The 72,089-nt window shown below is 34.6% G+C and overlaps 1 protein-coding gene and 1 long non-coding RNA gene across 2 annotated transcripts; both read left to right on the forward strand.

Moving 5' to 3' along the window:
• The first annotated feature begins 13,519 nt into the window (after nt 1-13,519).
• Nucleotides 13,520-55,545, forward strand: LOC106880993 (beta-1-syntrophin). Its single transcript, XM_014931176.3, has 6 exons — nt 13,520-14,800; nt 42,621-43,000; nt 48,087-48,229; nt 48,444-48,640; nt 51,523-51,704; nt 53,293-55,545. Exons 1-6 carry the CDS (start codon nt 14,281-14,283, stop codon nt 53,383-53,385), a joined length of 1,515 nt encoding a protein of 504 aa, XP_014786662.1. The 5' UTR covers nt 13,520-14,280; the 3' UTR covers nt 53,386-55,545.
• A 5,026-nt stretch (nt 55,546-60,571) lies between these two features.
• On the forward strand, nt 60,572-65,030 carry LOC149137550 (uncharacterized). Its single transcript, XR_016241674.1, has 2 exons — nt 60,572-64,221; nt 64,274-65,030. It is a non-coding gene; the product is annotated as an uncharacterized LOC149137550 (long non-coding RNA).
• The last annotated feature ends 7,059 nt before the right edge of the window (nt 65,031-72,089 follow it).

Below are 72,089 nucleotides of genomic sequence, written 5' to 3' on the forward strand. Positions count from 1 at the left end.
AATCATTGCTGGTTGTAATATTAGCTTTGTATTATTGCTAAGGTATCAAGCGTAGACTGACTAGAGTTACTCCATCTTCATCTAAATTTGAATTTATACTTTAGGTATGGGCATAATATTCATTAATAAGGGATGAAACTTCTTGAAGAGAAACTACTGGGATGGTATTCAATAAAAAGGACTAACCCTTCTAATACCAACTATTTGAGACTGGTCTTGGTTCTAAGATGCAAACTTCATGTCTTAAAGAACTTGCATCAAAATTTTGTTAATTTGTTCCAAATTCCAGCTTATTAATGACAATGATTTTATTAAATTCTTCATTATTTTCTAAATTAATTAAAACATAGTGTACTTAAACAGAAATATGGTGGCAAAAGGGTTAATTGATAAATATTAGCTCATTTTACGTTAAATTTCTAATAAATATTTCTCTATGTGCATTTTGTAGTGTGTTTGTATATAAATTATTGAATGATAAGGGAACAGGAATTGTTATCTTCATTAGCATACAGCTAATTTTTGATATTAGAAGCAGTGCACAAAGAAGTGAGTGCTTGTGCAACATCTTGGAGCCATTAAAATGAAGACAGCATCTAAACAGTGCACAACTTCTTATAGCAAAAACAGTTGGAAGCCAATGAAGTTGATTATGTAATTCCTGTTCCTTTTTCATTCAACAATTTATATTATGTTCTGTATTTGCTTAACACTGTTTTCGAAATCATCATTTAACATGTTTTTTCTATTGATTTGCTAAAATGATAGGAAGGGCCTCAATGAATTCCGTTTAACCATGCAGGAGTAGACATTAAACTGAATTATATGTATAAAATGCATAGCATGGGTTGGACAGTTTGACCAGAGCTGGAGAGCTGCATCAGGTTCCAGTTTGATTTGGCATGGTCTGTACAGCTGGATGAAATCATGCCAAATCAGACCTAGTGCAGCTTGCTGGTTTGCCAGCTTGGAAAATGGACTGTAAATGATGATGATGATTTAGCATAAAGTGTTAAGCATAAGTATGCTAAGTTCTAACAATTGGTTATTAGTATTGCTATGTCTAAGTGAAATCATATATACATCTTAGAATTCTGATCTGGTGATTGAAGTAGTGCACAACTAAGAAAAGTCAATGTTAAAAATTTAGATGATTTTTTTCTTTCTTTGCCATGTAACATGTGCACACTAAGCTTCATTCATATACGTTTGTGTCATATATTCAACATTAAATGATGATGATCACGTTGAGCAAGTCATCATCATCATTTAATGTCCACTTTCCCTGCTGGCATGGGTTATACGGTTTTGACTAACTGACAAACCAGAGAGTTTCAACAGGATCCAGACTGCATTGACTTGGTTTTTATGGCTAGATGCCCTTCCTGATGCCAACTACTACAAGAATGTAGTGGGTGCCCGTCTGTGTGTCACCAGCATGGGTACTTTTACATGTGACTGGCACTGGTGCTTTTATGTGTCAACGGCACCGACTACAAATACAATATCACCTGGCTTGATGAGTCTTCTCAAACACAGCAAATCACCAAAGGTCATGATCACTTGTCATTGCCTTTGTGAGACCCCACATTCGAAGATCATGCTTCACCACCTCGCTCCATGTCTTCCTGGGCCTACCTCTTCCACAGCTTCCTTCCATAATTAGAGATCAACACTTCTTTACACAGCTGTCCTCATCCATACACATCACATGACCATACCAGCAGTCATCTCTCTTGCACACCGCATCTGATGCCTTTTATGCCCAATTTTTCTCTCAAGACAACTTGCACTCTGTCATACTTGCACAGACATTACACATCCAATGAAGCTTACTAGATTAATTTCTTTCAAGCCTTCATGTCTTCTTCTGTCATGGCCCATGTTTCACTGCCATGTAGCGTGACTGTTCACACAAAGGCATCGTACAACCTGCCTTTTACTCTGAAGGAGAGGCCCTTTGTTGCCAACAAAGGTAGAAGCTCTCTGAACTTTGCCCAGCCTAACGGCTACCCTCTTGGAGCATCCACCTCCACTGCTGACTTGGTCGCCTAGATAATGAAAGCTATCAGCTACTTCTGGGTACCCCCCCCCCCCCCACCGCAGCATTTGATGGAGTCTATTTTCAGTATATTTCTAGTGTTTATTGTACTTGTGTATCTGCCACACGCAATGACTATTTTCCCTGTTAACCTTCCTCTGATATTGCTGTACCTCTTATGTGTCCATAGCTTGCACCGGGTACACCTTATGGAGTTTTGTACCTAAACCATTTCTACATATTGGCCAGAGCTGTCTACTTTCAGGGATTTGTGATTTGTCTGCTTTCCTACTTACTAAGACTGGTTTTTGTTAAATTAACTCTAAGGCCTGTTGATTCCAGACCTTGCTTCCACTTCTGAAATTATTTCTTCAGTTCTGGTAGTCATTCAGCTATAAGAACAAGGTCATCAGTATAGAGAAGCTCTCAGGGGCAGCCCAACTTAAATTCCTCTGTTATTGTCTGGAGAACTATGATGAACAAGAAGGGGATAAGGACTGATCGTTGGTGAACTCTTACTTCATCACTATACTCATTGCCAACCCTCACCTTACTGACAACTTCCCTGTATATGGCTTGTATAGCTCTCACCAGCCACTCTTCTATTCCTAGTTTCCACAATGATCACCAGATAAAGGAGTAGGGGACCATGTCGGAGGCTTTCTCCATATGTCACTGAGCTGATCAAAGCCTTGCGGTTTGATTTGGTAAATTAACTGAAAGAAGCCTATTGTGTGTGTGTGTGTAAATATATCTGTGCTTCCTTGTCATTACATTTTAGGCATAAACATGTGTAACCATTATACAAATGTTGTTCATTTTTAATTTTTTATGGAAATATTACTTTGTTCAGAAACAGATTGATGATAGGAAGGGCCTCAATGAATTCCATCTAACAATGCAGGAGTAGACATTAAAATGCATAGCATTTCTAAGGGAAAAAATCATCATTTGTCAAACTTGGAAAATGATGGGCTCCACCAAGTTTAAAATTTTTTTCTACAGCTATCCTCATCCATTCTCACCACATGACCATACCAGCGCAATCGTCTTTTTTGCACACCATAGCTGATGCTTCTTAGGTCTAACATTTCTCTCCCATGACTGCAAGGCAAAGCATTTATGTAGAGTATCACATCATTTTTACTAAGAAAGTGGGTGACACTGATTTATCAGTCTGTAAAGTTTTTTAAAATTTACTTTGTGGATAGAATTTAGTGGTTGCACTGTAGGTGTGGTTTGTTTATTTTTGTGACACTCACACAAGTTGGATTGTTTTACTGGGTGAGCAGAAAGAAAGATTTGGATCAGCAGTGGGAGAAGGTAAACGTTTATAGTGTGATGGTAAAAAAAGAAGAGGAGAGCAGTCATTTACGTTGTTCGAATTTGGTGGGCAACATTTGTCTTAAATTGTGTACGAAATTAAGGATTAGTCTGAGATTAGTGTTTAGGATCATTCGAGCATGTATGGGGAACTAATTTAGTGCAAAGGGTTTGTTTTATATGCAAGCACAGACAGGTCAAGTTCTGTGGCTTGCGTTGAAAGATCACATTTGAGCATATATTAAACTGAAGAGAGCTAGGCAGACTCAGAAACGAAAGATATGGAAACTAAAAAATCTTGCAATTGGGAATAGTAAGAGTTTCTAATTCACGCATATAGTTGTACTGAGAAAGATTTACATATTTGCAGTATAGCTGAAAATTGAATTTCTACAAAATTACTTGCTTAGGACTGCCAATCGATAGAGCGCAGTACCAGCCAAACCTAAAGCAACAGAGAACGAACTAGAAGAGCAGATTGGCGATAGGTATGCTTGGTGAGGCAGAAAGGAAAATATTTGCATATTTTCTGCAAGGAGAGGATCAATGGAGTGAGTTGTTCCGAATTCTAGATCTGCGAGTGCTTCAACTAAGGTATGTAACTATCGACTTAACTTTTAAGTTTCTAAGAGTTATTCCTCTTATATATAGAAACTCGACGGCCATTATTTCTTGCATCCTTTTCAATGGACAATAAGAAAATGTCTAAAGGTACAGGCTCTCACCTTCCAATTTTGTGATTTAAATTGTTCCCAGGCCTGCGATGAGCACGACACTCTGAGTAACACTCACGTGCTCCATAATATAGTCTGTATATATTTAACTCTACGTTGTCGCGATCATCGTCACCGTTGTCGTCGTCGTCAATTTACGTCCACTCTCCGTGCTCACGTAGCTTGGACAGGTTGTCGCACACCAATATAATTCATCTTCTGAGTTACTGCCTTCATAGATGGCTCGATAAATCACATCTCGCTCATATTTTTCATTTCTTTCATGACTTCTACAGCTTTATGCTATCTAATACCAACCACTTTATTGAGTGTATTTTATCATTGCACCAATACAAGAGAAGGTTGTCGTGTCCTCGATACCTGTTTTCTTAATCTTACTTGTATGACATATTCAAGTTTTTCTGTAGTGTTGTGTTATCATCGGGGCTCTTGACTCATCATTATCATCATCGTTTAACGTCCATCTTCCATGCATGCATGGGTAGGACGGTTCATGGGAGCTGGCTAGGTAGAAAAATTGCCCTATGCAACTGTGTCTGTTTTGGCAGGGTTTTTACACTTGGATGCCCTTCCTAACACCAACCACTCTGCAGAGTGGACTCAGTGCTTTTTACGTGGCACTAGCACAGGCAAAGTTAGTTTTGGCATGATTTTTACAGCTGAATGCCCTTCCAAATGCCAACCACTTTACAGTGTGGACTGGATGCTTTTTACATGGCATCAGCACTGGCAGGGTCACCAAGTAACTTGCAAGGCGAGGAATTATGAGAGAGGCAGAACCATTTGAGGAGGAGAACTCGTATCAGAGGGTAAAAAAAAAACAGAGAGGCAGAAACAAGTGTCTTGCTATAACTGAAGGGCATAGGAAGAGATGATCCAGTATCAGATGATGAAAAGTTAGAGTGTGACAGAAATAGAGAGGCAGAAATAGGTGTCTTGCAATAGAGGAGATACATGCTTACCCAGTGAGAGAGAGAGAGAGAGAGAGAAAAAGCAACCAAGAATGAGGGCAGAAATAGGAGTGCTGCTGTAGAGGAGATACATGGCTACCCAGTCAGAGGGAAGAGAGAGAGAGTAGGAAACAGCAAAAGTGTAAGAGAGAGAGAGCAGGACAGAGATGGTGAAGTGCTAGGGTATACTCACAAGTAACAAAGATCAAAGTATATATGTAATGGTATAGAAAAGAGAGGTATGAAGGGTTGTAATATGCATGGTCAGGTGTTGCCAAGAAGGCACATGTAGGGAGTAGGGATTGCAGTGACTGGTGAAAACCTGGGTAGAGGGCAGTGAGAACAAGAAAAAGTATTGGAAGACAATCATAGCTTATGAAAAGGAAATATGAGGAAGAAGAAAGATGCTGTTCCTCTTCAACCTTTTACATATATATATACATATATGCATGTGTATATATATATATGTGTATATACATCTGCACATATACATATATATGTATATATATATATATAGATGCATATGTATACATGTATATGTATAGATGTATATGTATATGTATATATATATATATACATGTATATATAGATTTATATGTATATGTATATATAAATACGGTGTACATTTAAACACATAGGACACCTAGCACGCTAGGAGTAGCCAAAATCCAAAGCACTATTAGGGATAAATTCTGAAGGGCCCATGGTTTCGAACTTTAAATTAGCAAATAATGTAATTTGCTAGGCGGAGCTCTCTTCAGCAGGGACGCCTAGATTAACATATAAATACAAGGCAAAACAGTATATGCCTTGTGCTTATATATTATAACTTTTCAAATCCACCGTGCAAGCGCAGTTTTTTGTTGGCAGCAAATAAAAATAATGCTGGTATTTCTTCAAAATTTATCAATAATTAATAAATATCAGGGTAGGAAAAAATTTTAGAAATTTTTTACTACCAGTGGCCTAGCATGTAAAAACTAGTCAATAGACTATATATTATTCATATAAATACAGTGTACATTTAAACACATAAGAAGTGACCATCATAGGAGATGTAGCATGCTAGAAGGAGTAACCAAAATCCAAACTACTATTAGGGTTAAATTTTGAAGGGATTGCAAAATAAAAACATTTATGATCTATCTCCTGGACCATGGTTTCAAACTCTGAATTAGCAAATAAAGTAATTTGCTATGCGGAGCTCTCTTCAGCAGGGACGCCTAGATTAAATATATAAGTATGAGGCAAAACAGTATATGCCTCATGCTAGCATGGGTTGGACGATTTGACTGAGGACTGGCTACACCAGGCTCCAATCTGATTTGGCAGAGTTTCTACAACTGGATGCCCTTCCTAACGCCAACCACTCTGAGAGCGTAGTGGGTGCTTTTATGTGCCACCAACATGAAGGCCAGTCACATGGTACTGGCAACGGCCATGCTCAAAATGGTGTATTTTATGTGCCACCTGCACAGGAGCCAGTCCAGTGGCACTGGCAACGATCTCGCTCGAATGTTTTTTCACGTGCCACTGGCACAAGTGCCAATAAGGCGACGCTGGTAACGATCACGCTCAAATAGTGCTATTTACATGCTACTAGCACGGAAGCCAGACAGCTGCACTGGCAATGATCACACTTGGACGGTGCTATTAGTGCTCCACTGGTCCAGTTGCCCCAACAGGTCTTCGCAAACTGAGTTTAGTGTCCAATGAAGGAAAGGTATGCATAAGCGGGGTGGCTACACCCCTGGCAGAGGCCTCGGATTATGGTCTCACTTGGCTCGCCAGGACTTCTCACGCACAGCATATTTCCAAAGGTCTTGGTTACAAGTCATTGCCTCAGTGAGGCCTATGTTTGAAGGTCGTGCTTCACCACCTCATCCCAGGTCTTCCTGAGTCTACCTCTTCCACAGGTTCCCTCAACCACTAGGCTGTGACACTTTTTTTCTAGAGCTATCCTCATCCATTCTCACCACATGACCATACCAGCGCAATCGTCTTTCTTGCACACCACAGCTGATGCTTCTTAGGTCTAACATTTCTCTCAAAGTACTTACATTCTGTCGAGTATGCACACTGACATTACACATCCATCTTAGCGTACTGGCATCAATCCTTCCGTAGGAAGTTAGTTTTTGTATGTGGCAGATGTTCAGGAGCAATAAACACTGGAAATGCACAGAAAACAACTTCTGCCACATTCCAGGGATAAAAACTAGACGTAGTTGATAGCTTCCATTATCTAGGTGACCAAGTTAGTAGCGGGGGAGGGTGCACTGAAAATGTAGCTGCTAGAATAAGAATAGCCTGAGCAAAGTTCAGAGAGCTCTTTAGAATTTCAAGATATTTTTATGTAATTTTGGTAAATATATCTGTTAGAATGAGATGTCAGTGTTATTTTCATTTTTGCATAATTTAGACAGTTTATTCACCAGACCCTGTACACACACACACACATATATATATATATATATATATATGTATATATCTATGTGTCTTAGTATCTGTGCTGCATGACAACTGGTGTTGGTGTGTTTATGTTCCCCGTAACTTAGTGGTTTGGCAAGAGACCAATAGAATAAGTACTAGGCTTAAGAAAATAAGTCCTGAGGTCGATTTGTTCAACTAAAACCCTTCAAGACGGTGTTCCAGCATGACCGCAATCAAATGACTGAAACAAATTAAGGATAAAAGATATATATAAGGTTTGCAGGCTGAAACTGTCTCCCTCGTTCTTGCAAAAGATTAATAAACATGTCCTCTGTTAAAAGTATTGAGTAATCTTTCAGACATAAAAACAAACATTAGCACACACAAATCATCAAAATAATTTGTTGTTGTTGCTTAGCCAAAGATCAGCCTTGACTGAACAGAATTATGATCAAAGGCACTGAAGCCATACCATTGCATCTTTTTCCATACCCAGAACAACATTGTCCAAAATGTTCTTCCCTTTTTTGTATGGCAATAAGATGTGATTTAGTTGCTATTTCTAGTAGGTTGAAACTCCACATAGATGTTCCCTTGATTTCTGTTTTTCTATGGTACAGATTAGTTGACTCAGCTAATTTTTACATTTACTTGGCACAAATATTTATATAACAGGATAAATCCTCCTTTCTAGTTATAAATAATGTTTCTGCAAGATATACCAAAGTATATTGAATAATCCTCTAAAATCCCTACTACCACAGTTTTTTTTTGTTCTCTATTTATGGCCATGCAATATCAACCCTATATTTTATTGTTTTGGGTTTGATTTATTGTTTTAACTTTATAATTATTTTGTTCTTCTGAATTTTTTTGTTGTCATATCTATTTTTGTCAGGAATGTTACCTACAAGTGCATGTGTGTGTGTGTGTGCACACGTGTGCGTGTTTTCAAGTGTTTAAGTGGGTGGATTAGTGTGTTGATGAAAACTGTTCCATTATAGCTATAGTATCATCACAAATCTTTTAGAGTCTATTCTACTTGCCTTTTTTCTTACTTGAAAACAGATGGCGTTCTTGTTATATAGTAATTTAGTTTACTGAAAAGTGTAACATATTAAAATATGTAGAAGACATTTGAAGTTCAATATTCTGTTTTTTATTTTGATATTTAGTCAATAGGATGAGAGGAAAAGTAGGGCACAATATGAAATAGTAAACAATATTTAGTTCTGTAATTCTATTTTCTGAGTTCAAACCCTACAAGATTTATAAAATAAACACCAGTCATGTGATTATATTTCTAACAAAATTACATTCTATCTTAAATATCTTAAATTTCAAAATAATTAAAAAGTATGAGAGGTTTAGTTATATAATTAACTTTCAACCTAATGAAACATATTTGTTAATGAAATCTAATGTTATTTTCATGTAATAATGAAATTAGTCTAAAATGCAAATTTAAACTTGAATACTTTGAGAAAGACAGTTTCATGTAGATTGGTCTTAAAAGGGTTAACTGCTCATATATAACTTCCTCTACAAATTTGAATAAATGTGTCACATCTTGAGCTTCGTTTTGAGTTCAAATATTATAAGGATTAATAATTCATTTTTATACCTTTTTAGATAAATCAAATGAGAATTAGCCATTCTATTGGAACTGATTAAAATTACATATATATGACAAGCTTTCACACCGTTTCTAACTACCAAATTCACTCACATAGCATTGGTTGGTTCAAAGCTATAGTAGAAGACATTTGCCTGAGGTGTCATGCAATGGAACTGAACCTAAAACCACATGGTCATAAAGCAAGCTTATTAACCACATAGCCATGTTTATGCCATCTCAAGCAAGTGTAATATTTCCTAATCAAATATCAATTAAAGGGTAATTAGCTTAGTTGACTTCAGGAATAGAATACCCATACATTGGATTAGTTTTCTGGTACCTTCTACTCATCCATAGCTTTATTTGAACTCAGTACTTAATGACATGTAAGTCAATTATGTTGTGCCTACATTATAGCAATATAAATTAACTGGTACTTTATTTTATTGATTCTGTAGAATGGAAGGCAAAGTTGACCTTGGTAAGATTTGAACCTATTTCATTTAGAGCTACCTTTTTCGTTCTAGAAGATAAGAACTTCGTGGACAGAATATAATGTTTTCATTTTCAATCTTAAAGACTGTGTTTATTATTGCTGTTTGTTAAAAATGATATTGATTTTCTTATCAAGACTATAGACTTGTAAGATATGTATAACTGACTGAAAGAACCTTAACATATTGACATGGAGAAATGTAAGGCAAGCTGGATTTTAATACAGTTTGATCTCAGTTAAAAATAAAATTCAAAGGAGTGTTTTGAGGCTTTTTCTTATAGAACCTAAACGACCACTTGAATTTTTTTTAATGTTAAATTATATTTTATATCATATGAGTGGTTGGCGTTAGGAAGGGCATCCAGCTGTAGAAACTCTGCCAAATCAGACTGGAGCCTGGTGTTGCCATCCGGTTTCACCAGTCCTCAGTCAAATCGTCCAACCCATGCTAGCATGGAAAGCGAACGTTAAACGATGATGATGATGATGATGATGAATTCTCCTACTGCGTAAATTTTCTAAATTCAAGCTATTTGTGTTGATAGGTAGATATATATGGCTCAAATTTAAATATATGGGTGGTATGAGATAATTAATTGACTGATGGCGCATTCCCATTAGATCTTAAATCTTACTAGTAAACACTAGCTGAGAATATAAATGCTACAAAGAAGAACAGATCTTTTCTGTTAGTAGCAAGAATACTATATGATCAATGCTTCATCAGATTATTCTTTAGAGCTGACACTGATTTTTGCAAGCGTTATTTGAATAATGGAATAATCTGGAAGACTGAAAGAATCTAAGGTGAAATATCAAAGAAAGTGAAAAGCTCATAATGAAACCCTGAATTAGAAGATTTATGGAATGAAGGCAATTAAGAAAGTATCAGGAAGATATCATTATTATAATACATATTATAATACTAAGACTATATAGAATAACTCTTACAGTTTTTTTTTATTGTCCAGTCTAATTTGTAATAGCTTAAAAACCGTGGTGAAAGCTACAGAAAGTTTATATATTACTTGTAAAATATATTGATTTCTTTAAATTAGATATAAAATCAGTGTTTGCAGTTGCTTTGAATATAATTACCTGAAATGTCATTACAGTAGCCTGGGGATGACACATGCTATATGGGTGGAATTGGGTAGATAGAAAATGTATAAGCCAGTCAAATGGACTGTACCTGTAATTTGAAGAGCTAGTCTTGGTATACTGTGCCATGCTGATTTTACTTGAGAATTCGATTAACTCTTTAGCAATTAAACCAGCCATATTCAGCCCAAATATTCCATCTGTTTTATGTTTCAATTGGTCAGCTCTGGCCTCCTACACCTACCCAACAATGTCATTCTAAAAATCACATCATTAAAATCTTGAAGCTATGAGATAATGCATGATTAATTCAAAACTATGTGAAAATAAAAGCCTTACATTTGACTGAGTAATCTGATGTTAACGAGGGACACATGTTTGTAAAATACTCAACCATTTCAAACATTAATTCAATGAGTAGGTCATTTAGTTGATTGAACAACTGGATGCTCAGCATATGCTAAAACTGACAAGAAAGCCAACCATTTTATAGACCTGAAGGAAATAAAAGACAATGTTAAACTTAAAAAGTAGAAGATATAACTAAATATTACAAGTCGTTTATTCTGATCTGACACAGCCTAGATAGCAAAAATATTGGCATCAAGGTAATTGCAAAGATGTAAATGACATTTTGAATTAGAGATGCATAAATTAAAATCTCTTAACATGACAAATGTTCTGTCTTGAGAGATTTCATGCATTTAAAATTGTGCAAAACCCAGATAATTAACAGTTGGAGATATGACGGAAAATGTGAATGACTGATTTATTATAAAGAAACCCTATTCATAGCTATCAACATAAAATCTTAAGTTGTTGATGAAGAAAGACTCTTCATGAATGCATTTCTCTAATTTAAAGTTTCAAGTGTCATTTTATTTATTTATTAAAACACCTAATAAATGAATAAGTGTTTCTTTTTCAACTTATGGATCTTGTGATAAAAACTACAATGTACTCAGTAGAGTTCACTGCATCCTTTAAGAAAGGTAAATTATTTAAATTACATAACAAAAAAAGGTGCAGGCATGGCTGTGTGGTCGGGAAGTTTGGTTCCCAACCACATGGTTCCAGGTTCAGTCTCACTGCATGGCACCTTAAGCAAGTGTCTTCTGAAGCCTCAGGCTAGCCAAAGCCTTGTGTGTGGATTTAGTAGATGGAAATGAAAGCAACCCATCGTGTGTGTGTGTGTGTATTTATATATGTATGTATACTTTATGGTCCTGAAAGGATAGAAAATTGGAGTATTTCCAATGCACCTGAACTCAAGGCTTTCTACACTCTTGAATAGGAGTCTCAAGGAAGATGGAAATACTGCTGGAGAAAATCCAGGTATCACCCTGCTAAATCTAATGCAGTGGACCTAGCGAAAAGTAAAATATAATTCAAATGAGACAAAGAAAGAGTTTAGCATATTTTTAATGACTAGTAACAATTCTTTTGGTATCACTTTGTTTTTAATGCCAATGCATGCAAAAAGTTATGTAAATTTTGTAATTTTTCACATTAGAGTGACACTTTATCAGATTTGCATCAAAAGGTGTGCTTTTACATTGTGTATCTGTCTAGCATTTTATATTGTATATGATATTGGGAGTGAACGATAAATGTCGCCCTTTCAAAGCATAGCCAGGCTCATGGGCCTGGTTTCCCAGTTTCTATGGCGTATGTGTTCCTCCAGGCTGGACGGGACACCAGTCTATCACGGCGTTACTCAAGAAACAGGAAGAAACAGTGAGAAAAAGTTGGGGCGAAAGAGTACAACAGGGGTCGCCACCATCCCCTGCCGGAGCCTCGTGGAGCTTAGGTGTTTTCGCTCAATATAAATTAAGAATAAAAATGGTGAAATAACAGATACCCCTTAGACAATAATGATAATGCCAAATAAAATAAAAATAGCATTAGAAGAAGGAGGAGGATGATGATGAGGAGGAGGGGGGGGATCCTGCTGAGGTCAACTCTGTCTTTCATCTTTTCAAGGTTGATAAAATCCAGAGTGGATTGGAAGAACTGCCAAAAGGTCAGATTGGATGTCTTGGGGCATTTGTTCTAGCCCATTGCATTTTGAGTCCAAATCCCACCATGGCTTACTTGGGTGGTAGACTTAATTTGTTTCTCAGTTAAATCTCCATTACCTAGCACCTTGGGTGCAAGATTCACTCCATCAAAAGCATTTGGGTCAGGTCTCTGGGTTGATGTTACCTTCCTACTTACTAGTCTTGGAGGACCTATAAAGAATTAAAGACATTGCATTCCCCCTTGACTAAAAAAGGAAAAAAGAAAGAAAAAAAATGTAGGCATGGACACACTGGAGAATGTTTTTTCAAACATGTGCATGACATTAATGCAGGTTTGGCATGAGTGATCTAGGTTGCATATAAATAAAGCTTGGGTGAAGAGGGTTTGGGAAAAATGATGGGTCTTATATGAAGACATATTAGATAATATAGTCCTAAAATAGAAATAACTGTACATTATACATCAAAAGCCTGCATATTTATGGTTGACATTGGACTACTACAACAATAACAGCAACTTCTCTCACTCCCCGCAGGACTGGCAATAACCTAGGATAACATCGTCGGTCACTGATTCCCAGGCTTGCACAAACTTTATTCTGATTCAATGGAATGAACGCCAGTCCCTCAAATACCATTCTCGTAGTAGATAAAGAGGGAACGTCATTGAAGACGTATGAAATTCTTTAAGTGGAATTGACCAAATCAGAAGAATCTCCTATTTTCAATGTATATAACGGCTCCATCGTTAACAAAATCATTCTATCGATCTCAGCAGCGCGAACATATAAGCCTACCTGATCAGAATTAAAAGGCATTATGATTAAGCAAAGCTGAACAAGATCTGGCAGGTGAAATAGTCCTCATCCCACTTTTTCTTTCACGTTAGCCGCATAGTCCCTTTAGAAAGACATTAACTTTACTCTTCCTCTAAAATGTGTAATCAAAAAGGCTCCCGCCCGATATTGTCAACTGTTCATTCCAGAACCGCAACATATTTCGTGGGTACGTTTCGTTGAATCTTGATTTCTAACACAAGCACAAGGTCTCAAGTACGGGAAAGGGTTTGGTCAATTTAATCAACTCCTGCACTTAAATGATACTTATTTCATCGACCCCGAAAGAATGAAACGAGATTCGAACTCAGAACGCAAATGTAAGCAACTAAATACCACAAGTTGTTTCGTTCAATGTTCTCGGTATATGAAAAGTTAAATATCGTTATTTTTTACTTACAGTATTTTTGAAGTCGTTAAAAGAAAGAAAAAAAAATCTTTATCTTCCCACTCATCCTCCTGTACAAACGAGCGACAAGTCGCTCCGGCTTTATTTACATATTGTTAGCATTTGATAGTTATATTTAAAACTATGTTAATCCTATAATCTTCTATCATCAGTACCGGCGAGTTACTGCTACACTTACTCTTAGCTGTATGAGTGTTACAGGTAAACAATTTAGCTAGAAAAAGAAAAGAAAAAAAGTATCATCATTCGGAAAGGGAAGTTCCCGTTTCGGTAGTGAATGTCAGTCACGTGGTTTTGTTTGTCGATTTCAAGGTCAAGATGGCGGCGGCGGCTGCAGCAGCTGGTGCTAGTGTCTCGCGTTCGGGTCTCTACGAAGTCTATTTCCGACAACAATGGTGTTTGGTTTATGTGTCTCTTACCGAAGAATCCTTGGTGCTTACCTTGGACGAAAACCCAGACGCTTCATCCATTGCCAACGGAGTCAGCAATGGCGTTTCGGACATCAACGAGAAAGACATATCTAGCGGGGCACCGCTGATGCTCCGTAATGTCTGTGGTGGACCCTCTAATTTACCGGATGGCATTACTGGACAGAAACGAATTGTTCGTGTGATCAAAGAAGAAGCAAACGGGCTGGGTATTAGTATAAAAGGTGGGAAGGAAAACAAAATGCCTATTTTAATTAGTAAGATTTTTAAGAGTATGGCTGCTGACAAAACGGAGAAATTGTATGTCGGTGATGCTATAATATCTGTGAATGGAGAAGATTTACGGGATGCTACACACGACGAAGCTGTCAAAGCATTGAAAAAGGCCGGTAAAGAAGTCACGCTGGAAGGTAAGGTTTTATAGTGGTATTTTCCCTCTTTGTTGACTGAAAAAGACATCACCTAGCTCGCATTAAGTATATTTTAGTTATGACAAAGTTATGTCTGTCTTTCGTTCTTCCTCTGTAATAGTACACTCTTTTACACATTCAACCTATATGTTCTTTTTGAGTTTGCAAGGATCCAAAACTGGGTGCCCATTTAAGTTAACTAGAATGTGTAAAACTTCGTTGTCGACTCGTGTAATGCATTCTGATTTTGAGTTACTTCTCGGCCTTTTGGCTTAGATCAAAGTGTAATATTAGAGTTATTGTAGAGTAGAGATATTTTTCTTTACTCGCATAGCCTAATAATTCCCATATTTCGTCTCCTAAAATGTTATTAAAAAAACTAAAATAATTGCTATTAACAATGTAAGGGTGGATACCGGGTGCAGTAGTGTTTTCGGTGATTGGAATCGGCAACTCGAACCATACTGCACAGTTGGAACTGCTTCATATCCCTTATACTTTAAAGAAACACATGAATCTCATAACTTCGATCTGAAAAGGGTAGTTTTTTTTTTTTTGTTAAAACTTTTATTATTGTTACAATCTACTATTTATACATCGCACTAAGTTTCTTATTTCTCAAATGAGAGGGAAAAAATGAAATGAACAACAACACAAACACAGCGGAAAAACAAACAAACCCGAAACTCAATTCTAATTTGACATTCATTCTAAATTAAAACTGACAGTTATGGGTTCTTCAGAATTGTACGAACTTCCGACCGAATTAGAAATATCAAGTGTTTTTATTTTCTTCTTTAAGTCCTACGAATGAGTTATGTATGTCAAAGAAACGAAGATGCAGACTCACACACATCTTTAAAGATATAAAATATCCAGAGAGAGAGAAAGGTAGATAGACAGAGAGATAGAGAGAGAGGGGGGTAGGTAGGTAGAAAGAGAGAGAGAGAAAGAGGGGGTAGGTAGGTAGAAAGAGAGAGGGAGAGAGTATGTTGGTAGAAAGAGAAATTACAAAGAAGCAAAAGAGAATTCTACACTTCGGACAGTGGCCCTTCGTCACGGACAGAAAACGAAGGAAAACAACGTGAAAAAAAAAAAAAAATTCGTTTGCGAATAACACTGTCCAAAGAATTCTCTGTTTCTTTCCTCAAGTAATTATATATTTAATTCTGTTCATATGTTTTTCGGATGGCTCTGCTTGGTTATTATTATTATGCTGATGTAGATTAACCTGATAACCATTGTATTTATAATTCATGATATGCGTGTGAGAGGAAGAACGAGATATTTAGTGACATTGTTGTCACGTATTGGGTCGGGTGGGAAGACGTTCACATACATTCCTGTCTTGTTTTGTCAAAATAACTCGCATGTTGAAAGTATCGCCTCGAACTACTGCATTGTATCTGTGCTGTAATTTTTTTTTTACCAAATCCTTTGACTAATAATTACTATAAATGAACTGAAAACAAGCATCTGTGCACACAAAACGTGTTTAAAATTTTAAATATATAAATCATATAGAGATATTTCAAACAGGAGAAACGAATCTCAATGCATGAAATATAGTACTTATATTTTTATTGACTGAGGAGCTACAGTGACTCAAGCTCATACACACACATATACTTTTACTGGTTTTAGTCATTGGACGGGACCATGCTGTAGCACCGCTTCAAAGGTACCGTCGACCATATCGGCTTCAGTATTTTTTAAAGTCAGGTACTTATTTTATCGATCTCTATTTGCAGAAACATGTTAGAGGATATAACCAAGAGTATCGATTCTCAAACTGTGCAAACGTAAACACTGATACAAATCTGCACACACTCATATTTATGTACATACACGCGCGCACACACGTTTATATAGCTATATATATATCTATCTATATATATATATATATATATATAGTCTGGTGCAACCCTTCAGCTTACCATCTTACCGTCCAACCCATGGACGTCGGACGTTAAATGATGATACTGCTAGTTTCATGAGACATAGATTTCTGCTTGGATAGTTTTGCAGTAGCTTCAGTGACTATAGAGACCCACATGTAAATGATAGTCCCATCTGCAGTGACTGCATTTGAAGATACTGTTCTTTCTATTCTAGTCATGTCTTGGTGCTGTTTGTTTTTTTTTCTGTTGATTTTACTTCTCTTCATTATGAAGCTTCAGCCTCTCCTTGTTTTCTTTTCAAACTCTTTTCTAGTTCCTGTCTCTAGTGGGGCAATTATTATTAATACTCTTCTTCCTTTCAGTGTTCATATATGGAGAATTCATGTCTTTCTCACATCTTTGAAATAAAGATGAGGCCACCTCTAGGTTCTTTTGACAGAAGCCAGTTCATCCTACAGCAAATCTTCTGGGATCCTCCTATCTGACATGTAGTGCATAGGGCCTAGGGCATTGTTGGTGCACTAGGATGAAAAGGTTAGGTATCTGTGTGTGTGTGCTAGGACTTCATTGTTTGTGATTCAGTCCACTTGTAGTGTATGCAGAAGGCATTGAGATAGTGTTATTGGAATCGATGCTTCAGGTTTCATTACCAAAAAGCAGTATGCTGAGGATGCATGTTCTGTAAAGTGCAACCTTTAGTGTGTGCGCCATTTGGTTACTGGTCTCCCAGACTCTCATTATCAGCCCATCTAGTGTTGAGACTGCTCTTCCAATAGGTCTGTTGATCTCAAACTCTAGAGGGGGTTATTCATATTGGTGGTGCTGTGGCATATGAACTCCTGCACTATCTCCAGCTTGTAGTTGTTGATGACCCAGCTCTTTTGTCTTTTTCAGACAAGTAGTGAAACTGAGGTTGTGACTGGCTCTTGTGAGATTGTCTATGAGACATTGCAGTTGCTCTTCTGTGTGTGCTGTTAATACTTAGTCATCTGGAAACATATACCTGATGAGTACTTTGGTTTTTGCCTTCATTCAAGACAGACCAAACATTTTCCTGTTTGATCTTATGTGAAGGTAGATACTGTCAGTTAATGCTCCAATAGTATGCATCAGCATAACAATGAAGAAAATACCAAACTGAGTTGCGGGGAGCACCACAACCCTGTTTCATTTCAATGTGAATACTAAAGGATTCTAAGAAAGAGCCATCAAACTGTCTGATGCTGTTCATATCTATGTGGAACGAATGAACAATCTTGAGTTACCTTGGACTGCACTCAATCTTCACAAAGATTCTGAACAACTTGTCTCTATTCATAAGTTAGAGGCCTTCATGCGATCAGTGAAAGTGATTAGAGTCATTATCTTTGCTCTCTGCATTTTTCTTGTAGTTGCTGAAGGGAGATCATGCCAATTGTGGAGTGATCCGAAGCTACACTGAGACTCAGGATATATCCTTTCAGTGATTTTCTGCCATCTGTTTAGGACCATACAAGGGAAGATCTTCCCAGCAATGCTTAGCTAGGATATTTAACTATAGTTGTTGCAATCACGTCTGCCCTCTCTTTTCTTTTGTAGGGAAACAATATTGCAGTCTCTCTTGCACTGGCACAGTAGTTGATGTAGGTGGAAGTTTGATTCACCTCCATGCAACTTAAAGTTTGCAGGCTTCTTACAGAAACCTGGCTTGGATTACTGAATGAAGAAATACAGGAAGTTCAATATAGCTACTGGAAAATAGGCTGCTATTGGTCAAGGTGGGTCACAACCACTTTAGTATTGGTTGATGGTGCCAGTGCCGCTGGACTGGCTCCTGTGCAGGTGGCACGTAAAATACACCATTTTGAGCATGGCCATTGCCAGTACCACCTGACTGGCCTTCGTGCTGGTGGCACGTAAAAGCACCCATTACACTCTTGGAGTGGTTGGCATTAGGAAGGGCATCCAGCTGTAGAAACTCTGCCAAATCAGATTGGAGCCTGGTGTAGCCATCCGGTTCACCAGTCCTCAGTCAAATCGTCCAACCCATGCTAGCATGGAAAGCGGACGTTAAACGATGATGATGATGATGCATTCTGTGAAATAGTTTGTGGTTGAAAGAGCATCCAAACCAAGCAAAAAGTGAAATGCATGTGTAAGTTCTCATTCTTCAACCTGTCTAGGAGGGCAGAAACTCTGAATAAAAACTGATAACCTGTTCAGTTCATGCCAGTATGAAAAGCATAGAAGTAGGATGATGTTGATACACTACTGCAAAAATGTTATCTTATAGATAACAGTATTTGGCAGTGATAGGATTTTGTTTGTAGAGCTTGTTTAGTATATGATTTTGCATTAAGGTCAATGGGATACACACAAAGATTCAGAAATCCCTTTAGCATTTAAATGATATATACAAAATTATTTTCATTTTATTTTATTACAATTTTGTTTTCATCATTTTTTAACACATGGAAGGCAGACATTAAATGATGACGATGATGATATTTTAAATTTTTAACCTTCTCTTTGCTACTTTGCTGTGAATATCTTTTTAAACATACACACACACATTGATGTTTGTTTTTATGTTATAATAAAAACAATTTCACATTAAACTGAAGGATTACTCAATGCTTTTGGTAGAGTTCAAATTATTCAAGAATAGTATTGACAGTGACTGTGAAGTTTTGGTTAGCTAAGCCATAACTGGACAGTCCGATGATGGCTGAAACTTCAAAGTTGTGTCAGTGCAATTCTTGTTAAAAAATTCTCTCTCTCTTTCTACCCACCCACCCTGTTCAAAACAAAAGTAAAATTTGTCTTGAAACTTAGTGGTTTGACAAAGAAACATTGATCAAATAAGTACCAGACTTAAATACGTACTTCTGTTGATATAATCAACCAAAAAATTCTTGGAGGCAGTATCCTAGCATACTGTAGGCCAATGACTGGAACTAGAAAAAGAATGCTAACTCAATGTTAAAATTGTTTTATGGCAAACAATAAAAAGACATCAACGTTTTCTACTCTACTGAGCATGAAATAAATTACTTGATTTCTTTTTTGTTATATTCTTTCAAAATGTAAGGATTTATTCATTTCTAATTCTTGTCAAGACAAGAATGATTATATCTCTTGTGTGAGCACCAAGCACTAATACTGCTGGTTAAAGCTACTATTGTCATTTTCTGTCATATCTCTTTTACATCTCCACAAAGGTCTGCATACTTATTTTTGTGGTCAATTTATTTTTTCAGTGCAAGATTCAACTGAATATTTATCCCTTGTCCCTTAATCAGCTTTATAAGAAGACGGAGTTGATATGTTTGTTAGTGGATATTAGTTCATGTATGAATTATTCATTTCTAGTTCTTGTCAAGACAAGAATGATTATATATCTTGGTTAAATTTGTTTTACAATATAACGCAATTTTTAAAGTTCCATATTAACATTATTCATGATGATGATGTGTTAGTAAATATAGTGATGAGTCTATTTTTGATCAAGCAAGCAGAAAGTAGAGATGTTACACAACTTTAGTACAGCAAGTTGAATAAGAGAGCATTGTGGAATGGATTGCAGAGAAATCTACCAGTATTTTCTTAATCCATTAACTTCATGTGAAGCATAGGGTGCCATCAAGAGATCTCCATGTGTCTTGATCTTTGGCAAAGGATTGCAGTTGTGCCCAAGTTAGCCACTTACCAGTGTTTCATTTTTGTGAAGCTTCTAAGGAATTTCTTGATACATTAAAATGACAATAATGAGTAAGATACTCACTGATCATCTTTAAAGGATCATTGTATTTGTTTTCAGGATGATTAATATGTAGCTTGATGAGTGACAATTAGGGGAAAAAAAACAAAAGCAAAACAAAGTAGAAAGCAATGGACTAAAAGTCAGTAAAGTATAGCTAGTTGGAGAGGAACTGGAAGTTGAATTAAATGAGAATTGAGAGTATGTTAAGTTTTATTAGTATTGATGTGACTTGGTAGTAATTGGCAGTTTAAGAGAATTAATCTTTTGTAGAACTGTGATTTAGGGTGGTAAAAATGGCAAAGCACTAGACTGAATGTATTTAGTTCTATATCTTTGTATATTGTGTTCAAGTCTCGCTGGGCTTGTCTTTGTCTTTCATCATGTGGATCTATGAAATAGTATCGGTCATATACTGGGGTTGATTTAATTGAGTATACTTTCCCCTACAAATTACCTTGTGCCAATATAAGAAATTTTTTCTATTCTTGCCTATTGTGAAAGTTTGATTTGTTGTAACTGAGAGATTTATGTTTCTGATTTTCAAACTTGTATACTATCTGTACAAATTAACCAGAGATTGGAAACTTGTTACAGCTGTTCAAATTTTGGCTTCGAATTATATTTAAAAAAATGTACTCTTCTTCATGTATGAAGTACTTTTTACCTTCTTGTCTGCAATTCCAAATGTCCTCAGTCAAATCGTCCAACCCATGCTAGCATGGAAAGCGGATGTTAAACGATGATGATGTTGATGATATTTATCTTCAATATAACAAATATGCACCTGCATATATATATATATATATATATATATATATATATATATATATATATATATATGATGTCCATTTTCCATACTAGTATAGGTTGGACGATTTGACAGGAGCTGTCCAGACTCCAATTGTCTGTTTGGGCATGGTTTCTATGGCTGGATGCCCTTCCTAACACCAACCACTTTACAGAGTGTGCTTGGTGCTATTTACATTCTACTGGGAACATTTGTGCAGGACTGGCATGGGTGCATTTAATGTGACACCATCACCTGCAAAGGACATACCTGTGTGTATAGATGACCATGATTTTACTTTGTTTGATGTATCTTCTCAAGTCCAGCAAATCACCACAACTTCCAGTTCCTTGTCATTTCTTCAGTAAAGCCCACCATCTGAAGATTCTTTCTTGCCACTTTGTCCTATGCATTTTTGGGTCTAACCTTCCACAGGTTTCTTCCACAATTAGAAATCAACACTTCTTTAAGCAGCAGTCCTCATCCAAATGCATCACATAACCAAACCAGTGCAGTCTTCTCTCTTGCACACATTTGATGCCTCTTATACCAGTTTTCCTCTTAAATCATTTGCACTCTGTCATTTGTACACAAAAGTGTTTTCACATAAAAATCATGTATATATATATATATATATATATATATATATATATATATATATGTATTTATAAACATCCCTAGGGTGATATGGGTACAAAGTGGTACCAGCATTGCTAGAATTAAGAGTCAAAATGATTCATTAGCCACAAAAAAGGAAACAGAGCTTCCTACTGTAGTGAGATAAAGCTCTCTACTGAAGAAGCAAAGATAGCCATATCATGTGATTTCGAATTCTGATGCATAGCATCTTGATTCTTGTCAGTGGATCTTACTGCATGTAGGGTTAAGCTCATCAACTTAGAAAAATTGTTAAAATGGGTATATTTGCTTCTTCAGTAGGGAGCTCTGTTTCCTTTAACTTATTAAGTTAGTGCTTTTTGTGGCCACTGAGTCGAGCAATGTTGATACCACTCTGTGCCCCTGTCACCTTACTGATGTTTATATATATATATATATATATATATATATATATATATAGGGAGAATTCATAAAAAAACAATAGCTGAAGACAGGTGGTGTAGAAAACAAACAGATGTATTAATATAATATAACGCTCGGGAAGTGAAAAAGTCTTTAACGTTTCGAGCCTATGCTCTTCCACAGAAAGGAACAAGGAGAGAAAAAAAATGTGTGTAGTGGTTTGCGATCTATCGTGGCGAATGCCGGACAGAAGGGTCATACAGGAGAGTTAAGAAGAAGGAGAGATAACAAAATAGTAGTGATCCCAAAACAAAGGTGTGCGTGTGTAAGAGAGTGCTGGTGATCTTGACGTGTACATGTGTGTATGTGTAGGTGTGAAAATGTGGGGATGAGAATGGTCAGTGCTGGTGTGTGTGGTGGTGTGTTGTGATGTGTTGTGTGGCATGGTGTAGTGTGGTGTGGTGTGATGGTGTTGGGTGGGGTGTGGGCTAGGCTGAGGGTGGGGGTAGAGGTGGGGTATGTGAGTAGGCAGAGGTTGGGGTAGGTGGGGTATGTAGGTAGGTAGAGGTGGGGTATGTGGGTAGGCAGAGGTTGGGGTAGGTGGGGTATGTGGAAAGGGTGTAAGGGATGGGATGAGGTGGGGTAGGAGTGTGTTGGGAATAGGTGGACTTATGAAGGAGGGTTGACGATGAAGGGGGAAGGGGAAGGTGGGTATGAGAGAAGAGTGAGAGTAGAGGTGAAGAGATGTAGGGGTGAAGAGAAGTAGAGAGAAGTTGGAGTCAGAGCAAGAGAGGAGAGGTGGGTGGGAGGAAGTAAGAGGGAGGAGGAGAGAAGCAAGGGGAGGAGAGAGGCAAGGGGAGGAGAGTTGAGCCCATGTGGTGCAAAGGAGCAAAGAGAGATTAATCTCTGTTCATGGTGCAAACGGGAGTCCGGATGGCCCCTGTGCAAGGACAATCCGAACACAGACAGGTGTTGCAAAGAGTGACTAGTAGAGCGGAAATGGCGTGACACCGGAGTGTCATTGCCAAGGTGGATATCTCGGAAGTGTTCCGCGAACCGGTCAGCCAAGCGCCGTCTCGTTTGTCCGATGTGCAGAGAGAGCAGGAGATGCAATAGATGATATTGGTAGAAGTGCAGGTGAAGGAGTCGGTGATGCGATAGGGTCGATGATGGGTGCCGGTGAAGAGGGTGGTGTTGGAGAGCTAACGGCAAGTGCGGCAGCATGGGTGGGAGCAAGGGAACGAGCCAGGTTGGGAGGTGGGGTTGGGGAAGAAGCTGTGGACCAAGAGGTCTCGTAGTTTGTTGGCTCGTTTGAAGGAGGGGAGGGGTCGGTCAGGGAAGATGTATGAAGTTGAGGGGTCGGACTGGAGGTGCTGAAAAGCTTGGAGAGGTGGTAGGTGAGGGAAAAGGGAGGCGGGAGATGGCAGGGCGGGTTCAGGGGGAGAGAGCAGATGCACGGTCCACAGAACGTTCTCTGGCAAGGGCTGTGTGGATAGTGGTGTGGGGATATCCATGTAGGATGAAGTGGCGAGCCATGAGTTGAGACTGAGTCTCAAAGTCATGGTTGTCACAACGGAGCCTGCGTAGATGGAGGAATTGGGAATAAGGGATGGAAAGCTTGGTGTGTTTAGGGTGGGAGGAGGAGAAGTTGAGGTGTGAGTCTGTGTGTTTGTAGTGGATGGACGTGGTAAGAGTGGAGTGATGAATGCTGACTGAAATGTCAAGAAAGGAGACAGAGGTGTCAGAGATAGGGCAGGATGGAAAGATTTGACAAAAGAGAGGAAGGAGTCTAGATGTTCGCGGGAGAGTGAGGTGGCACCGATACAGTCATCAATATAACGGCCATATAGTTCGGGAGTGAGACCAGTGAAACTTGAGAATATTTGGACCTCAACATAGCCAATGAACAGGTTCGCATAGTTGGGGCCCATTCTTGTCCCTCCCTAATTCTTCTATCCCTCTGCCTCTACCTCTCTCCTCTCTCTCCACGTGACCGGTGTTCGGCCAAGCCTGACCTTTCTTTCTTGGTTTAACTACCATCCGTGCAACATCTATATTCCTCCCCATACCTGTCATCTCTCATGTCCTTGCGGTAAGGCTTCACTCCCACATATGCCAGCTTAATTTAATTTGTCTGTAGTTAAAAGACACCTGCTGTTAATGTCCTGTCATTTGCATTTGTATTTGTGTTCCATTTCTCTTTTTTTTTCTTTTCATTCACTTCTTTCTTCCAAGGAATCTAGTGCTCTTAGCTTAGTTTTTCGTTGGGGCTGGCCAGATTGGAGCAATCTCGAGTATAACCAGCCAAAATTGCAAAGATAATCTGGAACTTGACTGAAGAAAGAAAACTCTGAATGACCCGTCCTTGTTTTTCCTTGCCCCTTTTTTGTATCATCTGTCTGGATGTTTTGTTGTACCTTTTTTGTATCATCAAACTGTCTGGATGTTTTGTGTTCTTGTCCCATTTTTTGTATTCCTTTATATATATATATATATATATATATATATATTATAATTATCCCAGTACATAGATTTAGTATAAACATTGGAATAATTTTACTAATTTATTAAGCTGATTGAATAAAATAACCATGATATCCTCTTAGTAAATCAGATTGGTTCATCAATTGCAGTGTCTTATTCTTTTCAACATAGCAGTCAACTGTTGGCTAGCTGGAATTAGCATTGATGTATTCTATAGGAAAAAGATTGACTCTATTGGAGTTACATCATCTTTAAAATGTTTCTCAAAGCAATTAATCCAAAGATTAAGGTTGTTGTTGAAAATGCAGAGCATCATATGAAAGCAAGTAACCATTTGCCTTCTTTAATAATCTAATTACATTAGTAAGCTTGCATTTATTCTGGACAGTGATTGAATAGTGTTTCTTCAATATGATACAGGATGTGTGAAAAGCATTTCTGCTATTCCATCACATCATTCATATTGTGGAATAATAGAAACAACAACAACACACACATGCAAAAAGAAAAATCAATTTCCTTCCATTTCTAAGTATAAATGAATGGGTCATCTATCTAAAAGTATCAATCAGTGTTTAATCAACAAAGAAAATATCTTTATTCAACTTCATTAGACTTGTGATATTAATTCAATTGAAGCTAAAGCCACTTATTCCAATTGCAATGAAATCTAGCAGTCTGATCTATTACTAAAATTGCTTTCAATAATCTATTGTTTGATATTCTAAAAATATTCAGGAATTCATTAACTTTTTAATTTACTGTAGTCATGTTGCTAAATGTACACTGAATTTTTATTCAGCCAGGCTGCTATCTGCAGCATCAATGAATACTGTACTCACTGATTCTTGTAGCAGAAGCAATAAATTCTCATTTAAGCATGTAGCTTGTAACTACGTATCATTGAGAAGACCTAAAAAGGCTGTCATGCAACTGGTGTTCATGCTGGTCACTGAGCAAATGTTCTTCTCCTTCTGATGTTTAGTTTGTTTTTAATACCACACGTCCATGAGATGTTATTTCATGATGAATACCACTGTAACTTGCCTATCAACATGTATATACATTAACTATTAGACATAGAGGTCTATTTAAATTTGATACTACTTCAGTTGCATTTCCTGGATATTTGAAGTTGTGCCTGAAACTCGATGCCTTCATAGTGATTTTAGAAACAGTAACTTTAATTGTTCTTTTTCTCCTTTCTCTCTGGAATGGTGTCATCATGATGATGATGGTGGTGGTAACAAGATGATTAATGAAGATAACAATATAGCTGCATTCTTACAAACTACTAAATGTCTTAATTGCTTATGAATATTTGTAAAGCAGAAATGACTATTAGAACTAATCTCATATGTTACTGAAACTGTGACTCTATTCCTGATGTCAGCTTATTCTTGTTTTGCTTGTGTTGATAGAATTTAAAAACCATACCTCTTACACACTCTGCTTTACTCAAATATTCCAGAATTATAGTTCATTATGATCAATGTTCTTGTATAGATAACTTAGCAAGACTTTTACAAATCTTACTCCTAGAAGATAGTAATAGGGATATCATAGAAAATGTGATTGTCTTCTAGATGTGTGAAAGTTACATAAAGACCATTGTGTAGCTCCAGTTGATAGTGTTAAATAGTTGAAAAATAAATCTCTCTTTGGTTAGGACTGGCCAATTGCAATTAATGTTTCCAGATGGTCTGGATCCTATTCTTAATAACTAAGTGTACTGAGGTATATAGAATTATGTTTCTTTTAATGCATTACAAACTTCCTGCAGTGTATTTGAACTTATAAGCAGGTAGTCCAATGCCTTATCTATTGAATCAATTGCATTTATGAGAGTGGAAAGTGTCTGCAAAATATTTTAAAATTGATTCTTTGAATTTTATCTTATCAATCCTAGTATAATAACCAGTGGACTTAATATTGGTTTCAAATTTCACAAGGCCAGCAAGTTTGGGGGAGGGGGTAAGTTGATTATATCAACCCAAGAGCTCAATTGGTACTTATTTTATTGACCCTGAAAGGATGAAAGACAGAGTTGACCTTGGTGGAATTTGAACTCAGAACATATAGACAGATGAAATGCTGCTAAACATTTTGCCCAGTATGCTAATAATTCTGTCAGCTCACCACCCTAAGCAGTGAACTTAATTTTAACTGAAGAAGAATAAAACTGAAGGGGCTACCACTGAATAAAAAAGATAAAGACCAATCAAAAACTCTAAGTGTGATTGCTTGACTTTCTAGAAGTAGCAGTCAGATCTTCAAATCATATCCACCATCTTAAACAAGGAAAAATGTTTTAGACACTTATACAAAGACTGGATAGTCATGGCCAGAATGGTTTAGGTCATAGGTATACTTAGATCTGGGCTAAGCAGCAACAATAAGAACTTTAGTATACAATCTATGGAATGCAAAGAAAACTAGTTGATGATCTTTTACAGGAATTTTTAGATGATCTTTACCTGAACAAATTTGTTTGGTTTTGATTCCCGGTTAAAATTATTTCATTTCCTTACACTTAGGTTGCTATTGCTGAAAACAAGAATATTACATTTCAATTTCTTTATACATTTGGGACTTTGTACCCAGTTAAAAAAGGAAATTTACTTTATGGGATGCACCACTTTAGTAGATATTAGACAAAGAAGTTGGCAATGTTCCTTAAATTGTTGTTCTGTGTCACTTCCAGAGCTAATTTTTCTTAATTTGTGTCTTGATAACTGACCAACTCATTCCATTCTCTTCTGATTGTAAATATATGATTGCCAAATATATTGAGCTGTTCACAACTGTCCTTCTTTCTGTTGTCTTGATTATGCATGATGCAAATATAGAACTTCTTTTAGTATGCATTGAAGTTAAAGAAAATTTGTTCTTTTGATTCCTTATCCTGCATTTTTGTCTTCTTGATGCTAACTGCTCCATTACTGCCATAATTTTTTTTTATGAAGCCATTAATCAATGGAACAACAAAGAAGTCTCTAACAAACTATTGATTTGTTCTGTTGACGTGTATTGCTTTAAATTATCTGCAAGACTAGTTCCACAAATCTCTCTTCATCTTTTTATATTAACTAGTGCACTGCAAGTAGAGTCTTTATTTAAGTTGTTTACTGAATATTTTAGCCTCATTTGTCATAACTCATTCTATTTGTTAGAAATCATAAAACAGTGTGTGTATGGAATTTTCTGCATGGTATGTTTCTGTTATTCAAATATCGATATCTTTGTATTGAACATCATCAAATGCTATTTTACTGTTACTTTATAGTATAAGAAGATTTTTGAGGTCTTGTATATTTAATTGGCTTCCTGACCAGAAGCTGTTTCCTTTGTCATTAAAATTCTTTTGCTTCATTTCTCTGATCATAGTCAAAATGAGAATTGGGTTTTAGAAATATTAGCATTTTCTCCAGATTTAACAATTAACTTGCTAGAATTATGAAATGTTCTGTAACAGAATTGCTAGACTGATTGTTGAATGTGCATATATGAATGTATACATAATAGTTGAATATACTTTCATTATGAATGTCTATAGATATATAGATATATATATATATATCTACACTCTCTGAGTGGTTGGCGTTAGGAAGGGCATCCAGCTGTAGAAACTCTGCCAAATCAGACTGGAGCCTGGTGTTGCCATCCGGTTTCACCAGTCCTCAGTCAAATCGTCCAACCCATGCTAGCATGGAAAGCGGACGTTAAACGACGATGATGATGATGATGATTGAGCATTCTTGTTATTTTCTTTACCCATATTTCTGTGTGTGTGTGTGTGTGTATGCATGCTTATAAGCAGTAATAACAGGCTCATATCATAATGATGTTGTTTAAGAATAGTCCTGACAATTTTTGAGGTAAAAATAACAATAATGCTTACACTCATTCACCTTATTCAGTTATGCATTATTTGTAGAAAAGCCCTGCAGGAATGTTATTCTCTCTTAGCTTATACTTTTTTTTATACTTGACAAAGGAAAGATTGACCCAGCTATGAAAAAAAGACTGAGAAATACAAGTACTTAAGGAATTTGGGTCATTCACAAGTTATTTGTTTAAATATTCCACTGTTTGCTTAGTGCTTGCTTACGTACTTCAAATCCTCATGTTCTAAACGTATTTAAAAGAAGGTGAAGTTGATTAACTTGTGAGTTGTTAAATTGACTGCATTAGTCAAAAGAAGATGGAATTTTAAAATGTTGATTTAACTGTTACTAATTGACTTTTAAGGAAGTTGGAACTGATACTTTTGTGCATTTGCTTTTTGAATAGGGATAACTCTGTCTATAGCTGATGTTAAAACTGTAAGGCAGGATATATTTAGGTCTACTTGAAGTAGTCTTAGAACAAAAGACTTCAATTCAGCTTATTACATTTTTTTTTCTCATTTAAACATAAGCTATATTTTTTACTGATTTTATTTGAAAATAAATTGATAAAGCAAAGCTATTAAATTTATATCAAATATTTGCCCACTAGCAAAATAATTGCCCATTTCATGTGTAGTTGTGTCTTTAATGAAATCAATACTTAGTCCACTTAATTGTAAGTAGCTACCATATGGAGTTAATTAGCACGGTATAGTTGTTTTTTGTTTTTCTCAAAAGCTTACACTGTTTAGTTAAAATCATTCCTCATAGAAGGGGAAAAAAAGTGTGGAAGCCACACATGTATTTCGCATTACAATGAAGTTGAAGTCGTAACTAAAAAGTTATGAGACATTATTTTGTTTCATACAGTTCTATATTTGAGAGATGAGGAATTATGTACATTAGTTACATTTGATGGATATTTGTCCTCATCTTGTTTGTTGTTAACACAACGCTTTGGCTGATATACTCTCCAGCTTTCATCAAGTGTCTTGGGGAAATTTTGAAAATGGGTTCTCATTCCTAAGGTATTTTTGATGTTATTATTATTATTATTATTTAGGTCACTAGGGGTTAGTAGTCCACGCTCTAACCATTACGCCATATACCCATGGGCAATTATGGAGTGAATTTTAGGGCTTATAAATCTAATATTTTCCTATCCTTCCTTAATACTGGTTCCCATATGCTACTCATATCTGCACTCAGTCTGCTTAGAAGATTCTTATGTCCTAGCATATGTGCTGCTTCTTTTAGTTTTCATATTTTCCAGTGGTGTTCTCTGTCTATCATTTTAACTTCATCCCACAGGGGGAGGTGGTCTCCGTTTTTTCCATACTTGATTAGCTATACCTGATTTATCAATATCTCTTCATGTCACAGCTTTGTGATGTTCCTCTACCCTTATTTTGAGGGGACAGCATGGGATGGAGTACACGCAGTCTTTGGTCATATTCTCTTCCATTGGTGGTTTTACTCGAAGGAGGTATCTGCGAAGTGTTGTATTACTCTTGAATACTGTACTGATGTCATATGGGCTGCATATCTTTTGTATCTTTTTGGAGAGGCCTTTCACATAGGGTAGACAGACTGTGGTCAGTTTTATCCTCTCTTTTCTTCATAATTGGAGTGGATAGTATGTTTTTGGGGTAGTTGTTGCTTAATAGATTGTTACTTAGCTTGATCATTTCTTTGTGGTGTATTTCAGGATTGCTACTTATATTCTTTGCTCGATGTTTTAGGCACTGAGCAATTACTCTCTTTACACTATATGGATGGTTGGAATTGAAGTTAAGGTATTGTCCAGTGAAGGTTGGCTTGTGGTATATGGATGTCTTGGATCCATACTTGGTACGTGTCATTAATACGTCCAGGAATGCTAGCTAATTCTTTTTCCTTTTCCACTGTGAACTGTATGGATGGCTTTATTGAGTTCACATGACCTAACAGTACTTGGACATCTTCCTGGTGGGGCCAGAGAATAAAGGTGTCATCAACATATCACAGCCATAGGGTTGATTTTAGTGGTGTTGATCCTAAAGCCAAATTCTCAAAGTATTCCATGTATATATTGGCTATTATTGGTGATAATGGCAAACCCATAGCTAAACCCTCTTCTGTCAATATATATCAGCGTCCATTCTGATGTAGGTAGTTTCTACATAGAAGGTCAACATTTCCATCAAGTTTCCTATTGGTATACTAGTGCGTTCTTTTAGATGGGTGTCTGTCACTAGTTTTTCTTGAATCACCGATAGTGCTTCATCAGTTGGGACTTTGGTGAACAAACTTATCATATCTAGACTCACCATCTGGCTGGATCCAATGGGGGGCGGGTATCCTTGATCACTTTTGTGAAGTGGATGGAATTCTTCACATACGATGTTGACTTTCCTGCTAATGGACTGATTATATCCACAAGGAAGTGGCTCAGTGAATGCTGAACCTCTACAGCTCACTATAGGTCTTAATGGAATACCATGCTTGTGAATCTTAGGGAGACTGTACATGTGTGGTAGTTTACTATAGTGTTGAGTCGGTTGTCTGTACTTCATTGGTATAAAGTGATCCTTGTTCTTGATAAAGATCTATGACAACTTCCTCTCTGTTTTCAGAGTTGGGTCTTTCTCTACTTTGCTGTAGCTACCATCACTTATGAGACTTGTCAATTTTTCCGAGTAGTCAGACTTGTTCATCCCACTGTAGCATTTCCCTTGTCCGCTGGAAGTATTATGATCGAATTGTCACTCTGTAGTCTTTTGATAGCGAACTTTTCTTCCTAAGTGATGTTTGGTTTGGGAAGTTTTGCTTTTTCTAGTTCCTGTCTCACTTTCCACCTTAGTTCATCTCCCTGAGCTTTTGCTATCGCACACACATATATGTATATGTGTGTGTGTATGTGTGTGTGTTTGTCTGTGTTTGTATCCCCTGCCATCGCTTAACAACCGATGCTGGTGTGTTCATGTCTTCGTAACTTAGTGGTTCAGCAAAAGAGACTGATAGAATAAGTACTAGGCCTACAAAGAATAAGTCCTGTGGTCGATTTGTTCAACTAAAGGCAGTGCTCCAGCATAGCCACAGTCAAATAATTGAAACAAATAAAAGAATAAAATACTCTAAATAGCTTGTATTATTTTTTATGAGTGAATTGGTTTTAAGGTTGTTATCGTTTTTGTGCAGCCTCAGTCACAAGTATTTGAGAAGATCTTTGGCAAACGCCTAATTGGTCAGCATTTGATTGTATTTATTGCTGTCTCTATCCTGTCATTATAATGTTAAGATTTATGATACCCATTTTGAAGACAGCAGTTTGTTAACTGAGACTTGGCTGTTACATTCTTCAAGTTTTGTAACCATATAAAAGCATCTTTGTTTGCTCTTGTCATAATAATAATGGTCTACTATAGTTTTGATTTAATGGTGCAATATATAATTTTGTTTTTAAGTTGTATCACTTAATTTTAGGAAATACTAGTTTGTCCTAAATAATAGCTATGTAGTTCAATGAATGTTTTCAGAACCATGAACTTTCTGACTGGCAAGTAATTGATGTACAAATATTATTTTAAAAACATTATTGGCTGATTAGTTTGGTAAGGGAATTGCACAGATTGTTGTGACAATTGCTACTGAGGATACATTTCTGTAAGGTCCACTTTCATCTACAGATATTGGAAAGTGGAGTTGCCAATGAATTATATAGTTGAGTTAATACTTCAAAACAACTCACCTTTAACAGTCAATAATGTTGATTTAGATCTGAACTTCGTAAGATTATCATAATACTCATAGCTATCACATCTTTGTTGTGGGATATGATTTAAATGAAATTTAGTGCTTTATTTCATGTAGAGAATAGTGCCTGTGGTCAAATATACAAACTTGTACCTCTGTAGTTGAGATATTATCACTTTATGCAGTTTGTTATAATTTACCTGTCTCATAATTCATATCAACCAGATTTTTTTCCAAAGGCAAATTTATTGTGTCAGCAATACAAGTTAGATGTGTATTTCTCAATACAAGATAAATATGTATATTTATCTTGTACCACTGAGCTCTTTCTATCCTTATTTCTTAAAAAAGAAAATAATGATGACGCTTGCTATGGTTTATATTTCTTCTAAAGTTGAAATGAAATAAACAAGGACTGTGAATCATTTTTAAAATTCCAAAAATCTAGTAACTTCTTTCAAAGAAATGTCATTGAAATCTTATTACTACCACCATCACATGGCCCAATTCAGATAAACCAATGTATATATCTATACCTGATATCTTCTTTGATAACCTAGTCCACAGCTGTTTTCTTGACCCATTGATTAGAAGTCTATCCTCACTCTATATACTTCACTTTGGAATGTGACTTAGAGATCAAAACAAATTGATCAAGTGATGTACATTTATTCTTTCTAGTTCACATTTTCTTAATCATTCATAAATTTGATACACTATCATTTAAAGATGCAACTTTTGCTTCATTAAATGATGCTACATTATTATAATGGCCAGTATGCCTAGTTTTAGTATCACTGAGGAATCTTCTGTGTGGTTACTTGGCCTACTAAAAATACCTAAAGCTCTCTCAGATTACAGCTTGTCATAAATAAAGTAAGGACACTTTAAACAATGTAGTCTACAAACCATAGAAAAGATAGGATGGTCACAACTGGAATGTGTTTGAATAGTCAGAGACAACCTGGTGTTAAGCAACAATATTCACTATACACTAGTACATTAATAAAAATAAGTCAAACCTTATCTTTGAATAATACAGATCACATCAAAACATTATTATGCACACAGGTATGGCTGTGTGGAAAGCTTGCTTTGCAACCAAGTGGTTTTAGGTTCAATCCCACTGTGCTGCACCTTGGGCAATGTCTTCTACTGTAGCTTATGGCTGACTATCTCAAATGTGAATTTTGGTATATATATATATATATATATATATATATATATATATGTGTGTGTGTGTGTGTTTGCTTGTGTTTGTCCCCCACCTCTGCTTGACAATCAGACTTGATTTTATGTTCCCTTAACTTAGCAGTTCAGTAAAAAAAGACTGACGGAATAAGGACTAGGCTAAAAAAATAAGTACTGGGATTGATTTGTCCAGCTAAACCCATCAAGGTGGTGTATCAGCATGACCACAGTCCAATGATTGAAACAAGTGAAAGATAAAAATTCTTATATTATTTTTATATTCTTTGATTTTTATGAAACTTTCTTTTTGTTTAGATTCAATATTCAAGTTGTGATAGTTGTTGTAACATTACTGTAACTGGTGACAATTGACAGTGGTTGTAACAGTTGTAGCGGTGTTGCAGTTGTGACAATTACTTTGACAGTTGTTATAGCTGTAAGTGTTGTTGTGGTTGTAGCAGAAGTTGTGACTGAATTGTAGTAAAAACTTAATATTTAAAAAAATTTCTTCTATTACCTTTTGATTATTTCAGTCATTAGACTGCAGCATTGCTGGGGAACTGAAGTGAAGAATTGAACAAATCGATCCTAGTACTTATTCTTTTAAAGCCTGGTTCTTATTCTATTGGTCTCTTGCTGAATTGCTAAGTTACGGGAATGCAAACAAACATTGGTTGTCAAGTGGTGGTGGGGGACAAACACGGACACACACACACACACACACACATGACAGGCTTCTTTCAGTTTCTGTCTATCGAATACACTCACAAGGCTTTATTTAGCCCAAGGCTATAGTAGAAGACACTTGCCCAAAGTGCCATGCAGTGGGACTGAATCTGGAACCATGTGGTTGGGAAGCAAATTTCTTACCACGCAGTCATGCCAGGTTATTATTTTTACATTTTCTTTCTGGTGTCAGTTTATTTTAGACTAATTTGGCTGTGTGGTTTAGGTGAAGGATTGCAGACCACTTGGCTAGAAGTGTAAATTGTATTAAGTATCAGCATGTTGTGCTCTAGAGGCAGGCACTTAATTCTGCTTACCCCATGTTGCTTGACTGATGAAGAGACTGTTTTGATTCCAACTCCACAGAGTGATTAGTAATTGGAAGGACATCTATCAATAGAAAAAAAAAAAAAAAAAAAAAAAGAAACGTCCCCTCGAAATAAACAACTTATCAGGCAAATAACCTTCATACCCTTGCATGTATGTAACAGTGGATGTAAAGCAATAATATATGTAAATATGTTTGTATGTATGTATATAGGTGAAATAAACATCAGAGATATTTTGCTCCACACAGAAACTGCAGGAACTACTCAGAGACTTTGCAAGCACTTCTAAATCCAAATCCATTGCAATGCTGGAAACCCTTCAGTATTGTCAGCAGTGTTTCACTCTATAGCCTGTACACTTTGCCTATGTGGCGCAGTGAGGACTAAACTAGTCTTCACCTATGGAAAAGGTTCCACTTATAGTCTCTTATTAACCATAATCACCTTGAGCTAGTTTTGGCTGCTTGATGGCTTTCTTCAATTGTCTGGGTTCCAGACTTATCTTCTGCAGGAAATAACATACTGATCTAACTGGAAAGCTGTGACAGCTGACTTCAGTGGAGAATGAATCTGGATGTTATCCCTTGACAACGGCTTCATTGACTAAGTCCTGATATTTTGTTTTCCTTACCTGGTGGGATATATCAAGTCTGTCCTCCCAGGGTTCTGTAAGTTTCACCATGACAATTATGTATGTATATATCATCATCATCATCATCATACTTTAATGTCCATTTTCCATGCTGGCATGGGTTGGTTAGTTTGACCAGAGCTGGCAAGCTGGAGAGCTGCCAGCTCGGTTTCTGATTTAACTCGGTTTCTACAACTGGATGTGCTTCTAGTACCAACCATTTTACAATGTGTCTGGGTGCTTTTAATATGCCATCAGCATGAGTGCCTTTATGTGACACTGGCACATGACTCTTGCAAGCCAATCCTCTTCACCAGTAGGAGTGGGCCCTAACACTTCTGTGGAGGACAGGTGTTCTTGAGTACAGCAAAGTGCCAGATATTTTGGTTCTTTATCATCTCCCCCAAAAAGTTCAGTGTCCTGAGGTTCTCTCTCTCTCTGTCTCTGTCTCTGTCTGTCTGTCTCTCTCTGTCTCTGTCTGTCTGTCTGTCTGTCTCTCTCTCTGTATGTATATATATATATATATATATATATATATATATATATTGCTTTCTATCCAATGTTAACTTAATTTTATAATAATGCATTTTAAATTTGCATAATAATATATCAGAATATATTCTGTTAAATTAAAAAAGTTTGTTTTATTTGATAAATGTGAGATGTAGATAATATATCAAATTGGTAGCTTAGAATCTTCAGCTTACATCTGAATCTTCAGTAGGCATTTCAGTATGTTTTAGAATGGGATACTTATTTTTTACAAAGCTAGAAATTATGTACTGAGTCAAGCCAGTCAAGAAACCTCTGTGTGGTCGCTATCCATCCTAGAAACAGCAGCCAAATCTTCCTCAAATCACACACTCCTACCTTAAAAAATGAAGGACACTATATAATATAGGTGGAATAAAAGATGTGATGATTGTGTTTGAAATGCCTTTGATCATAATGTCTGCTTGATCAAAGCCAACTTATTGCTAAACAATAATAGCACCATAAATATTAAGAAAATTATTGGTTATAGACTCATCATCCTTTTTTGGGACAAACTTATATTGACTTTCCATATCCATCAGAAGTTTTTGAAATTTGAAGAGCACAGTTCAGTACTGAGATATTCTGAAGATTGATAGGAATGTAACTTCATCTCAGAAGAATAGAAAAGAACACATTTTGTAACTAACTAATTTAAATTAATGACCTTTGATTGCATTATAAGGAAGGGTAGTCTTTTTTATGTGAAATTTAATTGGATTTTTATGTCCTTCTAAATTGTGGATAATCACAGAGGCCAGTGAAGTGATGAACTAATTCTTTATCCACTCAGCACCTTCTCAGGATGCACACTATTATATCACTTTAGTGAGTGTCTGCTGCCTTCCTCTGCCAGATGAATCCTGTAATAATTGATAGAATCAACTCAAAATGAGATAAGCCCAGAATTACTCTTATCATTGCTTTCAGTTTCATTATTATAGCAGTGCTCCAGCTTAGCCACACAATCTACTGGCTTGAATTAGACTATATTGTTTTGTTTCCTATGAGTTTTTTTAATTATAAGGGAATCTAGCTGTAAAATCATTACTTCAACTACATGATGGAGAACATGTAGCTAAAACCTTCAAAGTCACTACAAATGCATGACCTCACAGTCTCCAATGATGTTCCCTGGCAATGTCACTTCCACAACATAGCAAAAACTTCTTTCCAAAGACTAGATGGTTAGTCTTTGGAAATAATTCAGCTCCCAACAGTTGTCAACTCTCTAAAAAGTTCATGTGAGGTCCACAATAAAATGCTGCTCCCACTTCTTGGGACACTGTTGCTTGACTACATCCACAAGAAAAGAAAAGAAAAATGCACAAAGTCTTTTATCAATATACTGTGATTTCTGACCCACAGATGTGCAGATGCACTGCCTCTTCACTACTCTGCCATATCTGTGGCTACTGCACCCCAGTGATGGCTGATCTTGTGCCACCTCCATTTGGTCCTACCCAGCTCAATTGTGTCTTTTCTGTTCATCACCCATTTTGTGCCCTAGGCCTTGCACTAACTACTATACCTAATCTTCCCCAGAAAGTTAATCCTCTGGAATTTCTTCTATGCTCATATTTTTTTTTGCATCTCTTGACTTGTAGTAGTTTGAGAACCATTAATATATATATTGTCTAGTATATATAATGTTACCACATTCTTTATATGGCTGTTTTATTTCCTTGTCCTACATTCTTGGCTGTGACATCTGTTAATTCCTGTCAGTCATCTCTTTAACTGTAGTTATGTTTTGTAATGTAAAATATTCTGTGTTGAGTATTGAGTAAGAATAATGTGTGTCTGCTGCATTAACTAACCCATTAAACTGTTTCAAGTAGTTTTGTTGCTAAATGTAATATAACAGGTTTATATCCTAATCAAGCACATGTTAAGGAATAAGCATTAAGATAATGATGATAATGATACACAATCTTTATCATCAGTGTTTACGAATAAAATTACTTTGAGAGTTATGGGAAAAAAGTTTTGAGAAATTTCGCCTGTCGAAATTTTTTTCCCATTGCTATTTGACTCTTGTGATACGCAGTTGTTTGTTCTTTCATTATTTTAGTTTAGTTATTCTCCCTCCACTTTTTTTCTTGTTTAATGTTGTCACTGTTTTAGTTATTTGGTCTTTAGTTTTTTTTTATAAACTATATGAGAAAAACATTTTTGTACCATTGACATTGTTTTGTCAGCTGTATGTTTTAAACACTTTCTCAATAATCGCAAAGCTTGTAGAAGTTCTCTTAGTGCATGAAAGTGTAAAGATTAATGTAATTTTGACACCTGGAATTCTAGAATGATGTAACTCTGGAAAAATAGATTGTCTATTTTATAGTAAGTAATGAGGGACTCAACATCATTAGATGTTAAGGAATTCATTTGTTCCCTGTATTTATGAATTTAACCACTAATTCTGTGTGAATTCAGGTAAAACTTAGTTTCAGATTCTTATCCTTTTCAACTTGTTGATGTATTAACAATTCAGAATAGTGTTTTTTTAATACTAAATGCTTACTTTGCAGGTGGCCTCTACACTGAGGTCTCCTGCATACTGGCTATATTTGAAACTGCAAATTATTACCAAACAAGATAGGAAACTGAAATTCACACAACAATTCAATTGTTTGTTCATGTTTCTTTTCATATGCAAATGAAGAAAATTGCTGACAATGTTATTAAGTAAATAAAGATTCTTTAAATCTAAAACTTTTTGCTGTTTATATTTGTTGATGCTCAGAGAAAGTAGAGAACTTGATGTTTGAATTATTTTTACTTGGTGAATGGTTGTAGTTGTTTTCTAGCTCAAATGCAAAGTGAACATTATATTTAAATAACTTGATCTTTAGGGTTATTTTTATTTTGGTTGTTTTAGTATTTGGTTTAATATCTTTGTAATTTAAATGACATTTCCTTATGTGACCTTTATATATTCAGATGCCAGCATCTTCCTAATTATCTGCTATAACCATTTATTTTGTTTGATATCCTGAGAGTTAAAGAGCTTGTACAAAGGCCAACAGTGTTTAAAGTTCCCTACTTTGTCATCCTAGTTGAATATTCTTTATGTTGTTTTACAATATCTATTTTATTTATAATACTTGTCTCCATGGTGTCATAATTAAGAGATAAACAGATACTTGAAACATTATAGTTTTAAAATCTACTTCTCTAAGGATTTCAGTATGTTTTCAGTTTGTGGTATGTGTATATGTGCACTACAGTGGAGGCGCAATGGCCTAGTCGTTAGGGCAGCAGACTCGCGGTCATAGGATCGCGGTTTCGATTCCCAGACCGGGTGTTGTGAGTGTTTATTGAGCGAAAACACCTAAAGCTCCACGAGGCTCCGACAGGGGATGGTGGCCAACCCTGCTGTACTCTTTCACCACAACTTTCTCTCACTCTTACTTCCTGTTTCTGTTGTGCCTGTAATTCAAAGGGTCAGCCTTGTCACACTGTGTCACACTGAATACCCCCGAGAACTACGTTAAGGGTACACGTGTCTGTGGAGTGCTCAGCCACTTGCACGTTAATTTCACGCGCAGGCTGTTCCGTTGATCGGATCAACTGGAAACCTCGACGTCATAAGCGATGGAGTGCCAACAACATATGTGCACTACAGGTTTCAAAGAAAACTTATTTTGAATGTGGTGGCTCCTTAAAACAATCTGTTTTATCCCTTTGTCACATTTTACTTGAAAATACTCTCAGCAAATTAAGATGAGCCTTTCCTTGAAAATTCAAATTGGATATCAACCTGACACTTGAGGCTTTCAGTGAGATTAATTCAGTTGGATATATAGTATTTCATTCTATTAATACTCACTTTCAAGTTTAGTGAAGTTTTAACTGTCATGAGGAATTTTTATGAAAACTGATTTAAAATTTAACTTCAACCTTTAGGCAGGCTAGATGAGTTATGTAATAAAGTTGCTGGTACCTACCCATTTTCATTGCTAAGGAAACAGGTTTGGAAAAAGTGTCATGTTGAGATTACCTGAATAAGCGTCTATAGGTTTCATTTATCTCTTGCATTGCAGGTTTCTTGTTAGCTAATATCACTGCACTCTGATACACATTCTATAAACTTTTGAGTTAACAAAGATTTGGTTTTGTCCTCTGTACTCTTCTTCCTGTTCATCAACAATCTGTTTGCTTTCATCTCCAACAATCCCCACTCTTATGCAGATGATACCACCCTAGATTCTTCACCAATGTTCAGCAACCAAGCTTCATCTACATTCAACCCAGACACTTTGCTCCAAACTTCCACTGACTTTATAAATAGAGACCTCAAAAACTTCCTCCAATGGGATATTAATCTTGTTTTCTTCACCATTACAAAGACACAACCACCACATATACCAAGAAAATAATCTTCTACTTCATCTAAACGTGAACAACATGTCACAAGAACACTTTAAATCATTATAAATGTTAAATTTCACCATTACTTCTAGTACATGCACATTCACAACATAACCATGATTGGCTTTCCTGTTTAGGGTCTGAAAATACTTCAGCTCCCAATAATTGCAAACTTTCTACAAAGCTCAAATGAGACCCACAATTGAATATTTCATTGACATCTGGGATGGTGCTGCCATTACATATGCAAACATCCTATATCATGCCCGTCTCAAACTCCTCCTTTTCCCAATTGATGGTATGAATTTACTTGCCAGCTAATATACTCCTATTTCTAGCTTTCAGACAAGCTGTCTCTTTGCACTTACTGTCTTACTGCTATTACAACAGTCACTTTTTGGGTATGGTTGATTTTGTGCCACCTCCACTCAGTTTCAACTGATTCATTTATCTCTGTTTTTGCCATCCATACATCCATATTATGACCCCACCTCCACACTACTGTTTATCTATTCTTTCCTCACCACAATACTAGCTCTCTGGGATTACCTCCCTGCTCTTGTTTCTTTACAGCCATCATTTTGCAGTAGTTCAAGATTATCAACTATGCAAGTCTCACTAATCTCAGAGGTTCTGCAAAGGCCACAAGCACAAGCCCTTCTCCCATAAGCACATCTTAAATATATGAGGTTGATAAAGTTTTAGATATTATCCTGTTATTCTTTTATCACTATCCTTAAAGTAACCAAATTTTTTTTTGACTTTGACTTACAATAAATAAATTTTAATGTTTTGCTGTTTTGAATGTTTCTATTTATTTGTTAATGAAAATGAGGTGGAATTCAACTTCTTCATGTTCATTAATTTACAGCCATGTTTTCAGGCTATTAGAATGGTATTAGATAAACTGTCTTAAGAAGTTAAAAACAAAATCACACTAAAATAATTTCTTTTTCATTAATGCATTTTCTTTATTGAATTACTTTCCAAGTTAGTTGTGTATGCACATGGAATCAGAAACCCTTTGGACATCACTGCAAGGCACAAGAGTGATGTGAATGAATGATAAAAGAGAGTAAGATGTATGGGACTTCTTACATAGCATATAATTCTGTAGAAATATAGCTTGAGAAATAAAAACAAGTCAACCTTTATAAATTGAGGAACATTTGACCTAATCCGTAAATAAAATATATATCCATATAACAATCGTTACTTTCTTTTTCCTGAATGTTTCAAAATTTGTATAAAGCTGCAAAAGTGCTGTTTAATGAGAACAGTTTCGTTTCTTATTATAGCAATATAACATCCTTACATTCCAATTATACCCTTCCCTTATAAGAACTAACACTGAAGTAGGCTTTGACTGTGAATGACACCACACAAATAAATGCCTCCAAATAATCTCTAATTGTTTTAGTTGACTTAGTAAGTACATGTGGTTTCTAAGCTATAAGACCTATTTAAAATGCTATGTACATAATTATTGTTTTGTTCTCTGTTTAATTTCTTTAGCTTACTTTATTTTGTGTCTTTTGCTATAGCCTAGGGTGAATTACTTACTTTTTGGCTCAACTTACCACAATGAATTGTTGTAAACCTAACTGCTGATACTTATCATTAAGTTGATTCGGGTAGTTGAAAGTTAAGTGTATTTGTCATAAATACAACACACTGGTAACATGATATAAACTGGTGACTGTTTGAAAGACAGCTCACCATCCTGTCAATTTGTATATGATATCAATCTTACAATATGTGATTTAACTCTTTAATGGCTAATTTTCTTTTACAGAACAGAGAAGTCTATTTTTCTGTTTACATTTTACTTTGGGATGATTTATATGACATGAACAAGTGCTTTTATAGCTGGCTCTCCACTCTGACACTAAGTGATATAACAGAAATTGGTTTCAAATTTTGGTACAGGGCCAGTAATTTTGGGGATGGAGATAAGTCATTTACATCGACTCCAGTACTCAACTGGTACTTATTTTATCAACCCCAAAAGGATGAAAGGTAAAGTTGACCTTGGTGGCATTAGAACTCAGAATGTAAAAAAAAAAAAAAATGAAATACTGCTGGTGTGCTAATGATTCTGCCAGTTTGCTGCCCTACACAATAACAAATATTAATGATCCAATGAGGGAACCTCTACATCATGGTTTAGCATACTAGAAATAGTAGTCAAATCTCCTTCAAATCAAATCCAAGCAACTTAAAAAGAAAAAGAAAAAAGACATTATATAATGCAATCTTGGATAAACTTGCAGAGAGTTGAGATGGTCACAACTGGAATGCTGTTTATTGCAGGTCTGCACAGTCATAGGTCAACAACATCATAATAATGTTTTTTAATATGTTCATTTATATGTTTATCTGATTTGAAGCATAAATATTTAATGTAGAACAAAATTTTTATGTTATAAAATATAACTTTGAAATTGTATATTTTTGTTTTTATTGTTTTTGACAGTGAAATATCTTCGAGAAGTTACACCTTATTTTAAAAAGAATTCTGCTCTCAGTGAAATTGGCTGGGGCCCTCAAGAAATCAAAGATGATTCTAAATCAAATTGGACTGAGTCAAAGCCAATCCCTTTGAAACTATGTTATATATGTAGAAATCATGAAATGTCTGATCCTGAAAAATTAACAATTGAACTTCATTCTCCTGACACAAAGAGTTCCTGTATTCTTCGTTTTCCTGATGTTGTCACTGCTCAGGATTGGTTCAATGCAATTTATTCCAATATAGTGTTACTAACAGCCCTGACAATCATAGAGGCCAACCAGATTATGAGCACTGCACCAAATCAGAGAGAACTAAAGCATATGGGATGGTTATCTGAACAGGTGAGATATATGTTAGGTATTGATCATAATTGTGAATGATACACTCTTGAATGTCATAATCTTAAATATTGGAATCCTAAAAGATCAGAATCTTTAGAGATTGTGATCTTTTAGGATTACAATATTTGGAAGACTGCAATTCCAAATACTATAACTACAAAAAATCAAAATCCCAAATGTTGAAATTTTGAATGAATGTCTTATACTGCTCACCATCGCATAAATCTAGCTTTGCACACTTACTTGTCTCCCTTTACTTTCACACTTCATTAGACCACAATTTCTTGTGTTGAAGATGAATATATTCACCAAAGAGAGCCATGCTGATCCTACCAAATAAAAAGCAGCTATTCATTGTGATGCAAGACTTTAAAATATAGTTAATTATCATAAAAGTAGGTCAGCTTGTGTAGGCTACCTCTGTACAATTTACCCTTATTATACATTAACATTTTTCCAATAAATCTCTTTTTACAATTGTAAATAAATATCCTTTAAGAAAGTTTTTTTTTTTATTAGTTTTTCACAAAATATCTCTTCAAGATTTTGACTTTTTGGGATTGTCTTTCAGGATTATGACCCTGAACCACACACACACATGTATCTATATTAATGTTTGTTTTCATGTTGAGTTATAATAAAGACAAGTTTTCATTAAACTGAAGGATTATTCAATGCTTATTGTAGAGTATATATTTGATAATCTTTAAAAGAATAGTGTTGATAGTAACTTTGACGTTTTAGACTGCTTAGCCTTCATTGGACAGTCCATTGGAGGCTAGGCTGGCCAAAACTTTATTGTCAACATTATTGCTAATGAATAATATATATATATATATATATATATATATATATATATATAATATGATCTGATTTGCTCTGTTTAAATTGCAATAAAAACATGTGAATAATCTTTGTATTTCAGCTACACTATGTTCTGCATAATATTTATTCTGTTTACATTTAGCTTTTCTGTGTACTTTGAAACAAAGACACATATTTAGGGGAGGGATTACATGATTAAATCAGTCCTAAAAATTTTATTGATCTTGATGAAATGAAAGGCAAAGTCAATCCTGGCATGATCTCAGCGTGTGAAGAAACATAGCTAAATATTGCTAGGCATTTTGTCTGCCAAATTGTCAATTCGACCATACCATCACAATGCTACAATAACATTAAACAATAACAAGAGCACTCTGAGAGCACAAACGTCCACCAAGGCAACACCAATATCCTCTCAATGATTATCCAGAGATGATTTTTAAAATGAGAATATCTGAAATAAACTCGACTGCTCTCACAAGTGAGAATACTAAAAATGAACCCAACCACTCTCAAAAATTGAGTAAAGAAAACGGAAAAATAATCCAGAATTCTTGTCTGGATCGATCTCAATGGTAGTTATGGAATGTGAAGGTAGGTGTGCAGGCCGTGTTTGTAATGCTGTGTGTCTGTCATCTGCAGTGGGAACAGGGACAGTTTTCTCTATGAAGGCCTTTTTTAGTCTATCCACTGATATAGTGTCTTTACGACCATTAAAGGTCTATAGTGAAAAATTTATCTGTGCATGAAAAAAAACCAGAAAGGAGCTGCATACAGTGCTGTTAGTGGAGGTTTAACAACATTGTTGCACACAAAAACGTGAGTCCAAGAAGTAAAGCTTCCTTCAAGGCAGAGCTAGAAATGCAATTGTTAAGTAGGTAAGAGGTTTAAAACAGGAATGATATATTCAAAATTGGTAAAACTAAAAATTGTCAAGGATAAATTAAATTTATTATTGTTACTGAATATGTTTGTGTTATTTAATTTCTGAACGGTTTTGCTGCCGTTTGTTTATGTAGTTTGATTTCTTTATCCATCAGTTTCTACTAAGATAGAGACGCAAGTAAAATTAATTATAGAGAAACAAAAATAAAATGTTGGAAACAGCAATGCCGCCATAACTTACATGGAAACCATGAGTGTGTTTTCAGGGGAGATAATCAGAGAAATACTTGAAAGTGAATGTGAGATCGTAATACTCCATGTAAAGTAAAGTAAATATAACAATCCAGAATCCTTGCTCAGTATCAGATCAGTCCCCAAATCTAGTCAGATCATGCCAGTCACAAGGCCAAACATTCCTGAAAGTTACATCTGAATCCAGCCAGCAGTTCTTGAGATATCTTGTCCACAAACAAAGGCAAAGACCGATACAGCTTGGCACTATTGACATCGCAACTCATTTCTACAGCTGAGTGAACTAGAGCAATGTGAAATAAAGTGTCTTGCTCAAGAACACAATACACAGCCAAGTCTAGGGATTGAGCTCACTGCCTCATGATTGTGAGTCCAACGCTCTAACCACTGAGCCATGTGCTTTTGTATGTTTCATGTTTTGTGAGTATTAAATAACATGTTTAAGACTTATTTTGTTAATGAAGCTACAAAAGTACACTAATTTGAACCCCAGCTCATTAAAGAGCATCTAATACTAATGGTATTAATCATAAAATAAATGTAGATTATGTCAGCTTTTTTCCCCATTTAATGTTATGAAAATGTTAAGAATAACAGTGTGAAAATGTTAGTGCAACTGTAATATCCCAAACAAGAAACTTTAACAATAAAAATAGTATGACACTAATAAAGTGTATAAAGTATCCGCTGCATTTGTCAAAGTATGCAGGAGAGGTGACTGCAGTAATGGTTGGTTGAAAAAGAAGCAGGAGTTGAAAGTAAAATAGATCAAGAAAAATATGAAAGTAAGTCGTTAGATTTGATTTTAGAATGCTATTCTTCACTGATGTGATTTAAAGCTGCTCTCCTATGGGATGATCTAGCCCATGCTTAATATTAATATATATTAAATAAAGTGTCTTTACCAATCTTGTTGAGGTCAACTTTGGTTTTTATCTTCTTGAGGTCAATTAAATGCCATTCTAATACTGGGGTCAGTAAAGTTGACTTTGTTCCTCCTCTAAATACAAGGCTTTGCTTCCTTTCTAAGAAGTCATTATTATTTTTAGGATGTTAAATGGCAGGATTGGTAGAGCATATGACAAAATCCTCTGAGGTATTTAGTTATATCACTTTTATGTTCTGACTTAAAATCCTAATTTCCATTCTGTCATTCGGCCTTTCATTATTCCAGGATCAACTGGTAATATACTGAATTACATTATGTCCCTCATCTACAAATTTGTTGTCTTCTGACAAATTAAAAAAAAAAAAAAAAAAAAAGAAGTATTAAATTTTCAGTCAATATTGTTATCTTCACTGTTAATTGATTATAGACTTATGTCTGTAGTCTACAATGTTTTCCACTGATTAATGTCTTCAGTTGCTGTTGATTATATTGGTTTTAATTAGATCACTTTCCTGCTGCATGTAGACATCTATTTTAGAAACTAATTTTGGTGCTTAAATATAAATATAGAATGTTCCATATCATTAATCTGATTGTTATGGCTACATGTTGGCTGATATAGTGGCCCTCCTACCTTTTGGTTATTAGAATCTGTCAGTTATTGATTTTGTTCTTTATCCCAATTTCAAGCTCATTGAGGTCTAATTTTATCAACAAAATTTTTAATGTTGCAGTTCTTTCATCTGCAGTGATTGTATACTGGATTTGTGCTATAAAAATCATACATTTGATTTTGCTTGGTACATTCTCTTCGCTGGATTTTGATAGCTTGTACTCATTCTTGGTTTAGGTTTATTTTGCATGTGTGTTGTGCTTGATTTGATCAGCATTGCCTTTATTTCTTGATTTGTTTAGCATGACCCACTTGCAATTAAAAATAAAACGATGTAAAAAATCCATGTTTTAGTTTTATGCCATTGATTGCCTCCAGGCCAAGATGAGCACCACTTCATGACAAATAATATCAAGTCATTTGATGTTGCAAAGGGTTCTTATCAATATTCTCCTTCCCACTTTTATAATCCTTGATCTTTGTTGAAATTGGTTGAGTAAGGTAATAGTGCATTTTTCCTGATAATTTTAGCTGTAATAGTTTCCTTTATCAATTTTCACTGTTTGTTTCCAATTACTTTCAGCTTTCATTTTCCTTGGTTGTGTCTTTTCCATGACTGCATCATCTAACCAGTGTACAGATCATAGCACTTATGACTTAACTATTAAAGCAGTTATTTTGACTGATACAGCTGTTACATGGTCATAAGATTTTTTAAAGAATATAACAAAAATATGAGCTCTCTCTCTTTGAAGCCATGTTTGTTTGCAATGATATTCAGGTGTAAATGGCCAACCAAATATTTTGAATATTACATGTGATTATAAGAAATAACAATTGAAACCAATGATGACTGAGAAATTGTTTAAAGATTGGTAGGGAATCAGGAAGGTAGTTTTGATTCTTCAAAGTTCACCAGTATTGCTTAGTCTAATTGGTTAAAGAAAAAGAATTTCTTTCTTTCATTTGTATGTTATTCTTAGTTTCTATGCCATATGGGTAAATCCTCTTCTTAGCACCAAATCCTGCCTGTATTGTTTAACATAAGAAAATGAAAAAAAGTGATCTTCTGCATTGTCTTTGCTCAATATACAACTGAATTTTCTTCAAAAAATTACCACTTCCTTTTTTTTTAAGTCTTGAAATTTTTGCTTGAATGAAAAGTGAAATTTGTCTCAAAACCAATCTCCTGTACATTATACATTTACACATCCAGTGTCACACCCATGCCAGCATGGAAGGCAGACATTTGTTTGATAATGATGATGAAAGTCTTGGATCTGTGGGTTACACCTAAGATTTTGATTGTCTGTTCCGTACTTTGTATCTGTTCTGGCAGAATTGAGATAATCACTCAGTAACAATTACAAAATTCACTTGACAAACAAGTAGACTTATTGAAGCAACAATGTGAGTTTAAAAGTGGATAAATGTTATATAAGTCTATTAGCTTGAAATTTGTTTAAATTCTTAATTCATATGAACGTGTTTTTGAAACCATTGGTTTGTTATGGAAGAAATTGTAAATGTTGAATTAGTTTGACAGAGGAACATATCTGTCAAACAGTGGACTGCTCTGTATTGCAGATTTGTTTTGATTTCTTGTTATTTGTTTATTTTAGCTTTTGAATGATCAAGGTACTCCTACTTGGAAACCTGTCTTTGTTGCTTTGACTGATCAAGATATGCTACTCTATGACACTGCTCCTTGGAGTAAAGAAGAATGGGCAACACCATTTCAGAGTCATTCATTACTTGCTACTAGGTAAACTATCCACGATTATTTAACTGTCAGTTCCACCATCTTTTTTAAAGTTTTGTCTGATGTTTTTTCTATTTTTGTTTAGATTATGTTAAAAAAATGCATATCTATTTTACACTCATGTAGAAGCAATAAAGGGATTGACTATAATAGTTATTCCTGATTTTAGGTGTTTTTCTTTTATGGGATTGTATTCTTTTTATTCCTTCTCTTGCAGACTTGTCCATTCTGGTCGACAATATAATCCAACAACTGATTCTGACATTCTCACATTTGGAACACGTTCAGGAACGCGGCAAGGTATTGACACACACATCTTTCGAGTTGAAACACAAAGAGACCTTGCAAGTTGGTCTCGTGCCTTAGTGCAGGGGGCACATGGTGCTGCTGTGCTTGTTAAAGAAGTTATATGTGGTATGTATTTGTTGTTTTGCAAATTTTCATAATTCTACAAATATTCTTGTTTTTTCTTTTTTTGTTATTCTGTAGAGTTGCTGTTGGCTGACTAAGTGTGTTGGCTAACTATTGCATACATATATGGTACTGGTTGGGAGTGTTAGCCAAGATTTGTAACTTCCAATACTCAAATTTTCTTAGCGGTAAATTAATCAATACTATATGGTATTTGGTAAATAGTGTAGTGTTCTACTTAAATAACAAGTGTTTTGTTAGCTTCCAGTGCTGGGCTCACATCTACCTATGAATCAGAAGTTGGTAATGGGAAAATATACTCCAGTGTAACTATCTTAAGTGATTCTGAAATCATCTGAGTTGTTAAACATTAAATCTTCTTGTGATACCTTTAGATTATAATATGGTTAGAAAAAAATCACTATTACAATCCAACCTTTGCCAGCATGGAAAATGGATGTTAAATGATGATGATGGTGATAATCCTTACTAATATTACTTATTTAGGAGACAAATGCAGACATTCAGTTGTCAATCATAGGTTACTGTATTCTGTGAATATATCATTTTTCCATTATGCTGTCAGAACTGCTTAAGGTGAAGTTTGAATACTTATAAGATATTGTTTCTATATAGGAAATGTTTCTTTTTTTCATCCTTTGAAAATTTCCCTTCAGAAAAATGGGGGTTATCTTATGCCTGAGCATTTGAAAGCCTCTCAAATTTTAAAAATAATTTTCATTATGAAAATGGAGTTGTTCTTTTCTGAAGCAATCGTACATTTGAATATATAGAATTCATTTGATATGCTTTTTATATAATCTGAGTAAAATTGTCTTGAAAAAAAAAAAGTTCTATACAAGAGTTATCATCATCATCATCATCGTTTAACGTCTGCTTTCCATGCTAGCATGGGTTGGACGATTTGACTGAGGACTGGTGAAACCGGATGGCAACACCAGGCTCCAATCTAAATTTGGCAGAGTTTCTACAGCTGGATGCCCTTCCTAACGCCAACCACTCAGAGAGTGTAGTAGGTGCTTTTACGTGTCACCTGCACGAAGGCCAGTCAGGCGATACTGGCAACGGCCACGCTCGAAATGGTGTCTTTTATGTGCCACCCACACAAGCCAGTCCAGGGGCACTGGCAACGATCTCGCTCGAAAATCCTACGAAGGCCAGTCAGGCGGTACTGGCAACGGCCACGCTCAAAATGGTGCATCTTATGTGCCACCCGCACAAGAGCCAGTCCAGGGGCACTGGTAACGATCTTACTTGGCTTGCCGGATCTTCTCAAGCACAGCACATTTCCAAAGGTCTCGGTCAGTAGTCATCGCCTCGGTGAGGCCCAATGTACGAAGGTCTTGCCTCACCACTTCAGCCCAGGTCTTCCTGGGCCTACCTCTTCCACAGGTTCCCTCAACTGTTAGGGTGTGGCACTTTTTCAGGCAGCTATCCTCATCCATTCTCACCACATGTCCATACCAGCGCAATCGTCTCTCTTGCACACCACAACTGATGCTTCTAATGTTCAGCTTTTCTCTCAAGATACTTACACTCTGACGGGTATTCACATTGACATTACACATCCAACGGAGCATACTGGCTTCATTCCTTGCGAGCTTACGCATGTCCTCAGCAGTTACAGCCCATGTTTCACTGCCATGTAGCATGGCTGTTCGTACACATGCGTCATACAGTCTGCCTTTTACTCTGAGTGAGAGTCCCTTTGTCGCCAGCAGAGGTAAGAGCTCTCTAAACTTTGCCCAGGCTATTCTTATTCTAGCAGCTACACTTTCAGCGCACCCACCCCCACTACTAACTTGGTCGCCCAGATAGCAGAAGCTATCGACTACCTCTAGTTTTTCACCCTGGAATGAGATAGAAGTTGTTTCCTGTTTGTTTACAGTCTTTGTTGCACTAGTTAATGCATACATGTTTATATTAATTAAAATAATATATCTTTTAAGAAGAATTCTCAAAGAAAGCAAGCAAATTTAGTCCCTATAGTTAACTGATATTTCAGTTGATTTATTAATTCTGAAATATGAGAACATCATCGTTCTCTGACACGAATCATTAGATTATCCTTTTTCATATGAGAAAATTCAATTTTGGGACTCTAATCACCAGACTATATCATCCATTTTATTAATTGCTCTGCTGGTGAGATAGATACCTATTATACAGAATGTTACTTGGGATAGAATGGCATATGTTTTTCCTGCTAAGTGTAAGCATTAATTAGCTATGAATAACTTTTTCAAGAACTGTCTAACCCACATCACATGAAGAAAAACTGAACATAAAACAAAAAAGCAAGAGAGATATACATATTTCTTCTAATCATTTGAACTAAATAGTATCATAAACAAACTCATTCTTATGTTTTGATGACTTGTATTTGTTAGGTGCCTAACTAAATCTCACACTAATTCTTTCCTAAAATTAATCAATCTCAATATTCTTAAGGATTATAATTTTAATTATGAATCTATAAGAATTATGTAAAATCTTGAAAATACTTGACTCTTCATAAATTAAAGTAGACTGTTGCTATTTTTCTTTTTAGTATTGATTCCAACTATTTTGCTCTTAGTGTTTTCCTCTATATTCATAAGATGCTCTTGGATCTAAAAACCATATTCTTTTGACATTAGTCACTGTGAATATCTAATAAATCATGTTTTACAACTTGGGAATTTTGTTCACATATGCTAACATTTTAGTAGGTCCTTTGTAAATCAAATTTTCCAGTTAATAAAATAAAAATGGTTATTCATTTCTCTTTAATTTTTCTATCTCTTAGACTGAAGCTATAGCATTATGTGCATCATTATTCCTTGGTAGTTATCAATTATCAAAAATTTCTTATTTTATTTCAGCTGCTACTTGGAGCAGGCAAGAAACTAAGCTGCTGATTCATTATGAAAATGGTTTGACACTATTAAAAGATGATGAATTGTCTCAAAATCATATATTTTGGCAATATCCATTTGAGAAACTTCGGATGACTGCTGATGATGGACACCGCCTGTTATGGTTAGATTTTGGTGAAGGAGAGCATGTATGTGGAACTTATGTTTTGTAATTTTCTATTCTTTTAGTGTACTGAAAAGGTATTTTATGAAATTTAATTTCAAAAGGATGAATTATCTTTTAAATAGTTTCAGTAGTCTTTAATTAAAAATCTAGTAAGTTTGATTTTTAATTGTTTATCCTAATATGTTAAAGATGTTCAGCCTGTTTGCTTTTTATGGTTGATTTGTTAACTTTGGAGGAGTTCAAGCTATGAAACCAACTTCTCAGCACTTAAAATGACATTATTTCTGTCATCATTTAGATTTTAAATATTTAAAGATTGGTTACTTTATGTTGTTTCAGTTACGTGGATAAAGTAAACTGAAAAGCTATGGAAAGATTAAGCCATTCTTGGTGTCTTGGATTCAATGAGTCTTTATGTCTTTGTTTTAAGATTGACAACTTGAAAAATATATTTCTGTTCCCCAAATGAGTAAAAGACATTTTTACATTCTCTGTTCAGAAAAGATGACAATTCAGTGCTGAATGGTTAACTCATCATTTTTTATTTAAATAGTTTTCATATTAATTTTGTAGCTTATGATATTAAACAGAGCAACAATCCTTAAATGGCAAAATTCTTCTGCCATTGCTTTTATAATTCAATAAATGCCAGTATTGTGTGTTACTACTAGCAATGTCTGTTTGCCATAAAAATGATCAGGTTTATAATAGTAGCTCATAATAGACTTGGAACATTGCTAGGTAAAGAATAAACTTGTAAAAATCTAAAATTGTTACAGACTAAGATATATGTACTAGCATTGAACAAAAGTTATTAAACAATCTTTTAGCTGCTATCACTTATATTAATGGATACTCATTGCATAACAGTAAACGCTTATTTTATAATAAAACCGTTGGATAGAAACATTACACTTCTGGTCTGTTGAGCATCAACTTTATGATCTTTGTTACAGAACTTATATAAAGAGCTATGAAGTATGAAGAAAATTTGTAAGAAAGGTTGATTGCTCTGATATTCTTCTTATCACTGCATACTTTCCATAACGTTTATCTTTGAGATCATCCTGAGTGATCTGAGTTTCTTACTGTGACACCCTTAGTAGTCTCAAGTGTTTCAATAACAGCTACATTGCAGGCCATGTATTTTGTCTTCTTTGGCATTTATGTGTTGTCCAATTTTGTGTGCTCAGTTTCTACACTTGACGGAAGGGCTTGAAAATCTGATTTCATTTGAAAGCAAAGTGTTGTCATCAGCAAAGTCTAAATCTGTCACCAAACTGTTATGAGGATATTTATGAATGATGTGAATTGGTGAATTATATTAGTGAAAGAGTGTTCAGACATGCTAATGAATAGGACAATGATAACATAGAGTCAAGTAGTTATCAAATGCAATGTGCTAGAAAGTGATGTAAAAAAGGTATACTGTTATCCAATTTATACAGGATTGTAAAACAGACTGAACAGATGATTCAATGCTTATGATAATTTATGGTGTAAATTTTACAAGAAGTAATATTTATTTTTACATTTATTTCTGATTTGTATAAATGTTATATTGTTTTTTTTAAAATTTAATTTAATATATATTTTACTTTGTTTTCCAGGAGCTTGACCTGCGTACTTGTCCTAAACCTATTGTGTTTGTTCTTCACACTTTCCTCTCTGCCAAAGTTAGTCGTCTAGGTTTGCTAGCATAGAACTGCTGCTACTAACTTGGAAATAAGAGCTGTTTTATCGATCCCTTCGATAATTTTGAGAATTGCTCTTATTATTGAACACTTCACTAGATGAATTCTGTGGTTATCAATTCCATCATCAAGCTGACATTAATTTATTTACTCTGCAAATGAAAATTAGTGATGATGGAATTTTCAGAATTTTATCTTTTTTTTAAAATTTGGCTGAATTTAACTACAATTTGTAGATTGTCAAATAAGGTTACTGTGTCAATCCTGATGACAATCGTTTGCTTTAAGATGAGAAAGAAAAACTGCTAAAATCAAAATAGTTGAATTGAGTAAATCTCAGATGCTGCCATCCTGTTCATGTTATCACCATCAACTTCATTAATTGTAACATTAATATCCAAGACTTTTGCAAGAATTTAATTCATAATGATTTGCATATTACTTACTCAGTATATACAGGGGAAATGTTATTCTTTGTATAGATGTGTTTGTTGCTGAGAAACTGATCTGAAATTTTGTTTTTGTTGATAGAACTAATTTTTCTCCTGTAACTATTTGAACTTCAGTTTCTGGTATTTAGGTGAATATAATTCATAATCCTTTCTCATTTTGTTTTGGTATTTTCTTTAGATTCTCACTCTATTTGCCTCCTTTTTATTTTCACTTAATTGAAATTAACGGATATGTTGAACATTATTACATTTCATTTATTTCTAAAAGTTTACTAAAGAAGTTATGCTAATATATATATATAATTATACACACACACTTTGGTTTGTACACTCATTAGGATCCTGTGATTAAGGAATAAATATGCCTAAATGTTTTTACAAATGTTTATAAGTCCTATAATTTGGAGGCCTGTCAAATTTGACTTTTATGAAGTTAACCACTACAATACTCAGAAAAAAGTAATAAATATAGGGATGCTTATTTAATGGAAATAATCATTGTCATCACATTGCAATTCTTGAATTGTGAGCCTGTTTCCAGAACATTTGGTATATTTATCGTTCCTCTCAGTTAAAAATTCTGGTATAGAGTAACAATATTCTTTTTTGATGGTCAAACATACTTTTTACTATGTTTTTGATCTCAAAAGAACCTACTGATTTTGCTGATTATTAATCTCAAGCTGCTTAAAGTTGGTTTTAATTTACTCTTTAATTTATGTTAACGATTTTTTTAATATAAGTTCGTTTTGAATAATTAAGAAACAAATCCCACCCCAATTACGAGTGAGAACTCCTTTTCTAGCCTTGTTCAATATCAATTATATTTAAATTAGGTGTGATGGAAAAATAGTTGTTGCAAGGCACATGGGAAAGTTAGTGCTTTGCAGTTACCTCCCTTCCTATTCCCTTATATTTTCACAGTGAACATGCGTTTTCAAAATGTGATTTATTTTCTTATCATTAACATATTGAACAAACCACTTAATCATTTTGTATTTTTAACAATTTTCTAAAAGTGTTTCTTTTTTTTTTAATTCTCTGTCTCCCTGATACTGTTTCCACTGTGTAGCCAGTAGCCACTAAAATACTATTTCTAACTGCTCTGAATGTATATTTGAAATCGCACTCTGTTGTTGTCATCACAAAAGGTAACAAAAGATACCTTGTTGAATATTTGTTAAAAAGTTATAATTATAAATATAAACAAACATTCTACTGTGAGATTTGTGATTGCCTTTGTCTGAAAGTGTTACTGATTTATTAATTCTCTTAACAGTTTTGCTTCAATACTAAGTTTAAAATTAGTGATTATGATTTAAATTAATGGTATTATTTAAGAAAGCATTTTGTCATGTTTGACCTAAGGAATTATAAGAAGTTTGTTTCATTCAACTATTTGAAGGTACATTAAGAAGAAAGTTGATTTACATGATAATTGTATTGCTAGAATATAATGTTAGATATTTCATATCAAAATGGTCGGGTTTCCATTTGATCCATATTTTTCTTGTGGCCTTGGGAAAGTTTTCTTAAACTTGGAAAAACATGATAATCTTTTTTTATTATAAAATTTCATTCACTTTACTACTGTAATGGTCATTGTTTAAATTTTTAGCTCATTTTTTTCTTCTCTAACTGCCATTCACTGACAAAGATGTTAAATTTTATAGGTGTATTTCTGTTACCTTCGATCATATCGAGAAAAAAAAATAAAGTATGATGTAGACCAAATTCATTCTTTGCCTATTGTGTCTTTGTGAAGACCGTATGGCTACTTTATGACCTCTTTAGGGCAATTATAATGTTTGTTTTTCTTAACATTTCTAAGATTTTTCAAAACAGTACTTGCACAATAATTAACTATCAAATATACAAATACACTGAATAACTATAATGTGAGTGTGTATGTGGATGTGTGTATGTACGTATGTGTGTATATATACATATATATATATATATATATATATATATATATATATATATATATATATATATATATATACACATATATATGTATATAAAATGAAGTATAATTTTTATTTATTTACAAAATTCACTTTACATTTTGCTTTTTTTTTTTTTATCTTGGCTACCTACTAAATTACCTGACTATAGCTGCTTAATTTATTCATCATAACCAGTGTTCCCGTTTTGTATTAACCTACTGGCTTTGTTATGTTACAAATAATATTTGCTCCCTGTGCATTCTGCTATTGCTTTATTTTATTTTGCTTTAAATTTTTTGAAAAATAATACAAATTTAAAATCACAAAAAGAAAAAGAAGAGAAATTATTTAAGAGATTTCCTAAAATTTTAAAACTATATATATAAAAGGAAAGAAAATTTTTTTCAAATTTTCAAAATGGATGATTTTGTTAAAAATCACATTCTGTTTCAAGTATTGAAGTAAAATCCTATGAAATACAAATACATTTTCTTTTGCTGTTTTTCTTTTTTTTGGTGCTTTATATTATTATTATGATTTAGAAATATTATTTTAAATTTTGTTCTTTAAAATTACTTCCTAATATACTTTCCAGATTAAATATATGGATATTGCTGTTAAAATGTGGAATATTTATATGTTTAAAGTTTAAACACAAATTATGTCATAAAACAGTTGTTCTCTTTCCATTTACATTTTTACAAAATAGGATTGTAACATAATCTAACACTCTTCTACAATCTTGGATGAGTAGAGAATCATTGCTCCCTTTATTTTCCATGCTAACCTAAATGTGTCTTTGGATTTGTAATACTATTTTATGATATTTTAATCTGAAAATGTTTTTGTGGATACAGAAGAGATGCTGTAAAGTATTGTATCTTAACATGTTGAACCGAAAATGTCTCTTTATATCAAAATGGCGCTGTGTAATATTGTTTTATAATATGTTGGCCTAAAAAATATGAAAAAAGGTGCTGTGTAATATTGTTTTTCTTCTTGTTATTGTTTAATTTTACATCTGATAAAACTTGAAGTATTTTAAAAAGGCTGATATAGAGGGAAAAATAATGAAAACTTATATCAATGGTGTTGTGAGATGAAATTTATTGTGTTGTGAAATTAACTGCAAATTTGATCCTTTGTCATGAAAATAAAAATAAAAGAAAAATTGCTTTATTAGAAACCTCTTAAATTTCAGTTCAGCATTTATTTTTTGGATATTAGATATACAAAATTAAATAAGGAAAATGGGATCTTTTAAGGAAGATTTTCTGTTCTAATTTCTTAGTTTTGTTTATAATTTTAGCTGCTTGAAAGTGTTCAGTTTAGAATATTCTTTCTCTCATCACTTGCTATCTAACTGCCATCTCGTTTCTTCTTTAAGGTTGTCATGTGATTAAAACTTAAACATTTTTTCATTAATTTTGAAATTTCCCAAATTGCAGAATATTTTAGGCTCAGTTGAATTTTTCTACTAAAATCTTTGTGCAATTTAGTATATATATATATATATATATATATATATATATATATATATATATATATATGAGAAGTGAATAGATCCTGAATTTCATGAAAAATAAAATTACTAAACTTACTTTGTGTTTTTGCTGATAGCTAGCAATTTCAATTCTTTTGAGTGAAATGCTAATATTAACTGAGCTGTTTGGTCGCTCAAAAGGGGAGCAAAGTTATTTTGTATAAGTGTTATTGCATGATTTTTAGTTACTCTGTCTCACAGTAACTGAAGTATTGCTACTTTGACAAGAGATACTTAAAACCAATTTTGTTGATAGTTCAACTACTAGAAATAGTTTGCCTAAAATTTCAAAGTTATCAAATTCATCAAATATTTTGTGTCTTATAAATGTAAACAAGCTCCAACATTTTAGGATGTGTTATTCTAAAAGAGGAAAAAGAGCTTCCATCATATTATTTGCTGTAAAATATATTCTTTGTAGTCCTCTCTCTATTGCTTTGCTAAACTGCTTCATGTTTGTAAAATCTTTGTATGACTTTATCTGCAAACTGTATTTATTGAAAATTGGATTTTTAATGTTTCACTCAAAGCTGCTGCAGACATGGATTGTATTGATCAAGAAAACAGTGGCAATCTTTGTGAAGAAACTGGCTCTTGTCAGTAGTACATGATTGACATTATAGAGAATTATGCACTTTGGCTCTGATGGATAACATTCTATGCTTCACTTACAACAACCTATATGTATTTGTCATTGGTTTCCATAACCATATATATGTCTACAGATGAATTTACTACAAAACATTGTCTTTATTGGCTTCTAACAGCCAACTAAGAATTGAATTACATTTTGGCGGATTCTTTAGTGTGGTGACATGTTTCTTAGAAAACTGTCCATGATTTAATTTCACTTTCTTCTTAAAGTGGCTTACAACACTAATGTCCTTGGAAAAATCACAAGCATCACAACCTCCTTTTTTTGTCACACACACAAAAAAAAAAAAAAATTATATTTCATATCCAAGAAAAAAAAAAAAAGAAAGAAAAATAAACTGTCCATATTTTAAACCTAATAATTTATAAGTTTTATTGTAACATAAATTGAATTTTCGTTTTGCTACTTCATTGAAAAACATTCATGATGTAGCATCATGTGTAAATTAATTGAAAATTAATATTTTTTCCCACTACTCCACCTCAGGATATTATTTACTAAAAGATATAAATATCAAAGGTTATACAGATAATTTAATTTACAAGAAGTTTGCTTTATGACATTATATTATATTTAGGTTATTTAGATATTAGGTTATCTAAATGTTAAGTAAAGACCTCATTGCAGTTACACTCTAATGATAAAGTAGCAGAAAAATAAACCACCAGGATTCACTGCAGGTCATAGCCATGTGTGTGTGTGTGTGTGTGTGTGTGTACACACACTCAAACATACCAGACTATGATCTGTGACAAATTATGGTGATGGTAAATTTGGTTAATTTATTATGTTACTTTACTGTTTAAGTTTAATTGCAATATGTTTGTTTGTGCATGTAAACATACACAATGATGTTTGGATGTACAATCAAGAGAAAAAGTATTTAATACATCTAGTAGAATGTATGAAATTCTTGGAAGCTTAGGTAACAAAGTGTAAGCTGAAGTTTTGAGAGAATATGTGTATGTTTGCACATATGTGTGTTTGCACATATCCACATATACATACATAAACATACACATGCACACACTGACACACTGTTTCTTGATATTCCAGGTTGTGATTTTGTGGGATGGAAAATATATTTAGTGAATGATCTATTACATTGCGAATATCACTGTTATGTAGGTAGTAGATAGTGAGAACAAGGTTTAAAATGTCTCTGGTTATCAGGTTTCAAGTATACTTAAACACCAGAAATAGATCAGCAACTGATATATATTTTGTAAGGTAGAAGTATTATTCAAAATAACTTGTATTGCTTATTCTAGTTTTAGGATATAATTTCATGTCAAGTTTGTTTCATACCAATCATTTCAAACTAACCTGATTTTTGATGCCATTTCTATGATCGATGATCACCAAGATGAATCCAATCAAATGATTTCTTCATTATAATTCAAACAGTAAATAAGATTTTAGTTTATTATCTAATTAACTGTTGTGCATTTTTCTGTGATAAAAATTTATTAAATCTGTGGAAAGAATTTTTAAAAGTGAAGATTACTCTTAACATAATTTTAATTCAAAATTTTTATAAGCTTATTTAAAATCCTACTTTCATTTAGTGGTTTTTTTTTTTTTTGAATTTCCATATTCCCATAATTCAATTCAAATCAAGTAAATGTATAGGGATTCTACTTACAGTACAAATTCTAAAAACTGAAATAAAATATATCTATGCCTTGTTAGAGTGCATTCTTGCATTATCTGTCCATCCTGTTTCATCTTATTTTGTTCTTTCATAACACTAGTCTACAAAATGAAAGTCATTAAAAATCATCTTAATTCTGATTGGTTATTTTATATTCTGCTTCATGAGCACAATACAGAAAATGACAAAGGAACAAAGTAAAAAACATTTAGAACATCACCATCAAGTCATATTTCAAAAATATACAAAAACCCTCTCAACTTTAATGTAATATACATAAAGGGAAATACACTTGTATAACTTCTCTAGGTTTCATAACTTCTTATCTTTTTTTCTGTTTTTAGCTCCAAAATCTCATTTGGTAGCTTGGTGTCCACATTAGTGTGTCCCTTTGAATTAACTAGTTGTAGCCCACAATTAAATTGACATCCTAATGTTCTTGGTACCTTTTTTCCAAGTCCTCGATATTCTAGTGGAAACTTTCTTTCTGTTCTTTACTGATAGCTTCAAAATGTTTTGGTAAAGATTCCAAATGTGAATCCAAAAAGTGAACTTTCAGGCTTGTGTAATTATCCAACTCTTTGAACTTCAAGTTTTCACAATTTCTTTGTAATTTGGATTTTGATCCTCCTATTCTAAGTTGATCAGCTCACCATCAAATTCTCATCAGAAATCAGTTTTCAATTAGGAGGTGTAGTAAATAAACCTTTCACATTAGGTTGGCACAAATACATAAATCAGTCTCCATCTTTTAATAGGGTTTTAACAGGTAAAGCTGCTTTATTAATCAAAGCTTAATATCAAGTGGTGGCAGCAGTACTTTACCTCAATTCTCTAAGCTAAGTCTGATGATGTTTTTGACACCAAACTCTAGATACTTTTTATTTGGTCATTCCTTCAGGACTCAATGTAAATCCTTGACTTGGTTGTCCCACTCACAGAGAAATCATTGGGTTTATGAACCAGAAATGCTGACTCAATACTTTCTGATACACATGTAATGAGTTGGTGGCATTAATAATAGTTGATTTGTTAAATTCTGGTATGTTTCTTTAAAGTGTTATGAATTAGCAATTGGTATTGATGCATATTTATTATCATTAGGAAGAAGTACTCCTTTTAGGTTTCTTTTAGATGTATCTATAAATAACCTCCATTCTTCTGCCTTATAATCTCTGTCAATTTTAGGTTACTTATGCAATAAATCAAATATTAATATTTCTTGAAATATGGTGCAAACTCTTTTCATTTTAGTATCAAGGTGAAGTTGTGCCAGGATGTAATTTGCTTTTATCTTTTGATTGGGACCTGAACATCCCAACAGTATCTTTGAGTGGTTTGAGGTCTCTTACTAAATGTTTATTCTGAGAGAATATTTCTGTGGATAATTGCTTGAACATGGGACAATTTATTTTTGTTGTTGTCTGCAACATTTTCTTTCTTTAAGAGATTTTCTACATATGTGAAGCTGTCAATAAAGATAAGGTAGATCAGGCCCATATAGCACTAGTTTTGTTGCTGATGAAAGATTAGGATAAACAATATTTTTCTGATTCCTTTTGATGTATCCTTGAAATTTTCAGGAGTAAAAATAATCAATAGTGACTTTTTTTTGTTTATTCTCTGTCACTGGCATACCATAATCAAAAACTTACTTTTTGTCTTCTGTCTTAGTTACTCAACACATGAGCAGACACACTTTCTGCCCTGGTCATGAAGTTTTATTCCAAAGTAGGATTGTTTTTTTGTAAAAAAAAAAAAAAAAAAAAAAAAAAGAAAAAAGGTTTAGTTCTCACTCTATTTTTTTCCATCACCAATTTTTGATGAATATAACAAAGATTAATGCTAACATAATATCTAGATGCTATGGTAACAGTACAAAACTTAAATTTGTAAAGAAAAATTAACTTCAGTATTTGCAAATATTTCACTTATGAAGAAAATACCAATTTCAGGCATAATTAGTATCGTAATAAAATATGCATATGTAAATAATTACTTACTTGCAGAAATTTTATCATCCTTGTGCACATATATTGATATATGCAAAATGATGGAAAAAAGAAACTACTTGAATACCATAGAAAAATATTTTTTTGAAAAAATATTATTCAGAGAAAAGGGTTTCATTTTTAAATTTTGGTGCCCAAAAGTATATAAAAATCACATGAATTAAAACGAAATTTTCAATATACACCCTTGTAGTCTTTTGTTATTTGTATTTGCTTCAAGGACTAAGCTTTTTTTTTGTATGTCTTATTTGTTATTTCATTATAACATCTATAGATCTCTAATCTTGCTGCTTTTAATTAACTGGTCAGTAATTATAATTAAACTGAATTTATATTTAAAATGAAAGGACAGTTTGATTGTAATATCATTACTGAATCAAGTTTCTAAAATTTTCAATAATCAATCTGTCTGCCTCTCACTCACACATACATATAAATATAAATGTGGATTCATTTCATTCATTGTGAAATGGGTTTAAAATAGCAATTTTATTAACTTGATAACGTGTTAGGTTAGTGAAATGTAGTAAATTTACATAATTCTTTGACAATCTCAGATCAACAATCTTATATATTGACTATTCTATCAAAATATTCTGGTGCTCTAGGCCTATTGTTTTTGGAGTTTTAAGCACAGAGGTACCCTTTATTTTAAATATAAATAAAATGGTTGAGTTGATACAGTATTCTACTACAAGATGGTGTTTCATTGTGTGTTCAGCAGTGCATTTAATTCTACATCCTTCAGTTTACCTAGTTATTGGAAATATATACTAGACATTCAGGTAATATTATTAGTGATGCACCGAACTCTTCTAAAGAAGGAAACTTATTTCTTGTTTGTTTAATAGTATAAATCAGAAGGTAAGATTTGCCTCTTCTATTTAATGAGTGAGTATTATACAAAATACCTAAACGATTCATTTAGATTTCATGACTTACCCTCAGAATGGTTTCTACCAGTTTATTCCAAACTGATCTACTTTATGATGCCATTACTATGGGTCAAAAAACTCTAATGGTTTTACAATGTAAAACATTAAAATGAAATTTATAATGATTCTTCATAAGTTTTCAGTATGTGTGTGTGTGTATTGAATAGGTGAAAGCAAAATAAGTATGGTATGGATAATGCTGAGTAGTACTCAAATGGATGGAAATTTAAGCAATAACCTCCTCATCCAGGGTTAGTGCCTCTGTATAAAAAATGAGTTATTAGACCAATCCTTATGAAGCTGTTTTGGAAGTACAAAAGCAGATAAACTCCAGCCAGCTTGAAGTTTATATTTACAGGAGTAAAAAAATACAGATGACAGAATACAGAAAAAAAGAAAACAAATCAGAGGAATTATTTCAAATCTTATCTCAACAGTTGTTTTGGGACAACCATAACTAATAATCACACTCCTGAAACAGCTGTTGAGGTAAGACTGTACATAATTCCATTGATTTGTTTTTTCTTCTGTATTCTGTAATCTGTATTTTGTACTCCATGTAAATATAAACTTCAAGCCTCCTGGGGTTTATCTGCCTTTCTCTCTTTCTCTCTCTCTCTCTCTCTCTCTCATTATATATATATACATATATATATATCTATTGCTAACATATTGAGCTCTGTATTGGACAATGTTTGCACTTGTAAGTTTCTCCCACATTTTCTATAGAGTTCAGACAGCACTGAAAGTTATTACATTTTGTATACGAATACATTTATGTAAACAATGCGATCGAAGATAGAAAGAATGGGTAATGGGTGTATATGCATATTTCAAGAGTTATTGTACTATGTAAAGTTTACTGCTCTAAGGTGGTAAGCATGCAGAATCAGACAAAATGCTTAGCAACAGTTCTTCCACTTTTATGATCTGAGTTCAAATACTGTCAGGATTGACTTCACCTTTCATCCTTTTGGGGTCAATATAATAAGTATCAGTTAAGTACTGGGGTCAAGGTAATCAACTTATCCCCTCCTGAAATTGCTGGCCCTTGTGACAAAATTTGAAACCAATATACTGCTCTTACATTATGATATTTAAAGTCATTAAAAACTTAACAGTTATTTAAAGTTCATCAATAGTAATTGAATATTGTCAAAGGAAGAACAAAGGTCCAACTGATCTAATGAAAATGGTAGTTTGGTTGTCTGGGTTTGTTTTATTTGCATCTGTTTGCTAGTCAGATGTGAACCTCATTCTTACATTAAAATTTGATTGGGAGATTTATATATTTGCAAACCAATATGTTTATCTCTGACTAGCTAACTGCTTTAACAATTCTTTTAACATGAAGAAAAGGTATTTGGTTACTGAAGGATTAGGAGCGCCTCAGTTTTACATATTCTATAATTTTTGTCTTTGTGTTTTTGATAAGTTAGAGGTAACTGTATACTCTGTCATAGTTTAATATTAAATGATATAGTTTACTGTTAAGGTAAGATCAACAAAAAGAACTCCATCCAATGAGGGATAAATATCATTTAATATAAACAGTATAAAGATAAGAGTTACTAAGTTTCTTGCTATGGAGACATGTGGCTAGGCAGGTTTTTATCACACAACTTGTGTCTCCAAGCAATCTCAGGCTCTGAGCACATGGTCTGATCTATTTGAGAAACTCAGGACCATGTGCTCAGAGCTTGAAAATTGCTTGGAGACACAAGGTGCGTTATAAAAACCTGCTTAGCCATGTGTCTTTGTAGCAAGAAACTATTAGTAGTTCTTATCTATGCTGTGTACATTAAATGATATACATAGCAGTATAACACTATAAAAGGATATAGCATGTGTATTAATCAAATTATCTTTGTAAGATATTATTTTTTTCATACCTCTAGTTAAGAACCTTAACTGCTACAGTTAAGGTTAAGGCACTTACAAACAATTTTTTATTAATTTTCTTCTTATTATTCGATAGGACATAAATGTATATATACTGAGAGCTGGTGCTGCGATCTTTTTTTTTGTGCAGCATTTAAGATTTTTTCATTTTTCTATTGTATACTAAGATACAATCTTTGATGTCTTTCATATTGTGTAAACTCAACTAAAATAGGTTTGCTGACTTTTATAATAGGAGTTGGAAGAATGGTACCATACAGCTTAATGCCATATCAATGACTTCTGTTTCCATATGTTTAACTTGTATAGTATTTGTTTTTCTTGTTTTTGTTTTATATTTTTGTTTCCCAGACTGCACAAAATATATTTAAAAAGAAATTCTCAATATCTTGGAACCAAACTGTTTGATGGGAAATAGTTGCTTAAATCTTATGTTATTGTTTCTTAATCTTTTTAATCTCTTAAAATGCCCCAGTTTATTTATTTTAAAGATTTTTTATTGCATTTTCTTTTTTCAGAAAATAACATCAATAAATGTATTTTGCATAGAAACTTTGTTGAGTCTTTATTTTACAATTTCCAACAATTTATATTTTATTTTCGTAATTATTTCATTCTGGGTGGTGTTTTTCTTTGCAAGATGAAATAAATAAGTTTAACTTTTGTGTTATTTTGGCTTACTGTCAGAATAAATGTATCTGTTTTGAAAAATACTCAAGTTAACAAGTTTTTCATTTTCACATTATTACTATTTTTTTAATAATTTTTTTTTCAGTTTTAAGAAATTTGCAATTTGTTGGAGTACCTGACCTTAGAGTTAGATGTTCTTTCTATAAGGCATTTAAGTATAAATAAATAGTGAAATACAGTCTTGTCTGTTCTGTTTGACATAATATATAGTTTTTGAAAAATTTATTCAAAGCAGTACATTTACTTGAAAGCTCTTTAATAATTATTATAACAAAATTATTGTCCAATTAATCTGGTCTAAACTCATAATAATTAATTAGGCGCGAAAAGTTTTACATTGACTGAGTGTCTTTGTTCAGTTATTTAAGACAATGTTGTAGTTAGATAATAATATGATAAACTTGCAGAGTTATTTGATACCTTGCCAGTGCCGATGGACTGGCTCCTGTGCAGGTGGCACGTAAAATACACCATTTCGAGCGTGCCGTCGTCAGTACCACCTGACTGGCCCTCGTGCCGGTGGTACGTAAAAGCACCCACTACACACTTGGAGTGGTTGGCGTTAGGAAGGGCATCCAGCTGTAGAAACTCTGCCAAATCACATTGGAGCCTGGTGTCGCCTCCTGGTCCACCAGTCCTCAGTCAAATCGTCCAACCCATGCTAGCATGGAAAGCAGACGTTAAACGACGATGAAATATATTATGAGTCTCATCCTAAGTGTTTGAAAATATTTTGAGGTGATACATGCATGCTCAAATTTGATGGACTGCATCTATATGGTCTTCATTTTGGTTTCAGGTTTTGAATTTTTGCTTTGGCATTAAACCTTATCCTTAGGTATTGCAAACATCTTCCTATACAACCTGTTTAACTATACAGGTGACTAGGCCAGACCTAACTTCGCCAGATATCTCAGTGGTGATTCCTGATGGACCAGACACTTTTCCTGCCTTCATACATTTAATTACTGTCGATTTATATAGCTGGTCCTTCTGTTGGATCCGGCTCCACGTAGGGGAGACCCTCTTTCTTCCCGGCATTCTCTGTTAAATGCAAATGTACCATTATCCATCCGCACACATTTCTCAACCACAACATCTCGATGCTCTCTGATACACTGCCTTGCAGTCCAGAACACCTCAAGCTTTTGAACATTGGCAAACCTCTTACTTTTTGCTGCTCCCTTTGTAATGTACACTTTTCACTCAGTTTTAGTTAAAATCTCAAATCTAGCCTATTACAAACACTAAGTTCTTTCTCGCACAGCCCCACTCTTGCAAGCATTTGAATCATTTCTCAGGTCTGAGGATTAATTGATATTTTGATGTTCTGCTTCTTACTGCAGTTATGACACGACGTAGTTTTCTTCTGAATGAAAACCATCAGATTTCTGAAAAAAAAAACAAAACAAATAAAATAAACAAGAAAAATATCCCCAGTGAAAAGGCAAAAAATTGATTTAAGGGAAATAACTCTCAAGTTACTATATTGACTAGTCTCCCTTGTAGTACATAATGTTACACTAATTTCTAGCAAAATTATTACTAGTTTGGAGGTAATTGTTAATTTATGATTAAGGTATTTAAATTATTTTGAATGCAAGAAATACTCAACATGAGTAAAATCTGCAGGTGTTATTTAAATTGGAGCGGAATAATAAAAAAAACTTTAAATATATTTTATAAGCATATGAAACGTTCATAAAGATAACTAGGTTTTTCAGTAACATAATCTTCTACTATAATAATACTCTTGTGCTTTTCTCCGTCACAACATATGAATGAAAAGGGAAGGGGTGATGGCAAACTTGGTAGTGGGATGATGGAAGTTCTACGGTGAAAAAAATCAAACTGCGTTTCAACTCTGCGTGAGTATGTGTGTGTATGCAAAAGGAAGTCATGTGAATGTTTGTGTGTGTGTGTGCTCACGCGCGCGCACGTGTAATGAAAGTAGGATGGTGAACATTCAACGCTGAAAAGAAAAATCAAACAGCGTTTCAAATCTGTGTGAGTATATGTGTGTATGTGTGTGCGTGCACAAGGGAAGTATGTGAATATTTGTATGTGTGATTATTATGCACCTTATTTTGTACCTTATTTATATATAAAATACTACAATTAGCCGTCGTTTTTGACGGCACGGTGCCAGCTAGTAATTTGATATTCTGAGAGTCACATTGACTGAGTAAAGAAAGTGTCGGTCCCAAGCTAATGGCGGAAGCTTCGTACACTGGTGCTTCCCGTGTTTTTGAACTGAAGATACAAAAACTCAACAGAGAAAAATACCTACCTATCTATCTATCTATCTATCTATCTATCTTGTTGTTGGCACTCCGTCGCTTACGACGACGAGGGTTCCAATTGATCCGATCAACGAAACAGCCTGCTCATGAAATTAACGTGCAAGTTGCTGAGCACTCCACAGACATGTGTACCCTTAACGTAGTTCTCGGGGATATTCAGTGTGACACAGTGTGACAAGGCTGGCCCTTTGAATTACAGGCACAACAGAAACAGGAAGTAAAAATGAGAGAAAGTTGTGGTGAAAGAGTACAGCAGGGTTCGCCATCATCCCTTGCTGGAGCCTCGTGGAGCTTTAAGTGTTTTCGCTCAATAAACACTCACAACGCCCGGTCTGGGAATCGAAACCGCGATTTTATGACCGCGAGTCCGCTGCCCTAACTACTGGGCCATTGCGCCTCCACTATCTATCTATCTATCTATCTATCTATCTATCTATCTATAAATGATGATTTCTTTAAAGAACAGTTATGCTGCTTTACGTTTTGAGATCGACTTAATGTTCTGCTGTCTCGTCTTTAATTTCTATCTCTCTTTCTCTCTTTTAAGTAAATCATTTCCTTTCTCACGCCTTTAATTCGCATCTAACATTTATCTTTCATATTACCCATATTTTCTCTTTATATATCCATAATAAACGTTGGTAGAAATTTACAAAGAACTAAATTAGCACTCATTTTCGACTGGAGCAATATCTTGCTTAAGGTCATAACGTACTGCTTATGGAGAATCGAGCTCACGACCTAATGATTATGAACTCAGCACCTTAATCACTGGGTCATGCGCCTTCTGTACTATAAATAACATGTTAAATGATAAATAGAAGCGAAATAGCAGTGTTGTGAAAACAGTGAGAAACCAGCTGATGGTTGGTAAGTTTTTAAGCTTGACCCGTAGCGCCATATTCTTCAGTTCACCAAGACTATTTGAGACAGACATATTTGAAATAGATGTATTTTTACGACTTAATCAGAGAGGGAACGCCAGCGTCCATGACTAATTTTTTTCAAGGTTTTGGAAACTGGTAGGTGGAAGTGAGGTAGTTATTCACAAACCAGAGACCCGACTCAATACTGGCAGTTGAGGGTGCAGAGAGCCAGAACAAACAACTACCCCAAGTCATTTTGTCCTATGTTCTAACGGCTCCATCGATTTGTAGCCTTAAATGCTATTTAGAAGATACTCATTGAAATATTGGAAAATAGATCCAAGCTATATCAGAATTAATAGACATTTAATAAGATTCGTAATGGCGTTCGTTTAGTCGCTTAGTTGCGTTCGCTTTGATCTGTCATGTCATCGAATACGTTTCTTCACTGTGGGACAAAATTTGTATAAATGCTCTGGATTGTTTTTTAGTAGAGCTTGATTTAAGTGGTTGACAACTTTCACTCTTATGAGTGAAAATTGTCTTCTTCATATTCTGGAATTCAAAAGTTAAGAGAAAAATAATTATACTTCGAACAGAATTCTTCGTCGGTGAAAATACGCCAGAACCCTAACATGCTTTAATTTCTCGTTTTTATTTATTTATGAATTTATTATTTTTTCTTGTAATTATTGAATTGACACTTGCTGTAAATTCAAGAAATAAAACAATTTGTCAAGAATGTAACAAACAAATCCCAAAGATTTATTATGCAACATAATATTGCTAAAAGAAAAAAAAAACGCAAAATGCACACACACACACACACACGCACACGCGCGCGCGCACGCACACACACACACACACACACACACACACACACACACACACACACACACACACACACACACTCTACTCTGTTTAATAGCACAGCATCCGAAGTTTTGTATTTAATTTATGAAGCCAGTGTTGGTTGATGAATGGGCAAAATTGTTAGGGTATTAGAGAGAGTGTCTTGCAATATTCGTTCCAAGTTTCTATTCTCTGTATTCAAGTTCCACTGAACACAATCTTACTTTTCATTCTTTTGGTGTTTGACTTTTCGTTCTTTTGCTATAGACACAAGGCCGGAAATTTTTTGGGGAAGGAGTCAGTCGATTACATCGATCCCAGGACTCAACTGGTATTTCTTTTATCGACTCTGAAAGGATGGAAAGTAAAGTCGACCTTGGCGGAATTTGAACTCAGAACGTAAAGACGGACGAAGTGCCACTAAACATTTTGTCCGGCGTGCTAACGATTCTGTCAACTCGTCGCTAAATCGTATCTGTAAATCAAACACTTAATCTTTTCACGTGATAACACGCTGAGTCTGTCAGCAAATTACGTTAAGGGTACACATATTTGTGGGATACCCAGCCGCTGATACGTTAATTTTCAAAATAGTTAAGATTGACAGAGAATCCACCATGCATCTGCAAGACAACACACACACATTTTAAAGTTCCTTAGAATTATTTCCCTTGTTCTAAAAATTTCTATCTGCTAACTATTTTATTAAAACTGTGCTGCAATTTGAACTAAATTTTTCAAAATGAATCTACCAGTCGCAAAAGATGTTTTAATGGTGATTTTAAATGGGGATTTAAAAAAATATTTTTGTCGTTTACACAAAGATGACGTTTCCTTCAAAAGAAGGAAGAATCTCGTCAATTTACCTTAGTATATTGCTGGTTGATATATTCATCGACCCCAAAACAATAAAAGGTAAAGTCGACCACCGTAGGGTTTAAACTAAAAGCAAATACTAGATGTCTAATCGTTTCTAATAATTCACCCCACCGTTTGTGAGCTGACAGAATCGTTAGTACACCGGACAATATGCTTAGCGGCATTTCGTCCTCATCACGCTCTGAATTTAAATTCCGTCGAGGTCTGCTTTGCTTTTCATTCTTTCGGGGCGATAAAATAAGTACCAGTTGTGCACTGGGGTGGATATAATCGACTTATCCACTCTCTGAAAATGCTGGCGTTCTGCCAAAATTTGAAATTATTGTTAATATTATTATTGACCGAGAGAGTAGTGCAAGCCATCAAAGTGATATTGGGGTACAAAGTACAAAGCAAAATATACCCATCACGACTACTCGTCTGATAAGGGTACACCAGGTACATGCATAACAACCATATGTGCGCGACATGGTGATCTCATATCAAGATATACAGTGCATGACGTTGCAGGTGGGGGTCCAGTTAGAATTTTCTTCAGGTCGAGTAGCCCATCCCACTCAAAAGATACCTGAATAAGGGTTGTTTAAGGATGTTGAACGAAACACTCATGTTTCCAGAGGTGAATTATTCAAACCCCAAAGAATTCCTCTCAACATATGGCTATGATGCTCCCCCACTACTTCTGCTAATGATCAGAGATGCACATATCGTCAGCCACCAAGGGACATGCTCAATTGGTTAAGGTCTGACAACTGACAAACAGATCTGTGGTGATGAACAGAATATTTGCTGTAGCCCATCTTTTACAACAAAACAAAACATGTACATGGTAACACTTCCAATCAAACAAGATCAGAAGACATGAGAGCTAGTGCCTGGCACTGCATCAGGGCATTTCTTCTTCTTCTTCTTCTTCTTCTTCTTCTTCTTCTTCTTCTTCTTCTTCTTCTTCTTCTTCTTCTTCTTCCCCCTCATTCTCACTCCCCTCATCATCATCATCATCATCATCATCATCATCATCATCATTATTATTATTATTATTATTATTATTATTATTATTATTATTATTATTATTATTATTATTATTATTATTATTAATGTTATTATTATTATTGAGGCAGCATAGCATTTCTTCTGGCTTTACGTTCTGAGTTCAAATTCCACCGAAGTCGACTTTGCCTTTCATCCTTTCGGGGTGATATGATAAGTACCAGTTGAATACTAGAGTCCATGTAATCGACTCCTCCCGCCTTAACATTCTTGGCTTTTTGTCAAAATAAGAAAAAGATTATTAGTCTGGTGGCAAACTGACAGAAACGTTAGCGAGTCGGAAAAAATGCTTTGCGGTATTTCTTTCGGTTCAGTACTCTCCGAGTTCAAATTCCGCCAAGGTTGACTTTATCTTTTATTCTTTCGGAGGCCGTTAAATTAAGTTCCAGCTGAGCACTGGGATCGATCTAACCGACTTACTCTCTTCCCTAAAATTGCGAGCCTTGTGTCAAAATTTGAAACCAAATGCGGTGAGCTAGCAGAATCGTTACTGCGCCAGACAAAATGTTTATACTATCTCCTCCGGCCTTATGTTCTGAGTTCAACTGAGGTCGACTTTGCCTTTCATCCTTTCGAGGTTGACAAAATAAGTTACAATTGTGCATCTAGGTTGATGTAAGCGATACCTCCTCTCTCTCGAAATTTCAGGCCTTGTGCCTATAGTAGAAAGGATTATTATTATTATTATTATTATTATTATTATTATTATTATTATTATTATTATTATTATTAGTAGTAGTAGTAGTAGTGTGTGTGTGTTTGTGTGTATCTTAAATAAGGTCCCGACACCCTGAAGATGAGAATGGAGTATTATTGCAGTGATGCCTTTCTAGAAGCGTATGAGAAGTAAAATGGCTTCAATTGAAGATTGTAATTAGGGGCTAGATTTCAGCTTGCTTCTTTCTTTCTTTCTTTCTTTCTTTCTCTTTATTATATCACCACTGAACTATACTGTCGTTAGCTACAAACCT

This window comes from Octopus bimaculoides, chromosome 1 (genome assembly GCF_046866305.1).
Source record: "Octopus bimaculoides isolate indiv1 chromosome 1, ASM4686630v1, whole genome shotgun sequence".
Lineage (NCBI taxonomy): Eukaryota > Metazoa > Mollusca > Cephalopoda > Octopoda > Octopodidae > Octopus > Octopus bimaculoides.

Bases quoted from the DNA above. Each gene is read 5' to 3' on its own strand.
- LOC106880993 (XM_014931176.3), top strand. From the start codon at position 14,281: ATGGCGGCGGCGGCTGCAGCAGCTGGTGCTAGTGTCTCGCGTTCGGGT. The intron at 43,001-48,086 runs GTGAGATATATG...TGTTTATTTTAG, and splicing joins TGGGATGGTTATCTGAACAG to CTTTTGAATGATCAAGGTAC. The intron at 51,705-53,292 runs GTATGTGGAACT...TTTGTTTTCCAG, and splicing joins ATTTTGGTGAAGGAGAGCAT to GAGCTTGACCTGCGTACTTG.